The sequence below is a fragment of the Neoarius graeffei genome, chromosome 9 (genome assembly GCF_027579695.1).
Source record: "Neoarius graeffei isolate fNeoGra1 chromosome 9, fNeoGra1.pri, whole genome shotgun sequence".
NCBI classification, from domain to species: domain Eukaryota; kingdom Metazoa; phylum Chordata; class Actinopteri; order Siluriformes; family Ariidae; genus Neoarius; species Neoarius graeffei.
In genome coordinates this window covers 66,946,655-66,997,160 of record NC_083577.1, presented here as the reverse complement: position 1 = coordinate 66,997,160, position 50,506 = coordinate 66,946,655, and the positions used below count along the sequence as shown (strand labels likewise).

Genomic DNA, 50,506 nt, shown 5'->3' with positions numbered 1-50,506 from the left:
TTAAACTAATCAGAAATACACTCTATACATTGCTAATGTGGTAAATGACTATTCTAGCTGCAAATGTCTGGTTTTTGGTGCAATATCTACATAGGTGTATAGAGGCCCATTTCCAGCAACTATCACTCCAGTGTTCTAATGGTACAATGTGTTTGCTCATTGCCTCAGAAGGCTAATTGATGATTAGAAAACCCTTGTACAATCATGTTAGCACAGCTGAAAACAGTTTAGCTCTTTAGAGAAGCTATAAAACTGACCTTCCTGTGAGCAGATTGAGTTTCTGGAGCATCACATTTGTGGGGTCGATTAAATGCTCAAAATGGCCAGAAAAATGTCTTGACTATATTTTCTATTCATTTTAAAACTTATGGTGGTAAATAAAAGTGTGACTTTTCATGGAAAACACAAAATTGTCTGGGTGACCCCAAACTTTTGAACGGTAGTGTAAGTCCTAAAAGTAGGTAAAGAGAACCCAGTTTAAAAAAAGGAGACAAAAATATTATACTTGGTCATTTATTTATTGAGGAAAATGATCCAATATTACATATCTGTGAGTGGCAAAAGTATGTAAACCGCTAGGATTAGCAGTTAATTTGAAGGTGAAATTAGAGTCAGGTGTTTTCAATCAATGGGATGACAATCAGGTGTGAGTGGGCATGAAGTGTATCATGGCATGAACAAAGGAGATTTCTGAGGACCTCAGAAAAAGCATTGTTGATGCTCATCAGGCGGGAAAAGGTTACAAAACCATATCTAAAGAGTTTGGACTCCACCAATCCACAGTCAGACAGATTGTGTACAAATGGAGGAAATTCAAGACCATTGTTACCCTCCCTAAGAGTGGTCGACCAACAAAGATCACTCCAAGAGCAAGGCATGTAATAGTCAGCGGGGTGACAAAGGACCCCAGGGTAACATCTAAGCAACTGAAGGCCTCTCTCACATTGGCTGATGTTAATGTTCATGAGTCCACCATCAGGAGAACACTGAACAACAATGGTGTGCATGGCAGGGTTGCAAGGAGAAAGCCACTGCTCTCCAAAAAGAACATTGCTGCTCATCTGCAGTTTGTTAAAGATCACATGGACAAGTCAGAAGGCTGTTGGAAAAATGTTTTGTGGATGAGACTAAAATAGAACTTTTTGGTTTAAATGAGAAGCGTTATGTTTGGAGAAAGGAAAACACTGCATTCCAGCATAAGAACCTTATCCCATCTGTGAAACACGGTAGTGGTAGTTTCATGGTTTGGGCCTGTTTTGCTGCATCTGGGCCAGGATGGCTTGCCATCATTGATGGAACAATGAATTCTGAATTATATCAGCAAACTCTAAAGGAAAATGTCAGGACATCTATACATGAACTGAATCTCAAGAGAAGGTGGGTCATGCAGTAAGACAATGACCCTAAGCACACAAGTCGTTCTACCAAAGAATGGTTAAAGAAGAATAAAGTTAATGTTTTGGAATGGCCAAGTCAAAGTCCTGACCTTAATCCAATCGAAATATTGTGGAAGGACCTGAAGCGAGCAGTTCATGTGAGGAAACCCACCAACATCCCAGAGTTGAAGCTGTTCTGTATGGAGGAATGGGCTAAAATTCCTCCAAGCTGGTGTGCAGGACTGATCAACAGTTACCGGAAACGTTTAGTTGCAGTTATTGCTGCACAAGGGGGTCACACCAGATACTGAAAGCAAAGGTTCACATACTTTTGCCACTCACAGATATGTAATATTGGATCATTTTCCTCAATAAATAAATGGCCAAGTATAATATTTTTGTCTCATTTGTTTAACTGGGTTCTCTTTATCTACTTTTAGGACTTGTGTGAAAATCTGATGATGTTTTGGGTCATATTTATGCAGAAATATAGAAAATCCTCAAGGGTTCACAAACTTTCAAGCATGACTGCAACATTTAGGGAAGGAGTCTTGGGTGTCAGCACTTTGTAACAATCAACAAGTTTTCCGCCACAGGAAAGTCTTCAGAACAGAGGACATTGCACTCTCCAGTTTCTTGGTAACATGCTGTCTTTTTTTTCTTGTCTCATTATCTTCAAGAGAGAGAAAATGAAAGGTTTGTGGGAGAATGATTTTTATAGCTACTCTAGCGTAAGTGATAATAGGAAATAATGTCTTGCATATGTTCCACAACATTAAAAGATAAACAGTTCAAAGTATAACGTGCTATTCTTTAAAAAAAAGTAAAAATAAATAAAAAATTGTAATAATTTGCAAAGCTTTGCTTCACATCAGCATACTGTACATCACTCCAACCATTATCTGTAGCCTCTTAAGGCCAATTTATGCTGACAACCCAGTCCTCGCAGATGGCGTCTGCGAAGCCCCCCCCTTCGCAGACGCTCTGTGCGCACCTCCCAAAAATTGTGACCACCGCAGACAGCCTCGCAGACAGCATCGCAGACAAGAGGGCTCTGATTGGTCCACTCTACATCCGCTGTACACGCACTTCCGCTTCCCTACTTTCCCGGTTTGGTTTGTTTTCACGACCGCCATTTTTAAAAACACGAGCGAAGATGGAGCAGCACGAAGAGCGGTTGATCAAGGAAGTGAGGAAGTACGTACATCTATACGACTCCAGTTCTAGTCATTATAAGTAACCGGAGGATAAACACTCCACTAACCACACCCACCAACTACTCCTAGCGATTTCGCGACTTCGCGCCCCCTTGCGTTGTGGCGGTGAATAACATCGCGCACGCCTATTACTCCCCGCTCAATGATAAATTACAACTGTCTGCGAAAAGCTATCTGCGAAAGCCTTGTCGCAAGAGCATGCAGAGCCCTTTATCCTGTCCTACAGGGTTGCAGGCAAGCTGGAGCTAACTATGGGCGAGAGGCAAGGTACACCCTGGACAAGTCTCCAGGTTATCACAGAGCTGACACAGAGACAAACAAGCATTCACACCTACGGTCAATTTCGAGCCACCAATTAGCCTAACCTGCATGTCTTTGGACTGTGGGTGAAACCGGAGCACCCGGAGGAAACCCACACAGACACGAGGAGAACATGCAAACTTCACACAGAAAGGCCCTCACTGGCCACTGGGTTCGAACCCAGGACCTTCTTGCTGTGAGGCGACAGTGCTAACCGTCACACCAACCAGTCACTGATTATTCTCACATAACCTCAAGCTATGTGTGATATATTCTTTACTTCACATACAGCAGTTAACTATGGTACATATTGTGTCATTGATGTGTTTCAAGCCTACAATGACGTGATGGTCACTCATAATGTGTCATATTAGGTTAAATGTGTGACCTACTATTAAATTTAACAACAATAATGCAACACTTTCTGAACCAGGCTTATAATCTCGCTTGTTTTTAACTCCCTCACGGTTTAGGCATACCTGTCAACCCTCCCGTTTTTCCCGGGAAATCCCTTATTTTGACTTATTTCCCGCTGTCTTCCCGTTTTTTTATTTTCCCGAAAATATCCCGTATTTTCGCAATATAAAAAAGTCGGTAGGTCCAGAATTCATGACGCGCCTCTGACAGGAGTTTACAGAAGGAAGTCGGGCCATGAATTCACGCCGCCGCCCTCTCAGGCATCAGTAATTACAGAACTACGTCCGGAGGCGAGGCTGAGCAAGTGATTAGGTCCAGTGTTGCCAGATTGGGCGGTTTCCCGCCCAAGTTGGGCGGTTTCAAGTGCATTTTGGCGGGTTTTGAACATATTTTGGGCTGGAAAACGTCAGCGGTATCTGGCAACACTGATTAGGTCTGAGGTGAAGATGGCGATGCTAATAGCTAAGAAAAACATTAGCCTCTCTTTCTTTGATGATTTCAACAAGTGCGTGGCTGGAATGTTCCCAGACTCTTCCATCGCAAAGAAATTTTCCATGGGGAAAACGAAAGCCTCCCAAATAATCAAAGGTAAGCTACACATGTTTACATTAAGTATGTCCTGGCTAAGACCTCATAAATAGCCTAGTGTAAACTAATTGGTGTATTAACTGTTTTATCCACTCATTGTCTTTTATTTTCTATCTGAAACTTACCCATTTTAAATCACTCTTGGTTTAATATTTTATATTACTCTTTATTACTCTTTATTACTCTATCTATCTATCTATCTATCTATCTATCTAGTGTTCCGAGGCCATGATTATGGTAAAACCATAATAAATTGCAATGGAATTGAATTTATTGGCTGGTTATATAATGGCCTTTCTTATTTTAACATAAGATACGTATTTTAGCCCTTAATTTGGGAAATAACTGGTACCACTGAAAGCAAATAAAAATAAATGTATAGTTTATTCACAAATGCACTCTATAAACCATAAGCATATTGAGTTTGGGTCTTGGCTATCACCAACATGCACCAGAGTACAGGAAATCACAAATACTAGATAGGAAATTGCCCCACATTCAACTACACACCCACTTTTGGTGAAGGGTATGACTTTCCGAAATTTTCCCTTATTTTGAGTTAAAAATCTTGTAAATATCCCTTTTTTTCAAACCTCAAAGTTGACAGGTATAGGTTTAGGAGTTACTCAGTCTGAGTACCCTGTGCCCTAGTTAGCAGATTTCCAAAGCGTGGTGAACTAACTGCACTCATTTCCTCAGCCAGCTCATTATTCAGCTGCACAAACACGATTGGTTTATTTTGATCATGCATGCTGTAACAGCCAATAGAATGAAAGGGGCGGGGCATATGGTCCCCTCTGATGCATGCTTGTGAAATCATCCAGGACACGACTGCACGGTTTATAGTGAGTGGTGCTGTGGGCTAGCTGGCTAACTGACTGATAAGTTGCAGAAATCATGACTGAGGTTAGTGTTGTGAGTTTTATGTTTGTTTTTTTCGGTTTTTTTTTCTGTCGAATACGTCCTGAGATGAAGTCATTTTGCATTTCCTGTCACTGAAAGACCGTTAGCTAGCTGTAGGCAGAAATACCTCAGGCTATAGTTTCTGGTTTACTCGGATATTTTATAACATTCTTTAACTATAAACACGCCATGATTCACCACGTAGTTATTTAATGACTTGGTCAAATATCCGACCATAAACCGGTTGGGTGTAAGAAGTCTATGAGGCGTAAATTAAATTTAATACATTGCTAAAGTAGCTAGCTAGCAAGCTAGCTCACTAACAGCACTGGAATGTGACATGCTAATTTTTGTTTTGTTCGTGAAGAGCATTTATGCATCAGCGTGAATCTTATGAAATTGCTATGACTTGTGTAAGATTGTTGACAGACTTGAGAAAATGATTAAATTAAGAAAATAAAATTACCCCAATGCGGTGTGGCTTCTTCCTTTCCTGAAGTGCTTATGCTGATTTCTAGAAATTGAAATAAGGATGTCCTAATTTGATGTAGTGTGGTGTTCTGGGATTTGATCACTTGCTCTGGACAGGTTCAGTTTTTGGTGAATGACTAATGATCGAGTGACTTGATTATGGAGTCCAATGTTCAAATGTCGTGTAGATTGATAAAGAAGCAGCTGAAAAGATAAATGGCCTGCCCTGACTGCCCAGGTTAATACACTGTCAATTTTAACTGCATTTTTTTTTTTTCCTGTCAAGGTAAAATTTAAGTTTTTTTTTCACCCCCCTGTCTGCCATATATTATTCTGTCCTCTACAGCATGGATGTACTTGGAGTTCGTTATTTTAGCTTAAGCATGCCATGCATATTATCCAGTAAATTAAGGCTCCAGAATAAATCGAAGGATTAACCCGCTTTTGATTTTAGCTTTGTCCAGTACTGTGATGTAGAAAGAAAGGGCAACTTTATTCATCACACACTTGTGAAATTCCTCTCTGCATTTAACCCATCGGAAGCAGTGAACACACACACATACCCAGAGCAGTGGGCAGCCATGCTAACAGCACCCAGGGAGCAGTTCGGGGTTCGGTGCCTCACTCAAGGGCACCTCAGCCACTATTAACCGCATGTCTTTGGACTGTGGGGGGAAACCGGAGTACCCAGAGGGAACCCACGCAGACACGGGGAGAACATGCAAACTCTATACAGAAAGGGCCCCGTCAGCCACTGCGCTTGAACCCAGGACCTTCTTGCTGTGAGGCAACCGTGCTAACCACTTACACCACCGTGCCCGTTAGATTTGTCATGATTACTCATAGTAGGCTATTTAAAGAGCAACCAGTCTGAAACAGTTTAAAAAAAAAAAAAAAAGAACTTTAAAATGTATCTCTTTTGAATGGCTTATGAATAACTTTACATATTTTTTAGATATTTATTTTAATTGTACAGTCAATTTTGATTATTATTAACATAAAGCACCATAGAGTGATATATAAATGTGTCCTATTATTATTACTCCAGAATAATGGATCAGGGGTCTTGTGCTCAGGGAGTGTCGTGTTAAAGCCTGACTTAAAGTAATGTTCATTTACATTGCATCCTAACTACGTTCTAAAATTGCATTGCATGTTCAATTTTAAATTGTAATGTAGGACAATATAGAGAACAGTCATAGAAGCGTTCTGTTTTAATCAAATTATTTCATGGCAAGATTAGGGAAATGAATAATATAGAAGTAATTGACTATTAAATGTTGAAAAGCAATTAACTTTGAATAAAGTACATTTAAATCTATGTTTAGTTATTTATCAATTAAAATAATTTCCTGGGTGTCAAATGAAAGGATCGACAAACGAATGACTCTCGCTTTCCCAAGCAGCTTTTATTCAGCCAACTTTGCTTTGGAGCAAGATCGAGGGGAGGGCAAAGGAAGCGTTTTAAGGATAACTTGAAAGCATTTCTAAAGTCCTGTGGTATTAGCGTTAACAGCTGGGAGGATGCTGCTATTAGTAGATCCAGTTGGCAAAAGGCCGTCCGTGAGGGTGCGTCCCACTTTGAGCTAGAAAGGCAAACCAAGGTCCTGGGGAAATGTTTGCTGCGCAAGGAAAGGGAAAAGGCACCTTTACCGCTCACTGCCGCTAATAAATCCTTCTGCAAACATGGCCTGTGCGCCTCCTGCATTGGACTGTTTAGTCACCTGCGGGTGCATAAAATCTAAACGTTTTCTGGGTGGGTGATCTTACTCGCTATTGAGCGATCCTTGATGATGAGCTAACTGTATCCTAGTAGAAATAAAAACCCAATATATGTTGTTTAGAGTATTGTTTCAATCATAGCTGAGCAACTCTGCAAAGGCAACCTGTGCATTTTCCCTAAAATTATATTTATCTTGCTGAGTAATGTGTTTCTAGCAAAATTATCCTAACAAATGATACAACTATTTGCCATTAATCCAAATGCTGAAACATAAATGTGCTCAGACTTCCACAACTAACTACAAAGTACAGTAATTCATTCATTGTGACTAGACTCGACATGTCATTCATCCATCCATCCATTCATTAACCAAGACTCCTTTATCCTAGTCAGGGTTGCAGATCAGGAGCCTATTCTGGGAATACACTCTTGAAGGGATGCCAGTCCATTGTAGTCCTCAGCTATCATGGTCCAAAATTTGGGAAAATATTTCTCCCACCCCTGTTTTCATATCTAACTGTTTAAGTGATCTCTGTCAGGTCTGGAAAGCAGTGCTCAAGGTTGTGACCACTGAATTATTTCACTGTATTCTAGGCAGCTATAACATGACAATATTAACTTTTTTGATAATTTACAAATAGTATCATGAATATTGGCCCATACTTTCCCTGCCTGAAAGAGGTTTAACAATTTCTCTCTCACACAGGAGGCATTTCAGAAAGCAGCAGAGGAGGTGAAGAATCTGAAGACGAAACCCACTGATGCTGAGATGCTGGAGATCTATAGCCTGTATAAACAGGCCACAGTAGGAGATGTCAACACTGGTGTGCCTATATGCTGTTTTATTCCATAGTTTTGTATACTTGTACTGAGTATGGTTTTTACATCTAGTTTCAATAAATAGTACAGAAGCATATAATGTATGTTTGTAAATGTTAAAGTTCATCATGGCTGTATGGAATCTCAGTGATGCAAGTTAAGCTTTCCTTTTTCCAGCTCGGCCCGGCATGCTTGACTTCACCGGTAAAGCTAAGTGGGATGCCTGGGAGTCGAAGAAAGGTTAGTTCCTTTTGCATGCCACTATATGGTACTAAAGACACAGTTTTTACCAAGAACATGAAGCTGAATTTCATATTTATACATTGATCAATATCGTAAATATATTTTTTTCCGCGATCCAGTTTCCATCAAATCCCGCACTCTGATTGGCTGGCGAGCGGGTCCGTATCCTATGATACAGACCTCTGGTGACTCGCTCGTTCACAACAAACAGTAGCAGTTTTAGTCAACATTTATTTTCACATTTCTCAGGAGAATAGCATTAATTTTACATCATGGATAGCGATAACGACAGTCTTCACAGTGAAAGCGAGTTTTACTACCCTGAGGAAGAAGAAATAAAAGAAAACATTTCAGGAGAAAGCTAAAAACCTGTAACTTGCTAACGTCGAGCAAAAACATGGCTGAATCCTGAATGACTCAATTTTGTATAAATAGGGGACTACATAGGCGGCAAAATGTAGTTTTTTTTTTTTTTTTCCTGCCATGGAAGTGCACTTGTATACCGAGGAGGAAGCAATTTGCATTACAGCCGTGAATGAGGATTCAAAATGGCGGCTCAGCTCGGTTTTCCCTTTCGGGCGCTCTCGTTTTCTTTTGGTAAAGAAAAAAATAAATGTATTATTTACCAGCTTAAAGGAACAGTCCACCGTACTTCCATAATGAAATATGCTCTTATCTGAATTGAGACGAGCTGCTCCGTACCTGTCCGAGCTTTGCGCGACCTCCCAGTCAGTCAGACGCTCTGTCACTCCTGTTAGCAATGTAGCTAGGCTCAGCATGGCCAATGGTATTTTTTTGGGGCTGTAGTTAGATGCGACCAAACTCTTCCGCGTTTTTCCTGTTTACATAGGTTTATATGACCAGTGATATGAAGCAAGTTCAGTTACACAAATTGAAACATAGCGATTTTCTATGCTATGGAAAGTCCGCACTATAATGACAGGCGTACTAACACCTTCTGCGCTGCCGAAGCGTAGAAGGCGTTTGAATGAGTGGACTGGGTATTTCTGAAGCAGACACTGATAGAAATGGGCTTTGGGAAAGAATTTGTGGCTTGGATAAACCTATTCTATAAAGAGCCCAGCTCCAAGGTTAGAGTTAATGGTCGTTGTTCTAGTTTTTTCAGGATAGAACGAGGGTTGAGACAGGGAGATTCATTGTCAGCCATCTTATTTGCTCTTAATATTGAACCTCTGGCAGAGGCGATGCGGCAAAATGTGCAAATTCAAGGGATAGCGGATGAAGGAGGTTCAAGTCATAAGATAGCTCTGTTCGCAGATGATATTTTGCTTTTTGTAAAAAAAAAAAAATCCACTTTCCTCCATCCCTGCACTTATGAATTGCTTACATGAATATGGGTCAGTGTCTGGATACAAAATTAACGAAAATAAATCAGAAGCTATGATGATTTCAGGTACCTGGCCCACACAATTAAATAACAATGTCTCTTTTCGCTGGTCCAAACAAGGATTTAGATATCTAGGAATAATTATTACACCTAACCCCACTCAACTATTTGAGGCAAATTATAACAAATAAACAAACAAAAAAATGATGTGACACGTTGGGAGATCCTACCCTTGTCTTTGATCGGTAGAGTAGAGACAGTAAAAATGAACCTATTACCCAGACTTCTCTTTTTGTTCCAATCCCTCCCTATTAGAGTACCTGCTTCCACTTTAAAAATGTTAGATAAACTAATTTTAACATTTATATGGCAAAAGAAGAGACCAAGGGTAAGATTAAAATCCCTCCAATTACCTAAAGACAAGGGAGGTTTAGGTCTACCAAACCTTAAAATTTATTACTGGGCTGCACAAATAAATGCAATAGTGGCATGGCTTGGAAGTGATCGGGAGGCAATATGGACCAAGATAGAGCAGGACTCCGTTAAGGGTGTATCCTTATCAGTACTCCCATTTATGGATATAAAGTCAGTCAATAAAATCAAAATAAAGAACGAATGAATAAAACACACCTTAAAAGTCTGGCCAACAGTAAAAAAAAAAAAATGCCCAGGGGACCGGAATCGATCTCAAGGGCCATGTTGATAGTAGGAAATATAGAGTTCCCACCCTCCCTGTGGGACAGTGAGAAACTTCAGTTTCTCAACTTGAAGAACAATTTGACCTCCCATCAAAGGATCTATACAGGGACCTTCAGATAAGACATTGTTACAAATCATAAGGAAAAAGAAATGGTCAGTAAAAATCCAAGTGAAATAGAATACTTTATTAGTGTTCTAGAGAGACATTTCCCAACAAAAAAAACACCTATCTAATATATATAAAAGGTTTTTAATCTGTTTAAAATTCACCTCTGATTATTTGGAGTGTCGACCATACAAGTCTCATCTCATTATCTGTAGCCGCTTTATCCTGTTCTACAGGGTCGCAGGCAAGCTGGAGCCTATCTCAGCTGACTATGGGCGAAAGGCGGGGTACACCCTGGACAAGTCGCCAGGTCATCACAGGGCTGACACATAGACAACCATTCACACTCACATTCACACCTACGGTCAATTTAGAGTCACCAGTTAACCTAACGGGCGGCATGGTGGTGTAGTGGTTAGCGCTGTCGCCTCACAGCAAGAAGGTCCTGGGTTCGAGCCCCGGGGCCGGCGAGGGCCTTTCTGTGTGGAGTTTGCATGTTCTCCCCGTGTCCGCGTGGGTTTCCTCCGGGTGCTCCGGTTTCCCCCACAGTCCAAAGACATGCAGGTTAGGTTAACTGGTGACTCTAAATTGAGCGTAGGTGTGAATGTGAGTGTGAATGGTTGTCTGTGTCTATGGCCCACTTTACACGGGGACGGTATAAAACAAAAACGCAAAAGTCCGTTTTTGTTCTCACTTTTTTCCGCGTCTACACGACCGTTTTCAAGGAGGAAATCTGCGTCTATACGGTGACGCATAAAGGTCTCCGCTATGTCTGCACGCATGCGCAACGTCTTCTGTCTTGTCTGATCTGCACCGCTGTTCTGTCAAGTTATCCTACCAAGCCTACTACGCATGCGCGAAATCCAGGAGGGTAGGAAAATTTAACAGTAGTTTTGCCCCACCGATCAGCTGGGCTGATAGAAAATCGGTGAGAATTTCACGCATTTGCCGATTTTTATGTTTTGTGCGTATTGGTCGAGTCTTTGGCTGAGTCAAATAATTTGTAATGACTTATTTTGAATAATAAAACGGTCTGTATGAGAACTTGCTAGGATAACTTTACAGAGCACCGGTCCGGCTGAGGTACTGTAGTGCTCGAGGGAGGAGCAGGAGCAAACCGAAACTCTTTTAATCTGCCTTTATTAAGTAACACTCACTCTTGTTTCGGTGAAGAAGAGAAAAGGCAGTGTCCATCTCAGCAAAATAAACCCGTTCGGCTGCTGGTTTTGTTTTCAGTCTCGGGTTTATGGTTTCACGAGCGGCTTGAATAGGCGGCGCGCGCGTGCACGCGTGCGTGCGTGTGTAACTTGGCGACACCAAACTGAGGAGCTCCAGCCGGGCGGGTGAGCAGGAAAACACATCTACTGCATTAAAACACAGAGCAGCTTGAAGGTCTGTTGGATCGATGTAATGAGACATGCACTTACTTTTTTTTTTGGATAGGACAGTGTAGAGAGACAGGAAATGAGTGGGAGAAAGAGACGGGGAGGGATCGGGAAATGACCTCGGGTCAGAACCGAACCTGGGTCCCCCGATTTTATGGTATGATGCCTTAGCCATCTGAGCCACGACACCCCCACTTACTTTCTTACTTCCCGGGCTGGCATGTACAGTATATGACACATGTATGACGTAAACGCGTACCCGACGTGAGCAGATCCGAGCAGAGTTTCGCGTATTGGGTAGTTTAGACGGATACGCAACGGGGGCCGTTTTTAAACTTATCCACTTTGGAAGGCGTTTTCAATTTTATCCGTTTTTCAGCCTCGGAAACGCCGTCCTCGTGTAAACGAAAGGCACTTCTGATAAAATATTTAGTCGTTTTTACCCGACAGCGTCCTCGTGTAAACGGGCCCTATGTGTCAGCCCTGTGATGACCTGGTGACTTGTCCAGGGTGTACCCCGCCTTTCGCCCGTAGTCAGCTGGGATAGGCTCCAGCTTGCCTGCGACCCTGTAGAACAGGATAAAGCGGCTACAGATAATGAGATGATGAATGAGGTTAGCAACGGACACTTTACAAAACACAGAGTACATCAAAGAAAAATGGGGATTAGAAATGAACGTAATAATTGAAGACTCTACATGGAAAGATGTATGGGCAGGCTGTCATAAGGGAATACCGTAAGTAGTCAACTGTGGAAAGAGTTTGACTGGAAGGTAAAGATTAGATTTTTTTAATACTCCCTTTATTATTTCCTCATATGTGGAAAAATCCTAATGTGGCATCATGTTGGCGAAAATGCAGAAGTATTGGTGACACCGCACACATCTTCTGGGACTGTCCAGTACTGCAGAGATTCTGTGATGATATTAAAAAGGAAATCAATACTATTTTAGGGATGGATGTTACTCTGGAACCAATGCTGTTTTTATTGGGAGTCATACCCAAAGATATGTATAATACAGACCAGCAATGTATACTGAGGATTCTCTTATTAGTAGCGAAGAAAATGATTACTGTGAACTGGAGAGAAGTAAAACCACCAACTATAGGTCAGTGGATCCAGAGACTGAAAAATGTATATATGATGGAGCGAATGACGGTTAGTCTGCAACTCATGATGGACACTATCATGCAAAGATGAACTAGTGTTTCAAGGTACCTGGGTGTACAATAGATAAGATGATGTGATGGAGTACTGCTGGAGGCTCCCGTTTAGAAAATCCTGCTCAGCTACCATCTATAGATATTTACTCTTCTACCTGTCATTGTCAGCGTTTTTACTTTTGTTAATATAACTATGTAAATTTTTGTTTGCTAGTCTACGCTATATTTACTTGTCCTGTTTTAATATATTATTTGTACGCATTAATATACCTCTTTACCTTAATCTAATTATACATATGTACCGTATATACATGTGTTTGAAGGTATATGTATACAAGAGTGAGTAGGATGATGAATAGATGTATGTATATTTTATTACCTTTTTTATTTATCTAGTGAGTTTTACTAATTAGTTAATTTAATTTATCCATTTCTACTTATTATTTGTTTTTAGTTTAATTCCCCCTCCCCCTCTCCCCTGTTAATTTATCTATTCATCTTATGATTTTATTATTTATTTACTTTTATGGAACTCATTCTAATGTACAGTCTATCACACATTTTCAAAGTCATATGTCAGGAAATGTTTTGTAAAATGCTTAAATAAAAAGTTCCAAAAAAGAAATGGTGCCCAAGGGGACTTGCCGTGGTGGTGATGATGATGAAACGGTGATAGACAAAGTCCTTCCCACGCCGTGTAGGGCGGTGCCGATCTCCGTTTCCGTAGCCCTCTCGCCTATTACATAGCTAGGGTTACAGTAGGAGGCTAGTCTTCTGCTAACTGCGAGAGTTTGACTCCCCACTCGCATCTGTATTGCAGTGTGCATTGCCAGATGGCGGTAGGTACCATTTTTATGATGGGCTTTGGTATAACCCGACCGTGAGTAGAACTCATGATCTCCCGATCGAGAGGCGGACACGCTAACCAATAGGCCAACTCGCAGTAGTGATGAACAAGGTTTCTTTTTAAGTCAAAACTGAGAGCTGTTCTGTCATGGTGTGCAAGTTATATGGGGCTGAAAGTTTCAGGGGTTTTTTTATTTATTTTTTATTAATGTTTCCTCTCATGATTTTTATTTTTTTTTTCTAGGTATGAGTAAGGAAGATGCAATGAAGGATTATATCAGCAAGGTGGAAGAGCTGAAAGGAAAATATGGTATCTAAAGTGTAACTGTATGACCCACTCGTGTCACCTTCTGGCAAGTCTGTCAGGACCTTCAGTGTTCTGTAAAGCCTTAAACCTTGTGTTGTGTGGGTCCATGTTTGTGATGTATCTCGTTCACATGAAGACATTCTGTTGGAACAAAACCTGCGTCACGAAGACCTGTTGGGACTACAGAAACCATTCACTAGCAGCTGTGTAATGACAGCCTGTCCAGCCTTTTTTTTTTTTGCATGTCATAATGCCATAAAGTCTTCACTTTTCAGAAGCTTTGTGTCTGGAGTTTTTATTTATATTTTTGGTCAGCTGTTCATGGCAGATTGTGTGTCAGTATCAATCAGAATAATTTACTATGGGAGAATTTGAACAGCTCTGAGAGCTTGTGATCTGTATAAAATAATACACATGCTGTTTTTCAGACCATAGAAGTATTAGAAATAAATGGTATAAATAGAGATACAATAATTAAATATCTAATGTGTACCAGGATGTACTCATCCTATTCTATTTGTCTGTATTTGGGCTCTCGAAAACACTGGATTGTCACTCAGTTTAATATATTTTCAGAATTTGAATTTTTTTTTTTTTACACTGCTAGTATGTGTGAAACTGACTGACAATTGACACACTTTATACATGAAGAGAAGAGATCGTACTAAAACACGATCTCATCTAGCCTCAGTTTTTGGGCATAACTTTGAAACAGATACTGAAAAGAACAGAATTTAGGTATAAGGTGCAACTCAAAGGTCTGATCTCGGTTGTGTTTGAAAAAGTGGGAAGGGTTTCATTCCTATTGTTTACAGATATTTGACAGAAAACCTCTCCTGAACTTTCTATCATTTTTATATCCAGCAATTGCCTTTAGCCTGTACATATGGACACGTCGCATATTAATTCTTCACTCCATCCAAACAGACCTGGATTCCTGACCTGGTTAAATAATGACCATGTGGTGAATATATAATGCATACCTGTCCTGTCAAGTTCGAACATATCCTGCATTTTGTCCTTAATTTAGTTTACATTTTGGATCTCATATGGAAATTGGTACTGGGCTTTACTCTGGATTGTTCTGTCAGTTTAAAAAAAAAAAAAAGGCTGAAATATCAGCATTGCATAAGTGTCTTTAAGACAGTCGGAGTGTCTACTTCTGTTACATCATAATCACCAATATAATATTGACTTGCATTTAAGGCACGGTGGTGTAGTGATTAGCACTGTTGCCTCACAGCAAGAAGGTCCTGGGTTCGAACCCAGTGGCCAGCGAGGGCCTTTCTGTGTGGAGTTTGCATGTTCTGTCCGCGTGGGTTTCCTCCGGGTGCTCCGGTTTCCCCCACAGTCCAAAGACATGCAGGTTAGGTTAACTGGTGACACTAAATTGACCGTAGGTGTGAATGGTTGTCTGTGTCTATGTGCCAGCCCTGTGATGACCTGGCGACTTGTCCAGGGTGTACCCCGCCCTTTCGCCCGTAGTCAGCTGGGATAGGCTCCAGCTTGCCTGTGACCCTGTAGAACAGGATAAAGCAGCTACAGATAATGGATGGATGGGTTTCAGCCTAACTCATTGAGCAACTTGCTGATTTATTCTCTGTCTTTCTCCTGCTCCTGAAAAGCGGCATGACCAGAAATCTAACCACACAATGCCTCACAGCTGAATGTGGTTGGAGGATTCACTGCTGATTTTTGTTCATGTCAGTTAATGTTCGACAGAAATAACACTTAGACTGTTGTACTTTTGACTGGTTACACCTTCAGGGCTGCACAAAGTTTGGAGTTGATCAGAGTGATAGCAGTACGGATTATGGTAAGGTTTCATTTAACTTTTTCTACATTTGGGAATTGTTCATCGTTATGAACACTTGTTTTTTTAATGAGTGAATTTTGAAATGAATCAGGTTGTCAGAAGGAGTACTAAATTAAAAGGCGTCATATACAGCAGCCTGTTGTTGTAATCTGGCCAATATGACTCCGATCTGATTATTGTTCAACACATGAGGTCTAATCAGGGCCCTTCTCTTAACTTATAACCATTAACGGTTTATGGGAGCTCCTGCTTCTGAGCCTGTCTTTTTCTTTTTGTTTTAAAATCCTAATGTCTATGTATAAGGCCCACCTTATATAGTGAGTGCAGAAAGCAAAGTCCATTTTGAACTCTCCTTTATTTTCTATATAACTAGAACACATTACAGAGTATACAAGAACCATAAAGGCTGCATAACATAATATAAAACCAGTATAAACATTGTCAACAAAAAGAAAAAAATGGGGAGGGGGAGTTATATAGAAAAGAATATATTGAAATAAATAGACATTTCTACATTACTGGACCTAAACAAAACACAAAGAGGAGCAAAGCCTTTTTGAGGGATGGGGGTTATAAATCAAAACAAGACAGAATGACCACAAAACGCACTTGCTATTTTACTAGAGTACATTTTGTAACTGGTAAGTGAAAATAATTTGAAATCATTATAAATCAAATAAAGGAGTGTTTGCTATTTCTCCACTAACTGCAATGAATGTGATTATTGACTCACAAGAATGGTCATGTCAGAAGTAGATGAGTTTTAATCATCCATATGAAGTAAAATATGAGATATTTACTTTTGAATGCACCTAAACACAGGGCCCAGACATTTTTATACAAACGTCATGCTTATAGACAGAACCTACACAAGATTTATCCGATAAAAGCCTATTTCAATACACGGTATTTATTGTTTACAGTTTTCTTCAACCTTCTGGAAGAAGTGAATGCAGAGGTTTGGAAACTCAAAACCCATTGCAATGCAGTAGACCTCGATTACTTTCTGCACTTCATGCTTGTGACCACCAGATGTCACTAATCAGCACTGTGCTGAAACGCAACTAGGCCTAGATATTTTAAAGTGCATATCATGGACCAATTTCTTTCTTTTTTTTTAATATGAAAGTATGTCCCTTTAGACACTCATCCAGAAGGGTAATTTTGCACAAGGCCATCTGTCTACAGCAGAAAAAAATAAAATAACAAAACGCGTCTGGAAAAATCCCAAGGGAGTCTGGAGCCAGATTCGTGACGTCACCTGCGGAAGCGCCAGCAGGCTGCGAGAGCTTTACACGGGTTCAGTGCACAGCCTGTGTAGACCAAGCGCTCCCATTTCTCTCTCATTGTCCGGTCTTTTGGAAAACAATGAGTACTAATCCCATCAAGATTGGTGTTGCTACACCCTCCTACGATACATCTGTTAACCATTTTAATAATTACGTGATAACGTTGAAGAAATTTGCAGAAAACCACCAGGTCGTTTTCTCATAAACAAACCAACGCTGACGTAGGATTCAGAAGGAGGCGTCCCGCACATGACGTCACGAAAATCAATGTTTGCCGGGAAATCCAAATGCCAAGTTTTTTCAGAGGCGGACCAATTCACCTCAAATGGCTCGATTTCAACTGAATTGTTCTGGTATTGCGCAAGGTAAAAAAAAATTGCACAAAATGCAAAATGTGACAGATATTTGACCAAAGTTTAATATAAAATAGGAGAATTACATTGATCTTGCTCCTGAATTTACTCGTGATATGCACTTTAAATATATGCCTTTCAGTTTCATAAAATCGTTGAAATTTAGTTCCCTCTGAAATTTGGTCAATGTGATATATGTTTATTTCTGTAATAGCTCACAAAATATCAGGCCATTCTGTGGCTGGGAAGTTATTTAATTTGAGGGGATTCCTTCTTATTATTCTTCATCATCTTTTGGGTTTTACAGCAGCTGGCATCCACAGTGTTGCATTACTGCCATCTACAGGTTTACCTTGACCGTGCACTGACAGTTACATCATTCTGTCGTGAAACAAATAGCTGATCACACCGAGATGATCGCTGACCGCTGATATTTATTAGTTTGGTCCTGCGTTTCCTCTTCTTCGCAACATAACGTCTTTTCTTCTCACTTTCCGTTACTGTAGTCGGTCTTTCACGTTTCATTCGCACACTCACGTCTTCCATTTTTCTCTCCTGTTTCAAATTTGTATCCCACAATGCTTTGCGCGAACGGGGAAAGCCCACCATGTGATGCATGACATAGTATCTTGAATTGGGTCATGGTGAAGCAGAAAAAAATAGCAGAGAATTTAGGGCCACGTGGCTCTAAATTCATAATTGTTCTTTTTTAAAAAAAAAAAAAAACTAATAAAATTGGAAGTCTGTGATCTGAATTCAGTAGCTTTCAGTCCACTAAACAAAAATAATTGGGTGTCAGGGAAAATTCTTTTTATGACCTACACTTGAAAAATCTGAAAGGCCATCTCTCTCTCTCTCTCTCTCTCTCTCATATATATATATATATATATATATATATATATATATATATATATATATATATATATATATATATTTTGTAGGTGTGTAATACATATAATAACCATTTTATTAGATACATCTTCCTGTTGACTTTTTAGCAATTTATCAGGTCCAACTACCATTTCGATGCACAGTTACTGCCTGTAGTCCATCTGTGGCTAAGGACAGTATATCAGCCCCCTTTACTGTGTTCATCATTGGAAAGGGATCACAACAGGACCACCACTGACCAGATATTTTTTTGGGTGGTACAGTGACATTGACATGGTAATGACATGTAGTCATCCCTTGCCAATGATGATGCATTTTTTTTTCTAACCTACAGTTCAGACTGGATAATGTCTGAGGCTCTTTTTTGTGTACTATTTTACAAAAAGCCCTATTTCCCTTCCTTGTGTCTTTCCTTAACTACATCACTCACAGGCCATGGCTCCTGCTGCCCAGGAGAAGTCTCGTCCTTTATTCCTGGAAGTGTTCTGTCGCACTCTTATCATCCTGTGTGTGGCTCTCGCCATTGTCCTGTCCTCCATTGCAGTGTGTGATGGATACTGGCTGCTGAATGAACGCCACATGTTTGGCCTCTGGTTCTTCTGTGAGGTGGACATGGAGAACTCTGGTACACTCTTTAACTGCAGCAGGCATATTGCAGAGGAAGTGGGTCAGCTCCTGGGGCTCGGGCTGTGTCACTGTGTTGTCTCTCTGGCTGTAGTAAGTGCCATCTTTGGCCTGGAGCTGCTGGTATTGTCACAGGTGAGCGAGGGACAGGCATCTAGGCAGCGGTGGCATCTAGGGGCATGGCTTGTGCTGCTGGCTGCAGGATTGGCTGCTGCAGGGGTCATGACATTTATGTTCCTATTATGGGAATATGCTACAGCTCTGGGGCTCACACTTACTTTCTGGTGCCAGTTCACTGCAATCTTCCTCTTCTTCCTCAATGGCATGGCAGCACAGTACATCCGGAATATGGCATACTTTCTGCCCTCTAGTGGTGATGTTGGGAAACTATAGGCATTGGCCATTTTAGATTTACCACTGCTGGGTTATGTACGAAGTTCACAGAACAAAAAACTACTGTATCTGTTGTTGAATGTTTGAGTTATACCTACAAACTAAATGGTTAATTCAGTTCATTTGAATCTTTTTGAAAACCTTTCAATAAAGACTTTTCACAATTTCAGTTTTATATAATTTATATTTAACAAAAGTCCAATCCTCATACACTACCGTTCAAAAGTTTGGGGTCACCCAGACAATTTTGTGTTTTCCATGAAAAGTCACACTTTTATTTACCACCATAAGTTGTAAAATGAATAGAAAATATAGTCAAGACATTTTTCTGGCCATTTTGAGCATTTAATCGACCCCACAAATGTGATGCTCCAGAAACTCAATCTGCTCAAAGGAAGGTCAGTTTTATAGCTTCTCTAAAGAGCTCAACTGTTTTCAGCTGTGCTAACATGATTGTACAAGGGTTTTCTAATCATCCATTAGCCTTCTGAGGCAATGAGCAAACACATTGTACCATTAGAACACTGGAGTGATAGTTGCTGGAAATGGGCCTCTATACACCTATGGAGATATTGCACCAAAAACCAGACATTTGCAGCTAGAATAGTCATTTACCACATTAGCAATGTATAGAGTGGATTTCTGATTAGTTTAAAGTGATCTTCATTGAAAAGAACAGTGCTTTTCTTTCAAAAATAAGGACATTTCAACGTGACCCCAAACTTTTGAACGGTAGTGTATCATACATACCCATATATATATTTCACACAGTTCACAAAATTCAACTTTATGTTTATAAACTATTGTACTAATTTGCAGCAAAAACTACAGCATTACCCTAGAGAGCAAGTAACAACAAATAACATGTAGAAACATTATCATTAATATCTCTTTCAGTGCTTTATAATCTGTTTTCTTTCTTTCCCCCCCCCTTTTTTCACATGTATATACATCATACCATGTACATAGACACAATAAACTAAATGGCATTGAAACTGGAGAACAGGGGCACTTTTTTTCCCCCTGGGAGAACTGCTTTGAGAAAATTCTCTTTTGTAAACGAGCCCTTGGCTAGGAATATATGTTTAAAACTATCGTAAACAATGACATTGGAACATGAGCCAAGATAATTTAAACAATATATTGTTGGAGTGTTCAGGTTAGTGTCGACATGTCTCAGAGAATTTGGTGCCGTTTGCAAAAGCAGCCTTAATTTATAACATCATATCATATAAATGTAATATAACAAAAATGAATAAACTATTATTTATTTAAAGCTACTTGATGGTATTATATAAATATAGCAAAAAAAAAAAACCATTTTCCTTACATTGCAGTGTTTTAAGGAGACTGGCTTGTATTACTGTCAACTATGATTCTATCGTTGTACTAATAGCAGATTAATGGGACTAAAACCTGGCACGAAACTCTGTGCGTGCATGTATGTGTGAGTATGTATGCAAATGAGAGAAAACATTCTCTTTTTAGCCATAGACCATCTATAATGTAGGTCACTATTAATGTTTATAGTTTGAGTTATTCGGTCATGTTTGTAATTAGTAAAAGCTTATTGGGTTTTTTTTTTTTTGCTTGACAGTAGATTGTGTGTATAATATTTTATTGAGTTTGACTGTGTTTATGGTCTGCTGTGTGTTTGTTAGGATATGTTATTAACTCTTGCTAAAAGCGAGATCTGTGTGAGCGGTAAGCCACTTTGGCTAAGGGAACCATGGTGCAATCTGGCATCACCATGGACACGCCGCTTTAGACGTTGACGTCGCCAGTGCCGTGTAATCTCATGCTGAACCTGCCAAAGGTCAAAGGTTAGAATGTATTTTGAAGATGTAAATAAGAAGAACAAATTCAGCAGGGGTCAAAGATGGGGAAAAAAAGCAGCAAAAAGGTAATGTTCCTAAATACCTTTATGAAACACCTGAAAAATATGTATGGAATAGTGTTGTGCAATATTTAGAGAGAGTACTTTTAGTGCTATTTGTTGTAACTGAAGATTTTAGTGCTGACTCTAGTAAGCATTTTATTTAAAGGGGAACAGAGGGCAATATATAGAGTAAATATAACAATAAAACACACATTAACGAACCTTATTCAAGACTTACAAAAGTTTTTTGTTCTAAGGTTGGAAAGTTATAGTGTTTTGAAAGTAGCTCGAGCAAACTATTTCCGCAGTTTGAACAGCCCGCCATGATATTAATTTTATCCAATCAGAATGCACGTTCATTTTCTCTGCGTAACACTCATGACGTATGTATGTGCCCAGTTGTGTTGGCTCAGTGAGGCTGGGACTAGCACGTGTGAATCGGAAAGTAGGATGAATTGTAAGTGATCGGCTACACAATGCCACAGTGTGTTGCTTTCAGGTGTAATAACAGGACCGATGGAAAGCATAACGATCCTCCAGACGTGTCTTTTCACTCGTTTCCCCTGAAAAACACCAAGCGAGTTCGAGCATGGCTACGTATGATCGGCAGAAGCGATTTCAAGCCATCATGTGCTTCAAGGCTATGTTCAAAACATTTCCTGCCCTCGGCATATGAGGAGGACTTACTGTATTTGCCAAATACATTGGACTACAACCAGGGAAGAAGCCCAGGCAAATTCTGAAGGATGATGCCGTACCAACAGAATTTTATCATAGGCCAAGTGCAAGTGAGACGGCGGTGAGCGAGTTCTCTGCACATTCTGTGAGGTTGAAAAAGCGTCGAAAGGAAGCGAAAACGAAAGAGGTAGGACTCGTCTCGCATTGAAAAGTTGTAATATGCAAGAATAGGAATAGTATTGTAAGTGTTGTGTATTTGATTGATTTTGCAGATGAAAGAGATGCTTGTATCTGCTACTTCTACTTCACCTGGCTGTGCTCTGAAGAAGGTAAATATATGGTATTCTATGATTAATTCATCAGTTAGCAAATAAAGCTAACCAAAATAGAAACTTTACTTTCGCTTGTGTTTTGAGTTACAAAACATGATTACACGCTTCTGTCCTAGTGCAGTGGGTAGCGCTGACGTCACGGTCTTTTAAAAATGGCAACTCTTGTGCCGTTTAGCGTACCGACTATTATATTTACAGTTACCAAGATATTTCGTTGTTTTCTAGTATATAAATTTGATAGAATACTTAAGAATACGTTACTTTGTCACATCAGCAACTGTATATATTATATTTGGTACCCCTTTAAAAAATGCTGAGCTACCATTACCTTCTCTAATGTAGCCACTTAATTCTTCTTACTAGGAAACCTGAATTATTGCTCTTATTTTAACCTCCAGATAAAAATCTGTAATGAGTGAGTGAGCATGAGTCAGAGACACTTACCTCTCCATTCAGGAAGCAGTAAAGAAGCGCTACTATGAAACCCTGTACAACAGAGAAAAAAAAAAACCACACACACACACACACAGTCATATCTTTTAGTGCCTGGGCAACAGTCTGGATTTTAGATGAGTGTACTGTTAGTGCCTAGTGTGATGACAAAAGCTGTAGACCTGTTATTTTATGACTAAAATACAATGGGGCATACTTATCTAGGAAAATAAACAATGACTAGGTAATGTGATGCTCAGTCAGAGTTGAGAATTTAAAAGCACTATGGTATAAAAATGTTTAAATTGCACATTGTAAATGTATACTGCATGCATGTTTTAACAAGACAACATTGTTGAATTCTCATATCTAAATTTCCAGAACAAGATAGCTGTGACAATACTAGTGCATCTCAAACAATTAGAATATCGTGAAAAAGTTCATTTTTTTGTAATTTAATTCAAAATGGTAAACTTTCATATATTCTATCTATATTCATTACATGTAAAGTGAAATATTCCAAGCCTTTTTTTGTTTTAATTTTGATCATTATGGCTTATAGCTCATGAAAATCAGAAATCCAGTATCTCAAATGATTAGAATATTTCCTAAGATCAATCAAAAAAGGATTTACAATACAGAAATGTCCAACTTGTGAAACGTATGTTCATTTGCACACTCAATACTTGGTTTGGCTTGGTCCCTATAACTGCTGATGTCCTGGGATTTTCACGGACAACAGTCTCTAGAGTTTAGTGAGAATGGTGCAATAAAGAAAAACTATCCAGTGAGTAGCAGTTCTGTGGATGAAATCGCCTTGTTGATGAGAGAGGTCAAGGGAGAATGGCCAGACTAGTTCGAGGCTACAGTAAGTCAGATAACCACTATGTACAATTGTAGTGAGCAGAAAAGCATCTCCAAATGCACAATACACCGAACCTTGAGGCGGATGGGCTACAACAGTGGAAGACTGTGTCAGGCTCCACTTCTGTCTGCCAAAAACAGAAAGCTGAGGCTGCTTTGGGCACAGGCTCACCAAAACTGGACAGTTGAAGACTGAAAAATGTAGCCTGGTCTAATGAATCTTGATTTCTCCTAAGGTACACAGATGGTAGGGTCAGAACTTGGCACCAACAGCATGGACCGAACCAACCTGCCTTGTATCAACAGTCCAAGCTGGTGGAGGTGGTGTAATGGTGTGGGGAATGTTTTCTTGGCACACTTTGGGCCCATCAATACCAATCAATCATTCATTGCTTGAATGCAACAGCCGATTTGAGTATTGTTGCTGATGATGTGCATCGCTTCATGGCCAAAATGTACCATACCCATCTTCTAATGGTTAATTTCAGCATGATAATACATCATGTCACAAAGCAAACATCATCTCAAACTGGTTTCTTGAACATGACAATGAGTTCACTGTTCTTCAGTGGCCTTCAAGGTCACCAGATCTGAATCCAGTAGAACACCTTTGGGATGTGGTAGAAAGCATGTAAGTGCACCTGAAAAATCTGCAGGAAATGCATGATGTAATCATGGATCAGAATCTCAAAGGAATGTTTCCAATATTTTGTGAAATCCATGCCATGAAGAACTGAGGCTGTTTTGAGAGCTAAGGGAGACCCTACCCAGTATTAGTATAGTGTTCCTAATAAAGTGTTTGTTGAATGTAAGTGATAACAGGAACTTGTTTTGGGGTCATTCCACAACAATAACTGTAAATTTATGGAAAATATGGTGTCATTCTTTAATTCATTAAAAAAAACAATAAAACTCGATGCTGACAGTTTCGATGGGTCTAGTCCATCTAGTTACTAGAAAACTATTTCAGACACTTGACCTTACTGTGACCTTGTCCCTCTTTGGATTACTTCTAAAACCTAATCAGTTTAGCTACTGCTTACAATGATGACTACATATACAGTAAGTCCTACAAACATTCAATCACTCATTCTTGATATATCATAGTATAGAGAATCTCACATGGACACATGAACAACTTGAAACCAAAATTGTTGTGGTATAGGACAACTAAAACACTTTGGGACATGCTGTTCTTGGAAAATAACTTCTGGCTAGTGACATCACTTCATGTCAGGCTACATTATAGATGACTTGCAACCATGTGTTCAAAATGAGCTATGTCGTGAGCATCCGCCATGATGGTGGATATACTGTACAAAGCAACTAGGATGGCAGCCGCTGAAAGCGTGTCTGTAAACAATGCTGAATTTTCTCACTATTACCATGATTTGAACAGTCGAGCGAAGATTTGATACAAAGAGAAGATAGATATGTGTGGTTTTGACCCATATTATTGAAAAAAGTCAGACTTTTCTGAAGAGAAGATGCTTCTACTGATTATCGAGTACCCAGATATCGCATTCTATCTGGTTTGGCTGCCGAAGAATCAAGTCCGACCTTGGATGAATCATAGCCCATTTTCTGAGTGGGTGCCCAGTCTGGATTGTTTCTATCATATAATTTCGCTGGTGCTCCTAGAAGTGAAATGGTAATACAGGTGTTAAAATTATAACAACCACAACAAGAGAACACTCATTTTATAGCAAAATTCTAGCAACACAAAATAAAATTCTTCCATGATATTATCGAGAAAGCTTTTGAATCTCACGTGAGATAAAATGATTACTGCAAACATGAGCTATTTTGGTTTTAGCCCCTGTTAGATCAGCCCTGCTGATGTTGTTCGGCCATGCTCGTCTCCTCTCTGTACTAAGCCTCAGAGTTTCCTCGCCCTCTTTCCGAATCATGGACGGAATTCTAAAAAATCGGAACGTGCCACGGTCACGAGTACTGTTGTGACCACAACCATATACAGCACAAAGATATGGCAGAGCTAAAAGAATGCTTAAAGCAGTGGAAAAACAAAGAGTGTTGCACACGCGTGACTATGTTTTGTATGGAATGTTGCTTGACCCCGCATTTGTATATCCACCAACATGGCTGATATCCGGGTTTCTAATTTGCTTTGACGTCACTTGCAAGTCAAGGATAGCACCCTGTTGTTGATTATTTTCCTATAACAGCACACCCAGTCATGTTTAATACCTTACATATCAACTTTAAGCCATCACCTGTGTGGAGGCCAGAGCGAGCTCGATGGCGTTCCAGATCTGGAAGGTGAGGACGTTGACTCCATCAGGGAAAAAAGTGAAGAGGGCATACTGCACACCAAACAGTGACACTAGCAGCAGTGTGGACTTGGCCAGCTTCCTTCATACAATACAGCAGACGAACAGCATCACAAAAGTAGGTTAAACTAAAATGCAGAATTGTTCCATCTGTTCTGTGTCTCCTCTCTCATTCCTGTTTACCTGGAACATTGCATTTTTATGTGGTGCTCAGTGTTGAATGTTGTGAGTTTAACTTACTTGTGCTGTTTAAACTCATTTCCAATCATATCCGGAGCTCTCATCTTGCTTACTATTGTTTGTATGATTCTCAGGAAAAACAGGAGGTTTACCTTTTGTGTTGCAATGAATGAAAACAAACACATTGGTATACATTAGCTAATTCAGGAAAGAAATAAAGACACTGTGTATACATGGTAAATAATAATAATAATAATAATATATTTTATTATAATAAGCATCCTTTATTTAATGATTACAAAAATTAAAACAAATCACAACCAATTGTGCAGTTTAGGTAAATCCATTAATCAAAGATGTCAATGTCACAATATTACATAGGTACATTAATAATCTAAAATTTGGCTGGATATATATACAATAAAGCTATATAGAAATACGAAATTGTGTTAAGAAAAAAAAGTAATCTGAATATGTAAATATAAAAAAAAAATCAAAGCCTATCCTAATTTGGGCTTAAAAAGTAAAAAGAGTAATAATAATAATAATAATAATAATAATAATAATAATGGAACAGTTTGAATGAGGAGCTCAAGGGATGTCCAGACATGAAGCGGTTTTAAAAGGTGTACAAAAATTTGATTTTCACAAGGTATAAGGATGAAGGGGGTTAATCATAACTGGCTGGTTACTGTGTATTTGTTTTGTTTTTATTTTGTTCTCCATTGTGAGCATGGTATTAGTAGTAAACTTATGTTATATATCTATAACATAATATACTATATCTATATAGTCATAGAGAATTGATATCTGAATAGTTGAAGTAATATTATTTAATATAGTATGTGTATATTTTATATTTATATATATATATATATATATATATATATATATATATATATATATATATATATATGGAAGCTAGATAATCAATTTATATTGACTTACGAAGAGGGGTGGGATTAAATAAGTTTTTACTTCAGCCCACTCCTTTTCGGACATGTAAACTCAACATTGCTTCGTGCGTCCTTGTTTGTATTTTTGTTTTGTTTTCTTTTGTTTTGATTTTGATATTATATTATTATTACCTATATTATTTATGGTTTATTTTCTAATTTAGTGGCTTTTTACGTTTTCTTGTTGTAAATGCTGTTTTGCTTTTCTTGTTTTCTATTTATTTATTCATTGTTAGTTTATTTCGAACACGTAAACAATCATCAAAATCAAATCAAAATAACAATAATACAGTATTATATAGATATGAAGTATAGTAATTATAGTGATGGTAGATACAGATGCTTTCTGTCTATGCAGATGACAGATAAGAGTTTTATGATTTGGGGAAAGTGTGCATCTGTATTATGCTTACAGTAATGAACAGGATTATAGGAACTCTAAGAATCCACCAGATCCAGCCTCTGCTTCTTGTCTCCCAACACCTGTACACACACCCAAACGCAAACATGGCACAAAATATTACCAAGATGACTTCATTTAGTTTTAGAATACATTTTTTTGAGAAATTTAATGTATGAGGACATGTAAGGGTATTTGAATTTACAGCGCATGCATCTGCTTCTAGTTTTATACTAGTGTTGTAGTCAAGATCACCAAAACTGAGACCAAGTCATAACCAAGATCAAAGTGTATCGAGACTAAAACAGGATCAAGACTTTGAGGGGGTGAGGGGGCAGAGTGGGGTGACGGCTCTTAACAGGAAGAAATATTTCAAATTAGCAATGAGTCACATTATTGGTCGCATTTTCTCATCTCATCTCATTATCTGTAGCCGCTTTATCCTGTCCTACAGGGTCGCAGGCAAGCTGCAGCCTATCCCAGCTGACTACGGGCGAAAGGTGGGGTACACCCTGGACAAGTCGCCGGGTCATCACAGGGCTGACACATAGACACAGACAACCATTCACACTCACATTCACACCTACGGTCAATTTAGAGTCACCAGTTAACCTAACCTGCATATCTTTGGACTGTGGGGGAAACCGGAGCACCCGGAGGAAACCCACGCGGACACGGGGAAAACATGCAAACTCCGCACAGAAAGGCCCTCGCCGCCCACAGGGCTCGAACCCGGACCTTCTTGCTGTGAAGCGACAGCGCTAACCACTACACCACCATGCCGCCCTGGTCGCATTTTAAGCAGGAAATTTTTACATCCAGTCCCAGTAAAGATGTTAACAAATAAATCAGACAATGCACAGTCAATTTCGTGAAATCTCTTCTCTGGTCTTGAAATAAAATCGCGAGTCCTCCATGACCGAGACAAGACCGAGTAAAAATGCGGTTGATTCTGAGATGAGACCAAGACCTTCAAAAAGTGGTCTTGAGACCGGTCTCGAGTACTACAACGCTAGTTTATACTAGTGTTCTGATTGCAAAAAAAGTGCAATACAGAACATTTTATTGTCACCTTGATAAGCAATAATGTATAATGCAAGATGTATGTTATAGATTGTTTAAATATATAGCATTATAGAGTATTAAAATAATAGTCTGGCCTAAAATAAAAATTTTCCAATTTACAATTCTCCATTTTTACAATTTTCTGATGACTTCAAATGTACTCAGACAATCAAGATAAACTATATTGCCAAAAGTATTTGCTCACCTATCCAAATTATCGGAATCAGGTGTTCCAATCACTTCCATGGCCACAGGTGTATAAAATCAAGCACCTAGGCATGCAGACTGTTTTTACAATTTGGAGCTGGCCCCTTCCTCTCCCAACATGACTGTGCACCAGTGCACAAAGCAAGGTCCATAAAGACATGGATGACAGAGTCTGGTGTGGATGAACTTGACTGGCCTGCACAGAGTCCTGACCTCAACCCGATAGAACACCTTTGGGATGAATTAGAGCGGAGACTGAGAGCCAGGCCTTCTCGTCCAACATCAGTGTGTGACCTCACAAATGCGCTTCTGGAAGAATGGTCAAAAATTCTCATAAACACACTCCTAAACCTTGTGGACAGCCTTCCCAGAAGAGTTGAAGCTGTTCTAGCTGCAAAGGGTGGACCAACGTCATTTTGAACCCTATGGATTAGGAATGGGATGTCACTTAAGCTCATATGTGAGTCAAGGCAGGTGAGCTAATACTTTTGGCAATATAGTGTATGTTTGGTGTCTAAGGTTTACTTCCTCAGTATGGATCTAATCTTCCTAACAAATAACATATTTTTATATCTACCAGTTCAGCATTATGAAAAGTGTTCATCACTCTCTGAACTCAAGATTCTTTGTCTTAGCAACACCATTTGTACATAAAGAGTTTTATAAGATAGCAGAAAAAGCCCATAGGAGATTAAACATAATTTGATATATAATCTAAACTAAACTAAAATTATAATTTATATATTTAGGCACTGCCTAAAAGCGGAGTTCCTGATGAGTGTAAAATGTGTTTCTAAGTGGCTGCCAGAGCTGTCATTCATTATTCACGTTACGGGCGGAGCTGTCAGCCCAGGAAGCAGTATTCGTTATGCTATAGATGCTTGCTGCTGTGTTTATATTCACCATGCGCCTTAGTCAGAGGTTCAGTGTGGTATGTTATAAAGCTTCGCTGTCCGTCATCTTGATATGTCATTCATGCACAATGTAAAGTTTGTGTGCGCTGTTATTGAGTGTGTTTTGTTTGTGTTTGGTGCATTGGTTGAACTGTGGTTTAGCACAAGACTTTGAGCACAGAGGCTAATTGTGCACGTTTGGCTAACTTGTAGAGGTTTGCATGCTTGGTTGAGCAGAGCAAGGTGTGTAATGTTCAGAGCATAGTCTGTAAACATTACTCTGCAAAATTGTGCATTTGTTTACAACCATGTTATGTTAATTATTTTTGTTTTGTTTTCTACTGGACCTCAAACACCGTACAATGAGCACCGTACAGTGAGCACCATGAAAACTCATGGTGCTCGGTGTACAGTGTATGGTGTTTGAGGTCCAGTGTTTGATGCTATACTCATGTTCAAGAGGAATAAAACTCATATGCACTTATCAGAGACTCTCTGCTGTTGTTCTTAATACCAAGGGCTGCTTCAGTGTTAGTAAATAATCCTTTGTTATTTAAAAAAAAAGCAAAAAGCAAATTAAAAATAAGTACTGGATAAAAACCCATCTATCTTACAGTGGTGCTTGAAAGTTTGTGAACCCTTTAGAATTTTCTATATTTCTGCATAAATATGATCTAAAGCATCATCAGATTTTCACACAAGTCCTAAAAGTAGATAAAGAGAACCCAGTTAAACAAATGAGACAAAGAATATTATACTTGGTCATTTATTGATTGAGAAAAATGATCCAATATTACATATCTGTGAGTGGCAAAAGTATGTGAACCTTTGCTTTCAGTATCTGGTGTGACCCCCTTGTGCAGCAATAACTGCAACTAAATGTTTCTGCTAACTGTTGATCAGTCCTGCACACCGGCTTGGAGGAATTTTAGCCCATTCCTCCATACAGAACAGCTTCAACTCTGGGATGTTGGTGGGTTGCCTCACATGAACTGTTCGCTTCAGGTCCTTCCACAACATTTTGATTGGATTAAGGTCAGGACTTTGACTTGGCCATTCCAAAACATTAACTTTATTCTTCTTTAACCATTCTTTGGTAGAACGACTTGTGTGCTTAGGGTCGTTGTCTTGCTGCATGACCCACCTTCTCTTGAGATTCAGTTCATGGACAGATGTCCTGACATTTTCTCTTTAGAATTTGCTGGTATAATTCAGAATTCATTGTTCCATCAATGATGGCAAGCCGTCCTGGCCCAGATGCAGCAAAGCAGGCCCAAACCATGATACTACCACCACCATGTTTCACAGATGGGATAAGGTTCTTATGCTGGAATGCAGTCTTTTCCTTTCTCCAAATACAACGCTTCTCATTTAAACCAAAAAGTTCTATTTTGGTCTCATCCATCCACAAAACATTTTTCCAATAGCCTTCTGGCTTGTCCACATGATCTTTAGCAAACTGCAGATGAGCAGCAATGCTCTTTTTGGAGAGCAGTGACTTTCTCCTTGCAACCCTGCCATGCACACCATTGTTGTTCAGTGTTCTCCTGGTGGTGGACTCATGAACATTAACATTAGCCAATGTGAGAGAGGCCTTCAGTTGCTTAGAAGTTACCCTGGGGTCCTTTGTGACCTCACCAACTATTACACGCCTTGCTCTTGGAGTGATCTTTGTGGGTCAACCACTCCTGGGGAGGGTAACAATGGTCTTGAATTTCCTCCATTTGTACACAATCTGTCTGACTGTGGATTGGTGGAGTCCAAACTCTTTAGAGATGGTTTTGTAACCTTTTTCAGCCTGATGAGCATCAACAACGCTTTTTCTGAGGTCCTCAGAAATCTCCTTTGTTCGTGTCATGGTACACTTCCACAAACATGTGTTGTGAAGATCAGACTTTGATAGATCCCTGTTCTTTAAATAAAACAGGGTGCCCACTCACACCTGATTGTCATCCCATTGATTGAAGACACCTGACTCTAATTTCACCTTCAAATTAAGTGCTAATCCTAGAGGTTCACATACTTTTGCCACTCACAGATATGTAATATTGGATCATTTTCCTCAATAAATAAATGACCAAGTATAATATTTTTGTCTCATTTGTTTAACTGGGTTCTCTTTATCTACTTTTAGGACTTGTATGAAAACCTGATGATATTTTAGGTCATATTTATGCAGAAATATAGAAAATTCTAAAGGGTTCACAAACTTTCAAGCACCACTGTATGTAAATAAAGATACAAATTTTGTTGTTCAGTGGTCAAGTGTTTGAGATACATTGCCTTGCACTTACGATCAGGTTCCCTGTGGTGGTACACATCTGTCATTCGTACATGTGAACATCATATGAACGCAAAAACCATTAAAAGTCAGGTTGATGCATGACCATATTCTCTTAAATATGGAGCTCCGCTCCATGCGCTTTGCTCCTGGGGAGCTCCACTAATATCGTATAACTGCACCAAATCTGCCTTCAGCCTTTGATACTATTATTTTGTCAATTTGTATAGAAAATTCTTGAAGTGCCTAAAACCACAAGTCGACCTGAGATACCATATAACTCCAAATAGTTTAATTCAAACGTGTGACGATTTAAACATGCAATTTCACAATGCTAGCCTAGCATAGCCCTGTGATGACCTGATGACTTGTCCCGGGTGTACCCCGCCTCTCACCCATAGTCGGCTGGGATAGGCTCCAGCTTGCCTGCGACCCTGTAAGACAGGATAAGCGGCTACAGATAATGGATGGATGGATGGATGGATGGATGGATGGATAGCCTAGCATAAGCTAGCCTCATAGCTCCCGTTCAAAGAAGCACACTTCAGACATCAAACTTGATTTGTTTGAATAACTTATTATGGGTTAAGGGGAAGACAGCATAAAATTCACTTTAAAAGTAAAAGATACAGACTTTCCGCTCTCTGGTTTCTCTAGAACATGACAAGCTGCTTTTTTATTAACTTTGAGACAAAAGAAAGTGAGGCTGGTGAGAAAATGATAGTTTATAGCTCCTATAACTTAACTGATAGCAGGAAATAATTTGTCTTACGGATGTTCCACAACATTAAACATAACAATGTTCACATTGAGAAAATGCTGTGGTATAAGAGAAATAAAACACTTTGCAACTTGCTGTTATTGGGAAATAATCAACTTCCAGGTGGTGACCTCACTTTACTAGATAGTAGGCTGCATCACATCAGCCTGTCGTTGATTATTTTCCACAGTAAGCAGACTTCAAACGAAATATATCTGCAGAGATCTAATAGGCTAAATCTGGCAATCAATGAAATTTCAGGATTATACAGTACAAACCTGGTCTGTAATGTATGATAGTGAACTATGTGACACTATATGTGTACGTATACATATATTGCATCTGCCGATCTTAGGGATCAGACAAATGCATACATGTCAACCTATACGGAATGTCCGTATTTTATACGGATTTGATTCAATAAACGTAGTATATGGGCGTACAAATAAAGTTATACGGATTCTTTAAAAAAAACTTCAATATTTATTTAGAGCTATAATCAATTCCCACGATGATAAAAGAGCGCATAACATTTACAAACGTACTGTACACCACAGAAAGCACAAACAGCCAGTAAAGAGTCTTATGAAATCGCGCATTATCTTGTGGTAGCGAGACTTCGTTCCACTTTTGATCATGCGCACACCGCATTGCGAGAATCCCGCCAACCGGGAAGTAACATTTTGTTTGAAATGCGTATTTCCACCTGAGCGACTTTCACTAGCGACTGAAAAGATTCTGAATGGGCACTCCGGCAAGATCAACACAGACACTTGCTGTGACATGCAGCCTAGTGAGGTATTGGTGCAGAGTGCTAAAAAAGCTGTCATGGAGTACAATTCAGAACATTAGAGTGACACTTTGTGTTTTTGTCAAACATTGGAGCTTTCTATTCATTCTGAAGGTTTATTGTTATTAATATTGAATAAAAAGTAACTGGGATATATCATTGTTAATTATCATTCAAATTTTAGGTAAATTATTTTAATTTGCATCTTATAAAGATTTTATAAGGGAAATACGGATTTTGGAGGTTGGTTATACAGGTTTGATTGACCAAAGGTTGACATGTATGCAAATGATGGCAGTGCATCTCTTAGGAGACTTAAAGTTCAGCTACTCGAGATTTCTATCAATGTTCAGAAACGGATTTTTGCCAAATGTACTCTAGCATGTGTGGAGATTTATGAAGAGCAAGACATTATACTGTATTGTTATTATGGTCTGTGTGTACACACCCCTCGTCCTCCTGCAGATATTTGGCGACACTCCACACGATGATGATGAGCATAGGGGTGCCTGAGTAAAAAGGAACAGAGGTAATGCTAAACTCAGCAATGCAAGCTTGAACTTTTACCATTCTATCATTCCCCAGTGTAATAAAAGATCACAGCAAAATGTTGATAGTAGGAATATGAGAAAGACAAACACTTTTGCTTGCCAAGAAATGTTTACATAGCTAGGCATACATAACTGTATATGTGTTTGAGAGATATTAATGTGTGTTTGAAGAAAAATGTGTTTGAGAATGTATGATTTTAAAATGCGTAATGTGAAACCCTGGAGTCCACTGTGGAATTACTGGCAGCCTTCTTGAAAATTAATAAAAATGAAAATACCACGTGCAATGAATTTTAATTTGAGCACAACCCTACCGCTGCTCCTTGTCGGGTTTGTTTTATTTTATTTATTTATTACAAGACCTAAAATATTTTCCTAGTTAGTGGATTTTTCCTTCAAATGACTTGATTCAGTGTTATAACATTAGGCACCCCTACAATTAACAGTTGCTGAAGACTCCCAATGAAACAATCACAGCATTAAGAATCTTATAACAATGTTTGAGATACTTGGACTGCCCTTTTCAATTCAAGGTCAATAATCTGGGTTTTTTTTATGTTAAAAATTGTCTAGTTTACCATGCATTGGTTAATGCCAGTGGGATTTGACATGCATGCAACTTCACAAATTTTTCTTGCGTTGGGTAGAAAACATGTGGCTAGCATTACTAGTTCAGTGCTCCAGGGTCTGTGGCTCGTTCCTGAGCTTGGGTTACTGTCTGAGTGGAGTTTTGCACGTTCTCACCATGTCCATGTGGGTTTCCTCTGGATTCTCCAGTTTCCTCCCAACCCCAAAAACATGTTAGGTGAATTAGCTACTCTAAATTGCCCCTAGATGTGAATGTGTATATGCATGACCTGCGATGGACTGCTGTCCTATTCAGTGTGTGTTCCTGCTTCATGCCTAGTGTTCTCAGGCTGGGTCTGGATCCAGTGTAACCCTGACCAGCGTAAAGCACTTACTGAAGATGAATGAATGAATTTTCATCCATTCTCTTGGAAAGAGTCAGTAATTGTGGTGTTAACTGTATGTTTTCTGTGAGTATGAGAGAGAGAGAGAGACGTACCCCAGCCAAAGCTGATGTACCAGTGCAGGCATTTTCTTGGGGAATGTAGGGACAGGTGGATGAGGCTGTGCAGGTAATGACCCTCCACCAGCAGCCAGCTATAGTTGGCAAGTATGCAATAGTTGGAGAAAATCAGTGCGACCTTACAGCCAAGCTGAAAGAAAATACAAAGTCATATTTTACACACAGAATAACACATTAATCAATGTAAACTAGCGACAGATTATTTTCAACTATAACTATTTGTGTACTGCTCGTGTATACGTACATATTTGCTGGATAAGACTGGTGTGTGTGTGTGTGTGTGTGTGTGTGTGTGTGTGTGTGTACCGGGTAAGATTCACAGTGGTAATAATCCTGTGAGTTGTGTAATGCTGCATCTCTGATGAAAATGAAAACAGCCCGCAAAATGAAGGACAGAAAGAGCTGCATGTGGATGAAATTCCGAGTGCAGTGGAGCTTTCTGAGAAAAGACAACATTCCAAAATGTGTTTATATTATTGACAGATTTAGTAGGTTTATAAAAAAGAAACATATACACACTTACAAGGCTGTACCTGAACACACACAGCAGCACAAATGCAATGGTGAGGGAGATCACTGAGATGCTGTATCCCAATGAGTACATGATCTTTACCCACATGAAGTACTCATGTGACACCAGCATCTACACACACACACACACACACACACATATGACTAAGCATGTAAAAAATTACAGGATTTTATACAGATCTATCAGTTTATGGATTCATTCAGAATAGTATTTTTTATGTACTTTTGCATCATTTAATCTCCATGCAACAGCTGTAGTAGTAAACAAAGCTTAAGCTTATCTTGGTAGCTGACTAAAGGAATACGTCCTCATTTTTCAACCAAAGCTTAATTATTATGCACGTTGTTCTGTTTTTACTTTTTATTTATTTAGCAATTTTAACTCTCTGGGATAGATAGGAGCTCTTAGTTAGAAGATCAAAAACAGCTTACATTACAACATTGTATTAAAGAGACAGCAATTCAGAAATATACTCAGAGCCATCACCATGTAATGCACCAGTATTTTACAATTTTCCTACAATCCACTGCTAACTGGTGAAGGTAGGCAGGAATTGGTGCTGTAGCTGTTTAAGCAAGATTATTATGCTTATGATGTATAAATATTCTAACTGAAAGAGTTTAAGTGAAATTCACATGAGAAGGCGTTTCCCAGAACTTGAACCTCAGCACATGAGAAGGTGGCCGGAAATAGACAAGTGGTTGATTAAACATGAGAAACATCTGCCACAGTAAAAACAACATGGATCACTTCACTACATGTACCATCACAGATGTAATGTAATGTAATGAACTTCAGTTCAAAGCCTTTGAAAGCTTCTTGGAACCATGACACCAACTACTGTTTTGGAATAATAAATAGCTGAAACTACCGAGACTTGTCCACAAAAATACCATGGGCACCACAATTAGAGTAAAGTGTTCCCTATGTTTATTCATTCCTGACAAGCTCCAGACAAACCAGGGCTTTATGACTAAGGCGAGTAAACAAAGAATTGCATTAGTCTAGACGTGATGACAAATGCATAGATGATTTTCTCTATATGATGAAAGGATAAGACATCATCACAATATTCACACCAGTGAACTGAAAACCCATTATCTCAAAATTCACTTTTAAGAAGAATGAGGGCAGTTTTTGAATTTGATCGAAAAGTCAGTTTGACTGATGAGATGTGTGGGGAATGTCTTAGCAATTTTTTTCCCCCACCCATTTAATCTTACCAAAAACCTTATGCAACTTTATCCATGTAGCTTAAAGGCCTACTCCTTACATTGGTTTATTATGTAAAATCATCACAATATGATTATGCATCATTGATGATGTGATTGTACTGTACTTTGAGCTAGATACATAAATTTAGCCTATGTTCTTCCAGCTATCTACTGGTAGCTAGAGAATTAGCAACTAGCTATCTCATTCACAGTTCATGTAACCTGAAGAGCTTTGCATATTACGTCATTAAAAAAAATGTTTTCCATGATGGCTACCTTTGCTGCATGCACTGTAAGATTTTGCCTAGTTAGCTAGCTGTCAGTACACTCTCAGAAAACAAAGTACATCATGGTACCTTTAGGGGTACAACGGCTTGTCACTGGAGCAGTACCCTCTAAAGTACTTATTTGTAACTTTTATATATTGATTTGGAACATATATGTACAGTGGTGCTTGAAAGTTTGTGAAACCTTTAGAATTTTCTATATTTCTGCATAAATATGACCTAAAACATCATCAGATTTTCACACAAGTCCTCAAAGTAGATAAAGAGAACCCAGTTAAACAAATGAGACAAAAATATTATACTTGGTCATTTATTTATTGAGGAAAATGATCCAATATTACATATCTGTGAGTGGCAAAAGTATGTGAACCTCTAGGATTAGCAGTTAATTTGAAGGTGAAATTAGAGTCAGGTGTTTTCAATCAACGGGATGACAATCAGGTGTGAGTGGGCACCCTGTTTTATTTAAAGAACAGGGATCTATCAAAGTCTGATCTTCACAACACATGTTTGTGGAAGTGTATCATGGCACGAACAAAGGAGATTTCTGAGGACCTCAGAAAAAGCGTTGTTGATGCTGATCAGGCTGGAAAAGGTTACAAAACCATCTCTAAAGAGTTTGGACTCCACCAACCCACAGTCAGACAGATTGTGTACAAATGGAGGAAATTCAAGACCATTGTTACCTTCCCCAGGAGTGGTCAACCAACAAAGATCACTCCAAGAGCAAGGCGTGTAATAGTCAGCGAGGTCACAAAGGACCCCAGGGTAACTTCTAAGCAACTGAAGGCCTCTCTCACATTAGCCAATGTTAATGTTCATGAGTCCACCATCAGGAGAACACTGAACAACAATGGTGTGCATGGCAGGGTTGCAAGGAGAAAGCCACTGCTCTCCAAAAAGAACATTGCTGCTCGTCTGCAGTTTGCTAAAGATCACGTGGACAAGCCAGAAGGCTATTGGAAAAATGTTTTGTGAACGGATGAGACCAAAATAGAACTTTTTGGTTTAAATGAGAAGCGTTATGTTTGGAGAAAGGAAAACACTGCATTCCAGCATAAGAACCATATCCCATCTGTGAAACATGGTGGTGGTAGTATCATGGTTTGGGCCTGTTTTGCTGCATCTGGGCCAGGACGGCTTGCCATCATTGATGGAACAATGAATTCTGAATTATACCAGCGAATTCTAAAGGAAAATGTCAGGACATCTGTCCATGAACTGAATCTCAAGAGAAGGTGGGTCATGCAGCAAGACAACAACCCTAAGCACACAAGTCGTTCTACCAAAGAATGGTTAAAGAAAAATGAAGTTAATGTTTTGGAATGGCCAAGTCAAAGTCCTGACTTTAATCCAATGGAAATGTTGTGGAAGGACCTGAAGCGAGTAGTTCATGTGAGGAAACCCACCAACATCCCAGAGTTGAAGCTGTTCTGTACGGAGGAACGGGCTAAAATTCCTCCAAGCCGGTGTGCAGGACTGATCAACAGTTACCAGAAACGTTTAGTTGCAGTTATTGCTGCACAAGGGGGTCACACCAGATACTGAAAGCAAAGGTTCACATACTTTTGCTACTCACAGATATGTAATATTGGATCATTTTCCTCAATAAATAAATGACCAAGTATACTATTTTTGTCTCGTTTGTTTATCTGGGTTCTCTTTATCTACTTTTAGGACTTGTGTGAAAATCTGATGATGTTTTAGGTCATATTTATGCAGAAATATAGAAAATTCTAAAGGGTTCACAAACTTTCAAGCACCACTGTACCTTTTTTTTGCCTTCAAAAGACCTTGAAGTCCAATAATGAGCCCTAGGAGGTACATTAGTGTAGAAAGGACCTTGGAGGACAGAAATGGACTCCTACTGTACCCCTATTTCTGATAGTGTACAGTAGCCTTTGATTTGTTGTAGTTTGTATTCATTCATTCATTCATTCATTCATGTCTGCCTCTTTGTGCATGCCTGTGTATGTACATAGTGCACAAGTTCTTGGGAATCACTCTGTGACGTTGGCATCCTCAGTAAATATTAAATTAAAAAAAAAAAGAAGTCAGCTGTTTGACACATGTAGAGTACTTGAAAGATAAAATGTATTGCATTTCCTCATGTTGTACATATCCATATATTCCAGGCCTACCTATATTAAAAATGCAGACACCAAATGTGTGATGTGTAATGCATCATCTACACATTCTGTGTGTGTGTGTGTGTGTGTGTGTGTGTGTGTGTGTGTGTGTGTGTGTGTGTGTGTGTGTGTGTATGGTGTCCCAAAATAATGTACTCACTCAATGCATTTATTGTAATTTAAAGAGTGAGTACATTTTTTGGGACACCCTCTGTGTGTGTGTGTGTGTGTGTGTGTGTGTGTGTGTTACTTCAGATACATATTTCCAAATTTAAAATTGTTTAACCCTTTGCTTTATAATCTTGATTCCAAAAAAGTTGGGACACCATACAAAACATAAATAAAGACAGAATCCAATGATTTGTAAATCCTTTTCAACCTATATTCAATTGAATACAATATAAATGTAAGATACTTAATGTTCAAACTGATCAACTTTATTGTTTTTGTTGTAAAGATATCCTTATATTGAATTTGATGAATGCAACATGTTTCAAAAAAGTTGGGACGTGGCATTTCTAACATTTGGAAAAATACAGTACAAATACAGTTAAAAGCAATTTCAGTTATTTAAGTTTTCTCGAAGATTTTGTGTTATCTGAGATCCGTACAGCTACATTGGCGACACACATCTGTAAGTCTGTCCCTCTGAAAAACTAGTCCTATACCTGAAAGGGTGATTCATAGAGATTTAGAGAGTGTTTTACATATACGTTTGACAAAAGAATTAATGAAAGTATCTTACAGAAATACTTGTTTCGCTTAATTTATTGATTGATGTTTTTCAAGGTTCTCTAGTTTCCTCCCACCTCCTGAAAATGCCAGCATGAAAATGATTAAATGGCTATTCTAAATTGGCCCTAGGTTTCTAGGTTTCTCTGTGTGTGTGTGTGTGTGTGTGTGTGTGTGTGTGTGTGTGTGTGTGTGTGTGTGTGTGTGTGCGCCTGTCCATGGTGCCCTGTAATGGACGGGCATCACATCCAGGGTGTTTTTCCACCTCACACCTGTTGTTCCTGTGATAGGCTCTAGATACACCATGATCCTGAGCAGGATATGGCGGTTACTGAAGATGTATGAATAAATGATGCTTACTGATGCAATTCTATAGATGCCCTTTGACTTTCATTATATGTAAGTTTCAAGTGAACAAATTTTGTGTTCTGCGTCCAGAAAAAATATGTTGAATTTCTTGCCTGTAGTAATCAAACCTAGTATGCCACACATACAGTAGATAGAGATTAGGTTGAAAAATGCGTGAGTATTCCTTTAAACTACTATGTTTATGTGTAAGATTGTGTTAACCATACCATGTCAGATGGAGGGTGCAGAATGCCATTCAGTGATCCGCAAGCCAGCATGTATGGTGGGAACGGATCGGACCACCCAGTCTCTGTACAGTTTCTCCTTACATTTCCTATTCATATGGATAAATACATACTATATATGTATACAGTACCAGTCAAACGCTTGAACACACATACTCATTCATATGTTTTTCTGTATTTTGACTATTTTCTACATTGTAGAACAATACTAAAGACATCAAAACTATGAAATAACATATGGAACATATATGGAATTATGTACTAAGAGAAAAGTGTTTAAAAAGAAAACAATATATATGTTTCATATTTTAGATTCTTCACAGCATCCACCGTTTACCTTGATGATGCTTTGTACACTACTGTCATTATCTTAACCAGCTTCATGAGGTAGTCACCTGGAATGCTTTTCAATTAACAGGTGCCTCGTCAAAAGTTAATTAGTGCAATTTCTTGCCGCCTTAATGCATTTGAGATCAAACAGTAAATAATTAATAATAATACAGTAATTAGACCTGTTCGGCAACTGTAATAATCTATATTGTGTCAAGAACTGCTCGACTAAGTAAAGAGAAATAATAGTCCATCATTAGTTTAACGCATGAAGTCTCTTTAAATTAATAAAAATAAAGAACAACCATTGAATTAGAAGATGTGTCCGAACTTTATTTGGTATTGTATAATAACATGGCTGTGCTGAAAGACTGGCTCAGAACCACTACCAAACCAACCTTTGACCCTGAGGAATGTGGGGCACTGTTGAGAGATCACATCTCCAACCTCTGCACGAGGCCAGCATTTTACATCATCCCATAATGCACCACAGCCTGCAGGGGTTATAAAACGGGAAGCATTAACATGAACATTATGTACAGAAAGTGTTTCCCATTAGGCAGATGAGCTTTGCTTCTCTTTGACCTCTAAGTTCATAGGTTAATGATGAGAAATAAACATAATGTTTTTGTTCATAATGATGAGAAATAAACAAAATGGTTTTGCCCATAATCTTGACAGGAAATATGATATCTCTACATCAGCCAAAAATATCTTAGAACTGACTCTCCAAAACTTCTCTGCAACTCTTCTGTTCACTTTAATATTTAGCCCTAAACATGTACATCTTGTACAATAATGCGATAATAGATAATGCGATCTAAATGGTCTCCTCATTTGTAGTAGCTGTAATTGAGTAAGCCAGTCAGGAGACACAATCAGTTAGAAGAAATCAGGAACTGCGTGCACACACACACACACACACACACAGTATCATTCACATGGTGATGAATGTTTTCCTTTTAAGATAGCAGACATTAAGGATTCAGCCTTTCTCTCTGGTGCTATAATGTCTTGGTCTTCTGATGAACGGCAGGAAAACATAGGTGGCTTGTTACTGTAAGTGTGTTTCACACAGGTTGAAACAAATGTGGATCTCGCTGTCTTAGATGACGTACGTGATGATTGAGTACACTAAAGAGAGAGCCCTGTATTACATTTTAGTGTTATTTTAATGTCAGTGTCCTGATAGATTGGTATTTATGGTGTGTGTGCAAGCTGCAAGCCTGGTGTTAGTGACAGCCCTAGTAAGCAATCATACAGGTCAAAAATCAGTCCATGTTGAACTTCACATTATACAGACCATAGTCTAAAAATATCTACATGGCCACGTTAGGTAACAGTGAAAAAAAAACCTGCACTAACACAAAGTAAATATCCTTGATGACGGAAGTAAGCAACTCAGTGACATTGTTGGGGTTGTGTATGGGAACTGGTTGAGGCGGATGAGGCTACATGTATAATGTGATAACAAGCAACACTGCATCATGGTAGTTATTCATCATATTCAACATCATACCAGTTTACATATTCCAAAGATAAACCCAGAATGTCATGTTTGTCCACTAACACGTCCACCAATACAGATCATCATGGGTATGAAAATGTGGTGTGGATGATAATATGCATAACACTGATAATTTAACCATCCTCGGAACCAAATATTTTGGTTGCTTTTAGGAGCGATTAAACAGTGGAAAAAGGAGAGGGTGTGCACGTGTGTGTATGAGTGGATATGAATCACCTGTGGAGTTAATGTATGTAATGTTATCTTGGTGGATGATGTTATTGCAGTTCTCCTCCTCCTGAAGCCACAGATACTCTGGATCACATTCTAAAGGAATGGATTTTACCTACACACACACAAACACTCATTGACCACTATAATCTCAGTTAGCATGACTTTTTAAATAAACTAATTCCAGACTGTAATACAGTGGTGCTTGAAAGTTTGTGAACCCTTTAGAATTTTCTATATTTCTGCATAAATATGATCTAAAGCATCATCAGATTTTAACACAAGTCCTATAAGTAGACAAACGGAACCCAGTTAAACAAATGAGACAAAAATATTATACATGGTCATTTATTTATTGAGGAAAATGATCCAATATTACATATCTGTGAGTAGCAAAAGTATGTGAACCTTTGCTTTCAGTATCTGGTGTGACCCCCTTGTGCAGCAATAACTTCAACTAAACGTTTCCGGTAACTGTTGATCAGTCCTGCACACTGGCTTGGAGGAATTTTAGCCCATTCCTCTGTACAGAACAGCTTCAGCTCTGGGATGCTGGTGGGTTTCCTCACATGAACTGCTTGCTTCAGGTCCTTCCACAGCATTTCGATTGGATTAAGGTCAGGACTTTGACGTGGCCACTCCAAAACATTAACTTTATTCTTCTTTAACCATTCTTTGGGAGAACGACTTGTGTGCTTAGGGTCATTGTCTTGCTGCATGACCCACCTTCTCTTGAGATTCAGTTCATGGACAGATGTCCTGACATTTTCCTTTACAATTCACTGGTATAATTCAGAATTCATTGTTCCATCAATGATGGCAAGCCGTCCTGGCCCAGATGCAGCAAAACAGGCCCAAACCATGATACTACCACTACTATGTTTCACAGATGGGATAAGGTTCTTATGCTGGAATGCAGTGTTTTCCTTTCTCCAAACATAATGCTTCTCATTTAAACCAAAAAGTTCTATTTTGATTTCATCCGTCCACAAAACATTTTTCCAACAGCCTTCTGGCTTGTCCACGTGATCTTTAGCAAACTGCAGATGAGCAGCAATGTTGTTTTTGGAGAGCAGTAGCTTTCTCCTTGCAACCCTGCCATGCACACCATTGTTGTTCAGTGTTCTCCTGATGGCGGACTCATGAACATTAACATTAGCCAATGTGAGACAGGCCTTCAGTTGCTTAGAAGTTACCCTGGGGTCCTTTGTGACCTCGTCGACTATTACACGCCTTGCTCTTGGAGTGATCTTTGTTGGTCGACCACTCCTGGGGAGGGTAACAATGGTCTTGAATTTCCTTCATTTGTACACGATCTGTCTGACTGTGGATTGGTGGAGTCCAAACTCTTTAGAGAAGGTTTTGTAACCTTTTCCAACCTGATGAGCCTCAACAGCGCTTTTTCTGAGGTCCTCAGAAATCTCCTTTGTTCGTGCCATGATACACTTCCACAAACATGTTGTGAAGATCAGCCTTTGATAGATCCCTGTTCTTTAAATAAAACAGGGTGCCCGCTCACACCTGATTGTCATCCCATTGATTGAAAACACCTGACTTGAATGTCACCTTCAAAATAACTGCTAATCCTAGAGGTTCACATACTTTTGCCACTCACAGATATGTAATATTGGATCATTTTCCTCAATAAATACAGTAAATGACCAAGTATAATATTTTTGTCTCATTTGTTTAACTGGGTTCTCTTTATCTACTTTTAGGACTTGTGTGAAAATCTGATGATGGTTTAGGTCATATTTATGCAGAAATATAGAAAATTCTAACGGGTTCACAAACTTTCAAGCACCACTGTATATTATAATATTTTTTGTACATGTTTTCTTGTGGCTGTCTTCTTATGTGGCAAATAATTTAGATGCCACCATGGTACATATACTAAAGGGCTAATCTTAATTGCAGTCATTGATTTTCCAAAATCAAATACAAATTAAGCCACGAACTACCACGAAGGGAAAAAAAATCACAAACTATTCAACAAAAACAACAGAAATATATAGCAGTACTCTATATAGCAGATATAAGAATGAACTAAACTATCTCAATCAGAAAGAAATGCGATGTTGAAATTAAACACTGAACAATACTATTAAAAGTTCACAAAAACACAAACAAAAAAAAAAACACACACACCCCAAAACAAAAAATTAAATACAAGTAGTGAAAGAGTAAATTCATTACAAAAGTACAAAATCATACTTCATAATCAGAAAACCAATACAAGATGTTTAAGGAAAGTTAGGCTTTATAGATGTTGCTTCATTATCACAAGTAACAAAACAGCTGTGTATGGTAGGATATTAGGAGCGAAACAGTAGTCTTTTGATTCTTTTGATGCTCTTATCCAGCTTATCCAACTCTTATCCAATCTCCTCTATCTTATCCAACTCTTGTGTTCTGTTTGGCTCAGAAATTACCTGTTATATATCTCATCTCATTATCTCTAGCCGCTTTATCCTTCTACAGGGTCGCAGGCAAGCTGGAGCCTATCCCAGCTGACTACGGGCAAAAGGCGGGGTACACCCTGGACAAGTCGCCAGGTCATCACAGGGCTGACACATAGACACAGACAACCATTCACACTCACACCTACGCTCAATTTAGAGTCACCAGTTAACCTAACCTGCATGTCTTTGGACTGTGGGGGAAACCGGAGCACCCGGAGGAAACCCACGCGGACAACATGCAAACTCCACACAGAAAGGCCCTCGCCGGCCCCGGGGCTCGAACCCAGGACCTTCTTGCTGTGAGGCGACAGCGCTAACCACTACACCACCGTGCCGCCCCTGTTATATATATATACACAGTGGGGCAAAAAAGTATTTAGTCAGTCACCAATTGTGCAAGTTCTCCCACTTAAAAAGATGAGAGAGCCCTGTAATTTTCATCATAGGTACACTTCAACTATGAGAGACAGAATGGGAGGAAAGAATCCAGAAAATCACATTGTAGGATTTTTAAAGAATTTATTTGCAAATTATGGTGGAAAATAAGTATTTGGTCAATAACAAAAGTTCATCTCAATACTTTGTTATATACCCTTTGTTGGCAATGACAGAGGTCAAACGTTTTCTGTAAGTCTTCACAAGGTTTTCACACACTGTTGCTGGTATTTTGGCCCATTCCTCCATGCAGATCTCCTCTAGAGCAGTGATGTTTTTTTTTTTTTTTTTTAAAGATATTTTTTTGGGCTTTTTGCAGGAAAGTGTAGAGACAGTAAATGAGCGGGAGAGAGAGAGACGGGAAGGGATCGGGAAATGACCTCGGGCCAGAATCGAACCCGGGTCGCCCGCATTCATGGTATAGCGCCTTAACCACCTGAGCCACGACGCCCCCGAGCAGTGATGTTTTGGGGCTGTCGCTGGGCAACACGGACTTTCAACTCCCTCCAAAGATTTTCTATGGGGTTGAGATCTGGAGACTGGCTAGGCCACTCCAGGACCTTGAAATGCTTCTTACGAAGCCACTCCTTCGTTGCCCGGGCGGTGTGTTTGGGATCATTGTCATGCTGAAAGACCCAGCCACGTTTCATCTTCAGCGCCCCTGCTGATGGAAGGTTTTCACTCAAAATCTCACGATACATGGCCCCATTCATTCTTTCCTTTACACGGATCAGTCGTCCTGGTCCCTTGGCAGAAAAACAGCCCCAAAGCATGATGTTTCCACCCCCATGCTTCATAGTAGATATGGTGTTCTTTGGATGCAACTCAGCATTCTTTCTCCTCCAAACACGACAAGTTGAGTTTTTACCAAAAAGTTCTATTTTGGTTTCATATGACATTCTCCCAATCCTCTTCTGGATCATCCAAATGCTCTCTAGCAAACTTTAGACAGGCCTGGACATGTACTGGCTTAAGCAGGGGGACACGTCTGGCACTGCAGGATTTGAGTCCCTGGCGGCGTAGTGTGTTACTGATGGTAGCCTTTGTTACTTTGGTCCCAGCTCTCTGTAGGTCATTCACTCGGTCCCCCCGTGTGGTTCTGGGATTTTTGCTCACCGTTCTTGTGATCATTTTGACCCCATGGGGTGAGATCTTGCGTGGAGCCCCAGATCGAGGGAGATTATCAGTGGTCTTGCATGTTTTCCATTTTCTAATAATTGCTCCCACAGTTGATTTCTTCACACCAAGCTGCTTACCTATTGCAGATTCAGTCTTCCCAGCCTGGTTCAGGTCTACAATTTTGTTTCTGGTGTCCTTTGACAGCTCTTTGGTCTTGGCCATAGTGCAGGTTGGAGTGTGACTGTTTGAGGTTGTTGACAGGTGTCTTTTATACTGATAACGAGTTCAAACAGGTGCCATTAATACAGGTAACGAGTGGAGGACAGAGGAGCCTCTTAAAGAAGTAGTTACAGGTCTGTGAGAGCCAGAAATCTTGCTTGTTTGTATGTGACCAAATACTTATTTTACCGAGGAATTTACCAATTAATTCATTAAAAATCCTACAATGTGATTTCCTGGATTCTTTCCCCCCATTCTGTCTCTCATAGTTGAAGTGTACCTATGATGAAAATTACAGGCCTCTCTCATCTTTTTAAGTGGGAGAACTTGCACAGTTGGTGGCTGACTAAATACTTTTTTGCCCCACTGTATATATATATATATTTTTTTTTTTTAACCTTAAAGTCGAAGAATAATGACAATAATAACATGTACATTAACCAGGGTCTGAACCTGGTCAAGCTGTGAATAAGACTTCACAAAATAAACATAGGGGAGAGTGGGGAGACTTAGGACACGTTTTCAGCTTCTGTAGATTGCGTGAAATTGTTTGCAGGTAGCGTCACATTCATATTGCATTAGAAAGGATTTACGATACTCTCTACCACAACATTAGTTTCTCAGCTTGTCACATATACTGACCTTCAGGCTTCACTTTTTCTGTCTTTTTTTTTTTTTTGCAGGGAGACATGAAACAAAAATAAGATACCGAGGCCTACATGTTTAATTTTTATTTATTATCAAAACATGTAACGTATGAACTGTATGAACACACAATGCTGGTACAGTACAGCGATAGAAAAATGTCAGTTTACTCAAAACCTGACTAGGAATGAAATAAACTTAATCCTCATGCAGGTACACGCCCATATTTTTTAAAAACTATTTTATATTTGTAAACCACAAGAAAAAGCCTGTAACATGAACTGTCCCAACTCTCCTCATCTGGCCATTTTGAAAATAAAAATCCTTAAATATTTTCCCCCAGAATTTAAGTTTAATAAATAATACTATACTCTCGCGGTTACCAGAGGACTAGCCCCTCACTGGTGGGCTGTGAAGTAGAAAATACAAGTTTTGGTTGACAAAAATATTGAACTGAACAAATCTTACTGTAAAGGAAGTAGGTTACTCTAAGAGACATCATCTAACTTCTGATGTAATCTAAAACCTCCCATCCATCCATTATCTGTAGCCGCTTATCCTGCTCTACAGGGTCGCAGGCTAGCTGGAGCCTATCCCAGCTGACTATGGGCAAGAGGCAGGGTACACCCTGGACAAATCACCAGGTTATCGCAGGGCTAACACATAGAGATAAACAATCATTCACACCTACGGTCAATTTAGAGCCATAATTAACCTAACCTTTGGACCCACATGGACAGAACATGCAAACTCCACACCGCCGGCCACTGGGCTCGAACCCAGGACCTTCTTGCTGTAAGGCGACAAGTGCTAACCACTACACCACCGTGCCACCTAATCTAAAGCCTGATTGGTTGAAATGAATTTATGGGAATACAAACTGTCCCAGGTCCCCCTGTCGCAGATCTCCCCGCTCTCCCCTACTGTTTTAAAGCATTAGACACTTGAAGCAGACAGATGAATTAGCCAAATTAAAGCATGTAAACTTCATCTCATTATCTCTAGCTGCTTTATCCTGTTCTACAGGGTCGCAGGCAAGCTGGAGCCTATCCCAGCTGACTACGGGCGAAAGGTGGGGTACACCCTGGACAAGTCGCCAGGTCATCACAGGGCTGACACATAGACACAGACAACCATTCACACTCACATTCACACCTACGGTTAATTTAGAGTCACCAGTTAACCTAACCTGCATGTCTTTGGACTGTGGGGGAAACCGGAGCACCCGGAGGAAACCCACGCCGACAACATGCAAACTCCACACAGAAAGGCCCTCGCCGGCCACGGGGCTCGAACCCAGACCTTCTTGCTGTGAGGCGACAGCGCTAACCACTACACCACCGTGCCGCTGTTCTGAAATTTCTTCCTACCTATAATTTCTTCCTACCCGTAGCGGAAATTTATAGCTGTATCTGATATTTTGTCCTACCTTGTGAAAATATCCTACCAGCACATATATCTTCTTCCCTCTGTGTTCAGGGTGGTAGCAAATTATTATAGACATCAAACCCCTATAAATATCTGCTTCCCTCCATGTTTTAGGTGGTAGCACATTATTATAGATATCAAATCCCCATAAATATCTGCTTCCTCTGTGTTCAGGGTGGTAGCAAATTATTATAGACATATAACCCCTATAAATATCTGCATATTTATGGGGATTTGATATCTATAATAATGTGCTACCACCTAAAAGATGGAGGGAAGCAGATATTTATAGGGGTTATATGTCTATAATAATTTGCTACCACCCTGAACACAGAGGAAGCAGATATTTATGGGGAGTTGATATCTATAATAATGTGCTACCACCTAAAACATGGAGGGAAGCAGATATTTATAGGGGTTTGATGTCTATAATAATTTGCTACCACCCTGAACACAGAGGGAAGAAGATATATGTGCTGGTAGGATATTTTCACAAGGTAGGACAAAATATCAGATACAGCTATAAATTTCCGCTACGGGTAGGAAGAAATTATAGGTAGGAAGAAATTTCAGAACACCGCCTAATCTAAAGCCTGATTGGTTAAAATGAATTTATGGGAATACAAACTGCCCCAGGTCTCCCTGTCGCAGGTCTCTCCGCTCTCCCCTACTGTTTTAAAGCATTAGACACTTGATGAATTAGCCGAATTACAGCATGTAAACTTGAGCTTGCTAATAAAAAAAGGCTGACTTTACTCATTTATTGCAATATTTGGCACCATGAAATGAGAACTGATTTTTTTTGTGTGTAATTAAACTTTACAAAACATATTTTAGTCAATAAACTCAATGTTGAACAAAAAAGCACTTGAATAAATGACTCACATGGGTAGTGAAAGTGAGGAGAGCTGCTACTGCAGCTTTGTGGACCTCTGAAAGCTTCATTGTGCGGCAGCTGGAGCGACGCTCTCTCCTCTACCTGCTGGACAGATGTTCACCTCCCCTGTGAACAGCACGCATCTCTTCTCAAAACCCCATCCGGACTCTTCTAGGCTTGTAACCGACATGTCCGTGTGTGATGAACATCAGTCCGCATCCGAACAAATCACAGCTTTACATTTAAAGAATATAACTCGATTGTGGTAAAGTTGACAATTCAACTACCCCTTTAAACCGTGCAACATGAAGCGTGATCGCATCCCTCGACCCCAAGTCCTGTTTGACTGATTGGAGGATCGTGTTACATAGACAGCGTCATGTGAACATCATGTCTCTTCCCATATCTACCTTTCTGAGCCATCCCCCTTCCCTAAACAGAAAAAAAATTAGTTCTTCACGGTGATTCATATTAGTTTCCGACTTCCCCAAACATCCTTCATCATTTATGTAACCTTGTAAAAACCAGATAAGCGATCATCCTAAATAAATCTATTATTGCCTATTACCTTGTGTACTGTTGTGAGGCAGCACAAAAGTAATGATTTTCACTTTGAATTAAATTATCCTCTCTGGGTCTCTGGTCTCTACAGTTCTCTTGTGGAAATTGGGATTTCTTTGTAGGTAGGACAGTGTTTGCATTTTACCCTCAGACATATGAAGAATGAACATGAAGAGAAAATTTAGTGTGTTACATTTACCAGATGTAACATCCATCCATTATCTCTAGCCGCTTATCCTGTCCAACAGGGTCGCAGGCAAGCTGGAACCTATCCCAGC

At 39.4% G+C, this 50,506-nt stretch overlaps 3 protein-coding genes across 3 annotated transcripts; 2 read left to right on the top strand and 1 right to left on the bottom strand.

Moving 5' to 3' along the window:
• The first annotated feature begins 4,686 nt into the window (after positions 1-4,686).
• Positions 4,687-14,189, top strand: dbi (diazepam binding inhibitor (GABA receptor modulator, acyl-CoA binding protein)). The gene is made up of 4 exons (XM_060930132.1): positions 4,687-4,804; positions 7,702-7,819; positions 7,992-8,054; positions 13,850-14,189. The coding sequence occupies exons 1-4, from the start codon at positions 4,796-4,798 to the stop codon at positions 13,921-13,923; spliced, it is 264 nt and encodes an 87-aa protein (XP_060786115.1). The 5' UTR covers positions 4,687-4,795; the 3' UTR covers positions 13,924-14,189.
• A 1,483-nt stretch (positions 14,190-15,672) lies between these two features.
• On the top strand, positions 15,673-19,359 carry tmem37 (transmembrane protein 37). The gene is made up of 2 exons (XM_060928819.1): positions 15,673-15,728; positions 18,694-19,359. The coding sequence occupies exons 1-2, from the start codon at positions 15,726-15,728 to the stop codon at positions 19,276-19,278; spliced, it is 588 nt and encodes a 195-aa protein (XP_060784802.1). The 5' UTR covers positions 15,673-15,725; the 3' UTR covers positions 19,279-19,359.
• Positions 19,360-20,016: 657 nt separating this feature from the next.
• Positions 20,017-49,974, bottom strand: sctr (secretin receptor). Its single transcript, XM_060928818.1, has 13 exons — positions 49,676-49,974; positions 42,489-42,597; positions 41,143-41,238; positions 40,397-40,503; positions 35,461-35,570; positions 35,234-35,366; positions 34,904-35,057; positions 33,735-33,795; positions 27,304-27,373; positions 25,995-26,086; positions 25,698-25,836; positions 22,612-22,653; positions 20,017-21,085 (listed from the first exon to the last, which is right to left on the bottom strand). The coding sequence occupies exons 1-13, from the start codon at positions 49,733-49,735 to the stop codon at positions 20,936-20,938; spliced, it is 1,323 nt and encodes a 440-aa protein (XP_060784801.1). The 5' UTR covers positions 49,736-49,974; the 3' UTR covers positions 20,017-20,935.
• Positions 49,975-50,506: the final 532 nt, after the last annotated feature.

Coding starts and splice junctions, on each gene's coding strand:
- dbi (XM_060930132.1), top strand. Junction 7,820..7,991: donor AGTAGGAGATGTCAACACTG/GTGTGCCTATAT, acceptor TCCTTTTTCCAG/CTCGGCCCGGCATGCTTGAC. Junction 8,055..13,849: donor TGCCTGGGAGTCGAAGAAAG/GTTAGTTCCTTT, acceptor TTTTTTTTCTAG/GTATGAGTAAGGAAGATGCA.
- sctr (XM_060928818.1), bottom strand. CDS start 49,735: ATGAAGCTTTCAGAGGTCCACAAAGCTGCAGTAGCAGCTCTCCTCACT. Junction 41,239..42,488: donor TACATACATTAACTCCACAG/GTGATTCATATC, acceptor TAACCCCTGCAG/GCTGTGGTGCATTATGGGAT. Junction 35,058..35,233: donor ACCACTGTGAATCTTACCCG/GTACACACACAC, acceptor ATTTTCTTTCAG/CTTGGCTGTAAGGTCGCACT.